Below are 62,025 nucleotides of genomic sequence, written 5' to 3'. Positions count from 1 at the left end.
CGTTTGTTTATTTGTATTTCTTATTTGACTTGTTTTATAGTTAATTTGGGTTAGTTTAGTTCAGATTGCCAAATGTTTTGTTTGAGGGGATGTTTTGTTTGGGCCAATATTGTTGGAGAGGCGTTGAGAGCCATGTGTTCTTTTGGTTTAGTTAATTTGGTAGTTAAATTTGGGTGCAATTCACTCTGGGTTTCTTCTGGGGTTGTTGTTCAAGTGGGGAGTCTCTTCCTGTTCAGGTTTACTGTGTCAGTACACAGGGAGGCTCGTGGGGTTTTTTTTACGTGGCAGTGTGAACATTAGTGAGCTTCCCTTTCCTTTTCCCTTACGTCGGCTCGGGAGCACCTCCCGTGGGTTATGGAGGGGCTCCAGTTTCTGATTGTCTTTTCCACTCCACTGGTTTTGTGTGCATAAAAACCCACTACATGTGACTGCCGCGTAAGACTAGGGCCAGTTAGTTAGTTAGTTTTTGGAGGATAGTGGGGTGTGGCTCTTGTCCTTGAACCCAGACTGACAGCTGGGTGAATTGTGTATTTGTTTTTGTTTTGGGAGCATTTGTAATGTAGGTTGTGGCTTGGTTGAGGCATGTCTTATATTCTGAGTGGTTTTGTTCAAGCTCCTTTAGCGGTAGCTTTAGAGTTGTGTACTAAGGAGCAGTTAATTGAAATTACTGAACATTATCGGAATTGAGATTGTTGATAAAAAAATTAAAGAGACTGTTAAGCCTAAATAAAGCAGGGTCTTATGGAAATGGGTGTTTTTTTTCTTTGTCACATCTGCTAGTAGTGAGGGTACACAAGTTTTCAGTCTAGTCCTTCGTTAACTTTTGAGCAGGCAGAGGAGCTGTGCAAATGCAGTTGGAGAAATGCTATAGACAGAGGGACTACACCACAGTTTGACGTTTCACCCGGAATCTTTGTTTGTTGCCTAAATTTGTCATAGTCAGATCCAGACACCTGCTTTATTTGAGCGTATATTGCGAAGCTGAGCTTGGTCAGATTTGGACATGACTAATGGTTGAATTGTTGACAGGAATGAGGCTTTTATGTAGCTTTGACCGAAATTGTTGATAAGTTAAATCAGCAGTTCTGAAGGTCTACGAGCTTGTGCCAGAGGCATTCGTCAACGTTTTGTTACAGGAAAGTTAGATTCACAAAACCTATTCTGAGTTTGTTTTGTGATTTGACTTCTGCATTTAATTGTTGGTGTACAGCTTCTGAAGTTAGACTTTTGAGGGTCTGTCTGATTTGATTGTGTTAGAACAGTTCAAAAAAATTCTGTTCTGACCAGGTTGCTATACGAATGAACGTAAAGTTAAGTCTCCAGGTGATGCAGTAGTCCTTGCAGATGGAGTACAGGCTAACACATAAGTTTGGCCTTTGAGTCAAACAGTGACATGTACCTTACAAAAATAACTTCCCGTTCTAGGAATATTAGGTCACCTTATTTGGAGCTTCTTTTCCAAAGGCCTCACAGAAGTTTGGGTCTGGAGGACTTTAAAGCGCACTGGTTAATGCTTATACCTGTCGCTACTGTTTAGTTGAAGGACATTGGAAGAAAGATTGTCCTCTCCTTAAATCAAAAAAGTCGGGTCAAGTTAGTCCTTCTGTAATGGCAGCTCCTGTTACAGCCTCTGACTACCGGTTTTTAAATCACCACTAGTTGAGTTTGATTCTCAGTCTTCCCACGGTGATTTTTCAGCCTTTATTTCAGATGGTGTAGTGTCCCTGGTAGACGGCAACACTAAAAATGTTTCAATCAAGATCTTAAGAGACACTGGAGCTTTTAGATTATTTTTTATTTTGGAATCTGTGTTGCCGTTCTCTAAGGAGTCTGATGCTGGCAGATGTTAATGGTACGTGGTGTGGGGTTTATATTCCACTCTCCTTTACACAGAAGTTACCCTAAAATGTGGTCTGGTAGAGGGTGATGTAGATGTTGGGGGTTAGCCCCAGTTGCCAGTAGAGGGAGTACACATGATTTTGGGGAATGACTTGGCGGGTAGTAAGATGTGGAGCAGATGGCAAATTTAAACATCTTTATGAAGCAACCTTCAGTGTCCCCAGCAAGGATATCTCCAGATCTCAACTGTGTCTCCTAAGGTATGTCCAGTTTGTGCTGTTACCGCGCTGCCTCCGCTAGATAATGTTGAGGAGTATAGCCGAATGTCTTGAGTTGCCAATCAAACTCCAGACAGAACGGTTGACTATTTCTAGAGGATTCATTGATAGCTGAGCAAAGGCCGACACTACCTTGGCCTGATCTGTTTGATAAAGTTGTTCCGTGATTCAGTGGTGAGGAATAGTGCTCAGTGTTATTTTCTTCTTGATGGGCTGTTGGTCAGGAAATGGGTTCCACACTATGATCAGGGTCTAGGAGAACCAGTCTTTCAAGAATAGTTGTGCCTACTACTTTGCGAAATAAAGTGTTGCAAACATCACACGATGATGTGGCAGGTCATATGGGTGTTCGTAGAACTTATAATGGTATACTCCAATTTTTTCTGGCCACGTTTAAAGCGGGATGTAGCTCAGTTTATTGAAACTTGTGATACGTGTCAAAGCGCCAAGCAAGCCAAACCAGGTTTAAAGCTTCAGCACCTTTGTATCCAATACCAGCCGTAGGTCAACCTTTTTGAGCATCTTATTATTGATTGTGTTGGGCCTTTACCATGGTCCAAGTCAGGTCATAGCGCTAGTTATTAACTTATGTGTCAAGCAACTAGATATCCGGCAGCTTTTTCCTTGCGTACCAGAAACTCAAAATCAGTAGTTAAAGCTGTTAACTCAATTTATTTCAATATTTGGGATTCCAAAAATCATCCAGTCAGATCAGGGTCTAACTTTACCTCCCATTGATTTGCTCAGGTTCTCAAACAGCTTAAAGTTAAACACAACAAGTCTACTGTGTTCCATGCCGAGAGCCAGGGGAGCTTTGGAACGTTTTCATCAAACTTTAAAATCCTGCTCGTGCATATTGTACAGAACTGTCTGCAGATTGGGAGGACGGCTTGCCTTGGCTTACTTGCTGCGCATGAAGTAGTGCAGGAAAGCACAGGGTTTAGCCCAAATGACTTAGTGTTTGGTCATAAGGTGCGTGGGCCTTTAGCAGTGCTGCAGGTTGGTTGTTTGCCTGAAGAACCAGCTCGGAACCTTATTGACTATGTAATTGGTTTTAGGCTGAAGTTGTATAGGGCTGGTGAACTGGCGAAATAAAAACTAATATGTTCTCAACAGAAACTGAAATATGACGGACAGGCTGAGTTTAGTCCCGGTGATCGTGTACTTGCTCTTTTGCCTCTTGTAAGTTCACCTTTTCAGGCAAAATACTTAACAATTAAAACACTCACCTAATCCAATTAATAATTAAACACAAGTTTTCCATTTGATGAAATTCTAATAAATGTACTCCCCCACACATTGTTTTTCAAAGTTGCCTCCACCATATCTATGCATTATCTCTATTTATCTCCAACATACTCTTAAAAAATACCTCCACACTCACACATTTCCCATACATCTACAAAAACCTCCGACCACACTTTCTCTCCGAAGCAGGCACTTTTATCATTTTTAAAATACATTTACTACAGACTGTTTTAACTTTCAAGCCTGACAAATCACGTTTCACTCCATTATTTTCATAAAATAAAACCGGTAAACCCCTGGCTCTCAACCTCCTCTGTATTTATTAAAACAACCCACTCCTCCGGAATGCACCCTAAAATGCTCTTATACATATTTTCTACTGTAGTTTTGCTTATTTCATCATCGACCTCAACAACATTGTCATAAATAGCTTGTACCGGTAGAAACCCCGCCTGACCTCATATATAATATCACCAATCTGTCTCAGTCCCAGCTCTCATAAAATATTTACAATACAACATTGTATGATCAAATTTGATCTTTGGATTAAAAAAAGATTGGCTAACTTAAAATATTTTACAAAATGTTACATTCATAAGAAATATGTGGTAAAACCTGCCCCCAAGCCTCGAAAACGTCCTTATAAAACAAAGGTATATTTCTTGTTTTACACACATTAATAAACCATTATCCCCTATCCTCCCAACCTCCTGCAAATACTCTGCAAAAAACTTTTCCACCCGTAATCCCTAATTCCCCATATAAATACTTCCGAACCATTTTCACTCTTATCTCTATTTTCCTCACCCTTAGATCCACTAACTTCAATCCCCCTCCTCATAACCCGCAATCAATGTTTTAAAAGCGATTTTCCCCCCTTCCCATCCCATAAAAAATTCAACTAAAATCTTATTCATTTCCAGTTAAAACCCATTCTGGCAAATCTAAGACATTCATGACGTGAATACAAATTGACATCAGTAAAGAATTTATAACAATAACCTTCCCCTTTTTTAATTTTAACAACCTCCCCTTCCACATATTTACAACCTTCCTGACATTATTTATCACCCCACTCCATGTCAAATCCCTAGCTTCTTTTTCTTTTACACCTTCAAATATTATTTGAACTCTTTAAAAGGAAAATTCCCCTCATTACCTTCCCAATATACATTACAACAGACTTTTCTATATTAACTTTAGCTCCTGATGCTCTTCCATATACTTTAAAACCTTCCTATTACCCTTTTTCCACTGTCCTCATCTCTAACTGTTATAGTTGTGTCATCTGCATATTGGTGAATCAAACTAAATCCCCCCTGTGGTGTCTGTACGCAATTAATAAATTTATCCTTCTTAAGAAAAGCCGCTAAAGGTTCAGCTGATAAAACATACAATAAAGCAAATAAAGGACATCCCTGTCTCACAGATCTCTCCAGAGTTAAATAATCAGTTAAAGCCCCATTGCTGCTTATCCTCCATTTCACATGTTATCAAAGATTTAAGTTGTTTACAATAATCCTCATCCCCCAAATAACTCGCATTCATACACCACACGTACCACCTCCTATTCTTTCCTTGTCTAAACCCACCGAGAAAATTAAACATGCATGATCACTGAACGTTGTAAAACATACTTAACATCTTTCATAAAATCCCTTAAACCTTTAACTAAAATCAAATATATTCTAGTTTGTTTTAATTCCCCTAAAACCACCTGCCTTCTAGAAAATTCTCGTTTATTGGGATTGTCATCTCTCCATATGTCAATAAGTTTTTTCTCAAACATCATTTTCTTTAAAACCCCTCTAGATGCATCAATTCTCCTAAAAGCAGCTCCCCTTGTCATATCTAATCTGTCCAATTTCACATTAAAATCCCCCACCACGATGCAATTTCCCACCTCCATCGTCCCACTTGTCACGATCGTCAGAATAGATGAGGACCAAGGCGCAGCGTTGCAGGCAAACATACTCTTTATTACGAGATACGATCAAAACAACAAACGATACGTGACAGTTCACGGTCTACCATAAACAGACTAGAAACAAAATCCCACAAACACCAATGAAAAACAGACTGTATAAATATGGCTCCCAATCAGAGACGACCAGCAACACCTGACACTCGTTGCCTCTGATTGGGAGCCACTCTGGCCAACATAGAAATAGCACCCATAGAAACAAAAACACATTATCTACACACCCTGGCTCAACATAACAGTGTCCCCAGAGCCAGGGCGTGACACCACTTCAACAAATAAAACCTTGCGCTCTATTTCGTTATTTGGCGCATACACATTTATAATTCTAAACTTCATATCCATATACTCAAAATCTAAAACTAAAACCCTCCCATTATTATCATCATGTACATCCACTTTGTCCACCACATCCTTTCTCACTAGAATAGCAACCCCACTAGAATTCCCTCTACCATTATTAACAAAGATAAAATCCCTCCATATTTGTTTTACTTTCAATACACAATCATTGTCCCAATGCGTCTCTTGTAGACATAGGATATCCACATACTTTTGTCCTGTTTCTTTCCTTCTTCCCCCTCGCTTTCCTCTTCCTGTATCTTTCCCTTAGAAAAACTATCTTTACCCCCTTCGTCCGTATCAGATATCTCCTCCAAGTCCATTTCCTCCAACCAACTCAAATTCTTTACTCCCACATCCGTTGTGCTCCCGTATCTCTCCGTCTCTGGTATTGTCATCAAAATCAAACTCCCCTCCATATCTTCACCCCGAGGTGCTCGCAAGGCCTGAGCTTTCCCAAAAATCTGTGCCTCCACCCAGCCCACTCCCCCCCTCCTCCTGGAAACTCCTTCTCATCTCTGAGTCCAAGCTGCTCCCTATTTCGTCTACCTTTTGCTCTATCTTCTCCCCTCTTTCTTTCTCCATCTCTCCACCTTCCTCCACGTCCTCTTTCCCATCCTCTTCTTCTCCTCTCGGTGATACATCAGCTTCCATGAAGAGGTCCTGGCTCTCCTCCTCATTTACAACCTCTCCACAGTTGCACTCATCGGTTCTCTTCCGACATCCTGCGAAACTGCCCTATCTCTCGCTCCAGCACATTCCCTCGCATAGTGTCCCTGGTTTCCGCACTTAAAACACCTAAAGTCAGGGCAGTCCTTGAAAATATGTCCAGGTTGATTACACAGGCGGCATACCTAACCTGCTTGTCATGAATCACCCTGAAATATTCACCACCCTCCATTGTCTCGAACTTAGTGGAATCTGGCAAGGACTGCACGGTGTCCGTGAACTTTACCTTACAGTATCTCGTCCCCATCCACGATTTCCGTCCCGGCGAGACTCTCCTTCTGATTTCCGAGATGGCAGCTACACCCCAGCTCTGCAGTTTTCCCAGTATAGCTCCGTCCTCGATATAAACTGGCAAATTCATAATCGAGACGATGAGTTCGCTTTGCCATCATGTCTCTCGCCATTATCTTCGTGTTCTTAATCATTGCCTTTGTCTTTATCCGTTCCATTATTCGTTGCCATGTTGTCTGTCATTAAGCAATCAGGAAAAAAGTCTAAAAAAACTCACCCCCAAGCAGCAGAACTGCAAGGGGGAAAACTCACTAACCTTAAACTTATTTGAATTCAAATCAAACAATTGTCCGTCAATAAACTAAGAAAATCAAGCAAATAGCTCTCGAGCAAACACTCACTTACAGCTTAATCACCTGCACCTGTCTTACTCTCCTCACCGGAAGCGCGTATTCAGGCTGGTATGGCCGTAAGCGAGGAACAATTCTTGGTACACTGCCTATACAAAGGCTGAATGTACTGCCTATATTTTGAGGGAAATGCACTGTCTATTATTTAATTTGATCAGGGCAGGGCAGCACATAAACTGCATTTAGTCCAATAAAAATACATAATATTATTAGGGTGATGAATAAAAGGCAGTTGCTTTATGACACAAGAGTACGCTCTAGTGGAACAAAAAGCATACAACACCTGGTATTCCCAGGCAGCCTCCCATCCAAGTACTAACCAGGACCGACCCTGCTTTGCTTCCGAGATCGGACGTATTTTTATTTTTTCTTTATTTATCAAAAACACTTAAATTAAAATATTTACAGTATTATATACAATGAACAATACACAATAAACAAATCTACCATAGGCAGGTGAACAATTCACCCCCTATCAAATCAAATAAATAAAAATACACAAAAACTAGTATAGATAAAAACAGACATGACTAAGACATAAATTGCCCCCAAAATAGGCAGATTAAAAGCAACCCCCTATCAAATAAAATAAAATATTGAAATATAGTGCTTTTAAAAAATTATAAGTAATTCCTCCATCCACCCTTGCAATCAACCCACTCCCCCTCAACAAAATGTTCATCAAAATCTTCCATTCCATAACTATAAAACATATAGATGTGCTTCTTAAACAACGCTACAAAAATACCCCACACCCTTACCCTCCTCCCTTCAAAATAAGCATAATTCCTCCCACAAAAAATAGCATACGTAACAAAGCTCAATACAACATTCAACAACCTCACATTAACCCCTTTACATTCTTCACGCACTCCAAATAAAACCAATTCCTCCCACGCATGCTTTTCCAACATACCACTCCCCCCAGTTTTTACATATCATTTCCTTTACTTTACAAAACAAATCTTTTAATTCCTCACATTCTACAAATAAGTGTAATACATTTTCCGGTACCTTACCACATATATCACATTCTCTTTTTATTTCTTTATTAATTTGATGCAGCACTACTTTTTGTGAATATCCGATTTATGTCTTATTTTAAAATCGTTGTTTTCACATTCTAATTTATTTCCATGTAAGTATACATTTTTCCATAATACTTTTACATCCAACTCGGAAACAGTTTTACCCACATCTTCTCAGCAGCAGGCCTGTCAGTAACCAGTCATCTTTTATAAAAACCATTTGTTCTGACACTAGACAATGTTTTCCATTTATCCCCATTCTCAATGTATAAATTCGGTAATACATATAAATCTTCCCTAATTTCATCTCCATTTATGACAGAAAACCATTCTGCTGGAATGCTACTTTTCACACGTTCAAATCCATTCAATGTAGTACCTTTCCATACTGTATCATTCACAGTGTCATAAATGGCCTGGTCTCTTAGAAACCCAGGAATAACTTCATATACAAAGTCTTTAATAAGTCTCAGACCAGCCCTCATAAAAAGGGGATTATACAAGACTTTATCATTGAACATAATTTTGGGATTTAAAAACACAGGTTGATTCAGTACTATATCCTTATGCTCACACACATACTGAACATGAGGAAGAAATTCTCCCAATGCACGTAACACTTCCTGATAAAACAGAGGAACTTGTTCATCCATAGGCTTTTTCCGTATCATTAATAGCCCACTCTCTTCACATCCACCATAATCATACAAATACTTCCTAAAGAACCTCTTCCACCCATATTCTTCCTCCCCATATAAATACTTCTGCATCATTTTAATTCTTAATGCTTTTCTTTTCACGTCTATGTCCACTAATTTTAGACCCCCCATCTTTATACCCTAGATATTCTAGCCCCTTTGCCATCCCACAAGAGTTAGAAACAACCAAATTAAGTTATTTTAAAACCCACTCAGGCATCTGAAGCACACCCATGACACATAAACATTTAGATATCAGTAAAGAATTTGTTACCACTACTTTTCCTTTCAATTTTAAATTCCTCCATCTCCAAAATGCCAAAGTTTGTTTGATTTTATTTAATGCACCTGTCCAAGTCCTATCACATGCCTCCTTTTCATCAATGCCCAAAATAACTCCCAGCGCTTTAATATAGCCATTAGCTCTTTTAAAATTATATCTACACTCATTATCATTCACTAGCCCCATATACAAGACCTCAGTCTTTTCTACATTTATCTTAGCACCTGATGCTTTCCCAAAGAGCTCAAAACACTCCATCACTCTATTTACACTTTCAACATCTCTAACAGTGATTGTAGTGTCATCTGCATATTGCTGCACAATGCTGACTCCACCACCTGGAATGGAAACGCCTCGGATCTGGACGTCTGCTTTAAGGAGAGCCACCAGAGGCTCAACCGACATACAATATACAGTGGGGGTAAAAAAAGTATTTAGTCAGCCACCAATTGTGCAAGGTTTCCCACTTAAAAAGATGAGAGGCCTGTAATTTTCATCATAGGTACACGTCAACTATGACAGACAAATTGAGAAGAAAAAAATCCCGAAAATCACATTGTAGGATTTTTATGAATTTATTGCAAATTATGGTGGAAAATAAGTATTTGGGTCAATAACAAAAAGTTTCTCAATACTTTTGTTACATACCGTTTGTTGGCAATGACACAGGTCAAATGTTTTCTGTAAGTCTTTACAAGGTTTTCACACACTGTTGCTGGTATTTTGGCCCATTCCTCCATGCAGATCTCCTCTAGAGCAGTGATGTTTTGGGGCTGTCGCTGGGCAACACGGACTTTCAACTCCCTCCAAAGATTTTCTATGGGGTTGAGATCTGGAGACTGGCTAGGCCACTCCAGAACCTTGAAATGCTTCTTACGAAGCCACTCCTTCGTTGCCCGGGCGGTGTGTTTGAGTTTGAGTTTGAGTTTATTTTTACAGGGACAGTGCACATTAATCAACGTTTCAGTAAAAGTGCCGGTTTTAGCCAGCCGGCTCATTTTCAACCGCAGTCCCTGGGCAGGTTATTAAAAACAATTACAATATAGACAATAACAAAATAGAACAAGACATAGCATACAGACATAGCAACATAGGACAAACAAGACGTAGCATACAGACCGAGCAACATAGAACAAAAAGCAGCAAGACAAAATTCATAAAAGCAACAAAGTGTTTCCACACCTCACAAGTTATAGACAACAGACATGGAAAGCGGCAACACACAGCTAGGGACCATGTTCACAAATCTGATTGACCTTTAGCCATGTCTTCAAGCATTTTGTGAAAGTGTGATATGTGGTGCAGTTATGTGTGTCTGATGGCAGTGTATTCCAGACATGGGAAGCTCTCACAGAAAAAGCGGATTTACTAAAGGTGCTTTTCCTTAGGGGAACTACACAGTCACCTCTCATGGCAGACCTTGTGGATCTGCTGCCATATGTTTGGGTTTTCTGTTTAACAAAAATACTGAGTGGAGGGGGGAGCCAAGCCATTTAGGATCTTGAATACAAGACATGCATCGGTGTATTGCACAAGATTTTCCCAACTCAGGAGCTCATGCTTTCTAAGGATGTGACAGTGATGATGGCTATTGGGCTTCCTATCAAGCACTTTGAGAGCCTGTTTGTAGACAGACTGAATAGGTCTTACTGTTGTACAGCAAGCTTGGGCCCAACTAGTCAAGCAGTATGTTAAGTGGGGGAGTATCATATATTTGAAGTACAGTTTTGCTACCTCTGTAGTCAAACAATTTCGTATAAATCGGAAATTAGCTAGGTTGAATTTGGTTATTTGAATTACCTTTTTTCACATGCTTTTTAAAAGAGAGGTTGGAATCAAGTATGATGCCAAGGTACTTAAAATCAGATACCCCCTGGAGCTTCTCCCCTGACACATAGACTTCTGGCTCAGCAGCATCTGTTGCCCCCTTTGTGAAGAACATGCAAACAGTTTTTTTCACATTGAGATGCAAACACGAGTCACTGAGCCACTTTGTAACCTGGACCATTACAGTAGTGAGTTCTTGTGCAGCTTGTTGTTTGCTCTTTGCATGCACATATATCACTGTATAATCTGCATACATTTGAACTTCAGACCCAGTACAGACAGAAGGCAGATCATTAATGTACAGGCTGAACAGGAGGGGCCCCAGTATTGACCCTTGGGGCACACCCACATCATAGCTAAGAGTGGGCGACAGCTCATTGCTCACTCTGACACACTGAGTTCTGCCTTCAAGGTATGCTTTCATCCATCTCAAGGCATCGGGGGAAAAGTTGAACTTGGACAATTTTGTGATGAGAATCTCATGGTTAACAGTATCAAAAGCCTTCCTTAGGTCCAGAAACACAGCCCCAACAACGCCCCCTTTGTCCATCTTGGACTTCACATTTTCCAGAAAAAAAGCAGTTGGCCATTTCTGTGGAGTGTTTCGCTCTGAAGCCAAACTGCATGAAATTTAATGTGAAGGGGCTGTTGTTGAGGTGGGCAATCAGTTGTTCTGCTACACACTTTTCAACAATCTTTGGCACCACAGGTAGTATACTAATGGGCCTGTAGTTACTCACATCAGCAGGGTCGCCTGATTTAAAGATGGCCGTTATTATGGCCGACTTCCATACCCTTGGAAACACCCCGAGACCAATAGATGTGTTGGTGACCTTAGTAATGGGGCCAATGAGTGACTCTTTGTAGTTTTTAAGAAAGGTAGAGTCCATCCCAAACACATCTTTGGCTTTAGAGTTCTTTAGTGAGCTAATCACCTTGTCTACCTTTGACTCAGAAACCTCCCTTATGATGAAGACAGGTTGAGCATCATTTACTAGCACTGAGCCCAAGAAACCAGTGGAGGGGTTCTGTGTCAGTACCCTGACAGAGTCAATAAAGTAGGAATTGAAGGCTATTGCTATTTCGACTGCATCCTGTGTTAGATTGTTATTCACCATGATTTCTAGTCTTTTTGCAGTGTTACTATGGTCTTTCCCTGTTAACTTTTTAGATTCTCCCAGATCAGTTTAGAATTTCCCCTTTGCTTCACCAATTATGTTAATAAAAAAGTTTGCCTTGGCCTGTCTGATTTCTTTCATCACCTTATTTCTCAACATGGTAAACCTACGTCTGTCATGCTCTAATTTGGATCTTAGGGCTATTTTTAGATAATAATCTCGTTCTTTCATCAATTTCCAGATTTCTCCATTTAGCCAAGGAAGAGTGCTCTTTTGGCCAGGTTTGGATTTGATTTTCTTTAGGAAACCATTTAATGTAGTCTGGATTGTGGATAGAAAAACTTGACTATCAGCTTCCACGTCTGCATAGGACAAGAGATCATTCCAGTTAATTCCCTTAATTGCATTTTCAAAATAGCTTAATTCACTCTTAGGTATTCTTAGTTGATCAGGCTTTCTAACAGTAGAAAGGTTAAACCTGCTCTTAGACAGCTTTCTGGCTATAAGTGTCAGATTATGATCAGATAGCCCAGTAACCATATTGAATGATTTAGTCACTCTGGTTTATTACTGAACACCAAATCAATCTGTGTTTTAGAGCAACAAGTCACCCTGGTTGGCCCTTTAACTAGCTGTGTAAGGTCAAAGGTATTAGTGATCCGTTTGAGGGTTTTCCCTACAACACTTGTCTTCATAATTAATGTTAAAATCTCCCATTAAGATGACCTCTTTCCCAAAATCACATTCCCTAAGCATGTTATTAAACTGATCAAAAACACACTTTTGGTGGAAGGTGGCCTATACATTCCAATGAGGGTAAAAGACATTTGGGGGAGACAGTGTAATGTTCAGGCCAATACATTCTAGTTCATTATCACATGACCACTCAATTTGTTTACATCGGATATGTTCTTTAATATAAATCATCACACCCCCTCCTCTTCCTTCAGTCCTGTCTCTCCTGAAAACATTGTAGCCAGGCACAATCAAAGCAGCAGATGGAGAGTTTCTATGGAGCCATGTCTCTGAGAGGCAGAGAAAGTCAAGGTTGGAGTCTGTGAGTAGATGTTGAATTTGATCACTTTTTGGAATGACACTACGAATGTTCAAGTGCCCCCCTAGTAGTCCCTTGGGCTTAGCTCGTGGGTCCCAGATGACTCGAGAGTGATTGACACATTGAAAAAAATTAAATTTTCTATGTTTTCTGACGGCTGGGTTTAGGCCGTTTTGTTTCGTTTTGATTAGGGGCAGTTCGGTAGCGCAATTAACAATCCCTCCCGCCTGCACTGGATGCGGGAAACTAATTAAAACAGCTTGCATACCAGAAGCAGAGTCAGGGATCGCATATAGCGACTTTGGTATGTTTGAAGAGTCAAAATCCATCCTGGAGCCGGGTGAGTCGAGAGAAACCACAGGACCATAGCACTCACCCACCTCCACAGCGGCGACGATCAGTGGACGAGGCCATCCACCACCCTCCACTCCGGTGCGTATCGCTGGCTCGGTGATGTTGGGCCCAGGATTGAGTTGCACATCCCCGGAGAGCAGGAGGGTAGTGAACAGGTAGTTTAACAGTTTCCGATAAATGTTGGACTTGTGTTTGTTGCGCCTAAAGCGGTTCAGTAGAATAAGGAGCGAGGTAGACTTGGCCATTATTCAGAACATTATGGTATGCTGTGTACTGTCCGCTCCCGTGGAACGGTGAACCAATGTGTTTGTGTTTGGTGTTAATATTCTCCGGTAGTAGACTGATTGTGTCATCCCAGCAAGGACACACTGAGATTATCAGTAGAGCAGCTACATAACTGACAATCATGGCAGAGTACTGGAGATAAAACACATAATTGCGCTTTAACTCTTTGCATGAGTTACTTAGCTGGGGTCGGGCGTACACCTGATGGTTTAGATAAAATTACAGCATTCGAATGAGAAGCGGCACCTGCCACACCACCCTGTCTTCCGTCCGCCATTGGTGAAGTGTTTGGGATCATTGTCATGCTGAAAGACCCAGCCACGTTTCATCTTCAATGCCCTTGCTGATGGAAGGAGGTCAGTGGTCTTGTATGTCTTCCATTTCCTAATAATTGCTCCCACAGTTGATTTCTTCAAACCAAGCTGCTTACCTATTGCAGATTCAGTCTTCCCAGCCTGGTGCAGGTCTACAATTTTGTTTCTGGTGTCCTTTGACAGCTCTTTGGTCTTGGCCATAGTGGAGTTTGGAGTGTGACTGTTTGAGGTTGTGGACAGGTGTCTTTTATACTGATAACAAGTTCAAACAGGTGTCATTAGTACAGGTAACGAGTGGAGGACAGAGGAGCCTCTTAAAGAAGAAGTTACAGGTCTGTGAGAGCCAGAAATCTTGCTTGTTTGTAGGTGACCAAATACTTATTTTCCACCATAATTTGCAAATAAATTCATTAAAAATCCGACAATGTGATTTTCTGGATTTTTTTTTCTTCTCAATTTGTCTGTCATAGTTGACGTGTACCTATGATGAAAATTACAGGCCTCATCTTTTTAAGTGGGAGAACTTGCACAATTGGTGGCTGACTAAATATTTTTCCCCCCACTGTATGTACCGCAGCCTGAGCTTCCATAAAACCTGAAATATCATAACCCTCCAACTTATCAACTTTTTCCAGCTCCATTTCAAGTATTTTATTCAAAGCTATCCTCTCCCTCTTTAATAGAAAATTCCTCCGTCTTGCATAGTTAATACTCAACCCTCTAATCTTCTCTTTTAGACCCTCCCACCACAATCCAGTATTAAGACGTTTAAAATCACTCAATATTTCTCTATTAATACAATCAGAAATCATATCTGTCACGATCGTCGAAGGATTACACGGAAAAAAAAAAAAAAACGATAACGTGAAGTCCTTGGTTAACAAACATAAACCAACACGGAACAAGATCCCACAATACACTGTGGGAAACAGGCTGACTAAGTATGGTTCCCAATCAAAGACCACAAGCAACAGCTGATTCACGTTGGCTCTGATTGAGAACCACACCGGCCAACATAGAAACACAACTGACTAGAATGAGAACATAGAACAAAAACACAGACTCTACACACCCTGGCTCAACATATTAGAGTCCCCAGAGCCAGGGTGTGACAGTACCCCCCCCCAAAGGCGCGGACTGCGACCGCGCCTAAACATAAACCGAACAGGGGAGGGCCGGGTGGGCATTCCTCCTCGGAGCGGTTCCGGCTCTGGGCTTGACCACCAGCCTCCAACAATCCCCCGTAGCGCCCCTGGTCCGGTCTGGCCCCGCTGGCTGGAGCTGGATTGGACATCGGTGGAGCGGATTGCTTAGGCTCCGATGTGGAGCAGCTGACCGGTACCTGACCAGGCACCGTGACCCAGGCACAGGCTGTGCCGGACTGACGACGCGCACCACAGGCTTGGTGCGGGAGCAGGAACAGGCCGGGCCGGCTGGCGACGCGCACCATTGGCTTGGTGCGGGAGCAGGAACAGGCCGGGCCGGGCTGGCGACGCGCACCATTGGCTTGGTGCGGGGAGCAGGAACAGGCCGGGCCGGGCTGGCGACGCGCACCCTTGGCTTGGTGCGGGGAGCAGGAACAGGCCGGGCTGGCGATGCGCACCGTAGGGTTGGTGCGGGGAGCAGGAACAGGCCGGGCCGGGCTGGCGACGCGCACCCGTAGGCTTGGTGCGCAGGGGCAGGAACAGGCCTGGCCGGGCTGGGAACACGCACTACTAACTTAGTGCGGGGAACGGGTCGGGCCGGACTGGGAACACGCACTACTAACTTAGTGCGGGGAGCAGGAACGGGTCGGGCCGGACTGGGAACACACACCACTTGCTTGGTGTGAGGAGCGGGAATGGGTTTCTTCATAACCCTCCGCTCCCTCAGCTGCCTACTCAGTTCCTCTCGCCTTGCCTCTACTCTCTCCTTCTCCCTTCTAGCATCCAGTAGCTCCTCCCTCTGACCCACTAACTCCTGCTCTCCTTACCAATAGCCCCCTTAACCTGGTGGCCTCCTCTCCTAACCTCCCAATACGCCCTGTGGCTGCCTCCTGCTGCCCCGTCGCCCATGCGGTGTGCCCCCCCCAAAATATTTTTTGGGGTTGCCTCTCGTCCATCCGACGACGACACTGTTGACGACGTTGCTCCTCTCTCCGGCGCGCCTCCACCGTCTCCTCCCACGGTTGGCGATCCATCCCGGCCTGGATTTCCTCCCAGGTCCAGGACCCCTGCCCTTCCAATATCTGCTCCCACGTCCAGGCTGTCTGCTCCTGGGCACGCTGCTTGGTCCTATATTGGTGGGATCTTCTGTCACGATCATCGAAGAAGGAGGACCAACGCGCAGCGTTATTTGCAAACATACTTATTTATTAACTGATTACACGAACAAAACAACAAACGATAACGTGAAGTCCTTGGTTAACAAACATAAACCAACACGGAACAAGATCCCACAATACACTGTGGGAAACAGGCTGACTAAGTATTGTTCCCAATCAGAGACAACAAGCAACAGTTGATTCACGTTGCCTCTGATTGAGAACCACACCGGCCAACATAGAAACACAACTGACTAGAATGAGAACATAGAACAAAAACACAGACTCTACACACCCTGGCTCAACATATTAGAGTCCTCAGAGCCAGGGTGTGACAATATCAATATATTTTCCTTTTAATAGCTCAGCATTCAAACACCATACTCCACCCCTCTAGAAGGCACACTAGGACCCAGCATGAACCCAAGAGAGGCATGATCACTTCATACAAAATCATACCTAATCTTGTGTGTACATATTGCACAACATTTTCAACCACTAAACAATAATCTATGCGGCTTTGCCTGAGACCCTTTAAAACTACCTGCCTCCTTGAAAAAAACTCTCTGACCTGGATGCATTCCCCTCCAAACATCACTCACAATGATCCTAAATTATCCCCAACAATACTCGCCTTGACATGTCAGAGCGCAACAAAGTACTCCTTGACGTGTCCAGTTTAGTCAATGTAACGTTAAAATCCCCAACCAATATACATTTACCCACACAATGTTTCTCAAGTGCCTTAAAAAAATACAGCTCGGTCAGTATCATCTATTAGGTGCATAAACATTCAATAAAGTGTATTGCACATTTTAGAAATTCAAATGTAACACTCAAAAGTCTACCCTCTTCATCCGCATACACTTGCCTAATATTCTGCACACTTTCCCTCTTAATTAATATAGCAACCCCACACTTCCTCTCCCCACCATTATTATAATAAATCAAATCCATCCATCTCATTCTTACTCCATCCATCATACTATCAGTCCAGTGTGTCTCTTGGAGGCATGACATATCAGCCTGTAGCAGACTCACTGTCTGTTCCAACTTTTCCATATTTCTTAATCCATCAATATTAGCAGATATAACACTCACCATAATTTAAAAGTATTATGTTGATTGTTTCCATCATCAAGACCCAGTCTTAATTTTTTTCTTCTTCTTGATCTTGCCCTGCCTCCTTTCCTTTGCTTCTTTCCTCACCCTTTGGACTTCACCCGAGGACACTTCACCCTCAGAGTCCTTCCTCTTCGCGGATTCACCCTTCACATCCATACTTTCAGGAGTAGTGTCAGGTATAACCCCTTCCGTGATCCTCATCTCCCTCACCTTCAGATGTTTCCGTGTTCTGCTCCCCTCCTCCTCCACCCTCAGGCTCCTTTCCATCTGTGAAGTATCCATTTTAAGAATTCTACGTCCATGCTCGCCCCTATTCCATCCCCATCCGCCCCAGTAGATTCACCATCTCCTCCTCCTTCACCATCCTTGCCTCCTTTTTCCCTGTCCTCCATCGCGTTCCCCCTCCTCCACACTCTCTTCTTCCATCTCCTCCTCCTGTTGTTCCATGTCTTCACCATCTGTTGGCCCATTACACGTACAGCGCATTCCTCTCTCCCCACATCCATTACATGGTCTCTCCTCTCTCTCGACGCGCTCTCTCTCGACGCGCTCTCTCTCGACGCTCTCTCTCAACGCTCTCTCTCGCATAGTGCCCTCGTACTCCACATCGCCGACATAGAAAATCAGGACAGTCCCGTGCCACGTGTCCAGACTGAATACAAATTCGACACACTTTAACTTGTCTGTCGTGTATCCCCCGAAAGTACTCAGTCCCCTCCAACGTCTCGAACTTGGTAGAATATGGTAGTGAGCGCACCACGCCTGTAAACCGGACTTTACAGAATCTTGTACCATCAGCGATCTCTGTTCCTGGCCATAACCTCCTCTTAATCACCGAAACCGCCGTCACACCGCATCCTTCCAATTTTGCCACGACAGCATCGTCACTAATATACACTGGTAAATTCATGAAGGACACCACCAGCTCATCCGCTGAAATGTCCCTCGCCATTACCGTGCACGATTTGATCTTCAGACCATCCATTAACCTCTCCTTCCCATGGACATGCGACATCGTTATCTCGTACTTCTGATCACCTTTAAATCTGCACCCTGTCACCGTTCCAAAGGCCTCCTTTATCCCTCTCAGCAATTCCATCATCGTTAGTTTTTTTCCCCCAGTGATTTCCACCGCCACCATACAAGACTTGTCATAGGACTTTTCCCTCGATGATGCACCAGGAACATTTTCTCCATGTCCAGTACTCTTTGTCTGTTCCCTCGCGTTGGTCATTGTAGCCATTGTAATCCGTCCAATTAACTAAATATATCGTTCTTTCTTTCTTTTTCCTTTCTGTCTTTCCCCCAACAGCAAAAGCTGCTAGGGGAGAAACAACTCTACTAATAAATCAAAGAGACACATTTGATTCCAAATAATTCACCAAACAAAAGATTGATTTCAAAACACAGCAAACAATTCCCTCTCCTCCTCCTCCAATACCAACGTGCCTGTAACCATTTCCTCAATTACCGAAAGGGGCGTATTCAGGCTGGTATGGCCGTAAGCAAGGGAACAACTCTTGGTACACTATATAAAGTAAATGTGTCACGTACTCTAAGAAGGGTCGGGCCTGGTTAGTACGTGGATGGGAGACCGTCTGGGAATACCAGGTGCTGTAAGCTTTTTGTTCCACTACAGCGTACTCTTGTGTCATGGAGCAACTGCCTTTTATTTATCACCCTAATAATATCATGTATTTTTATTGGACTAAATGCAGTTTGTATGTGCTGCCCTGCCCTGTCCTGATCAAATGAAATAATAGTGTTTCCCTCAAAATATAGGCAGTACATTCAGCCTTTGTTTTTAGTCGGTTCATTAAGTTGCATGGAAATACGAGTCACTGATACATTTTGTTCATGTCTTATGATTCACTTAGGCAAATGAATGCGTTTTCTAACAAGTTGAATAGATTTAGTTGATTTCCTACTAAGTTCAATACATTTTGGAATATTGTTGAATTTCGGTTTAATGTCTGGATTCCGTGATTCAGTCCGCAACGCCTATTTTATAAGGCCCTAGTCCATGAACTTGTCATAAGTCAACATAGGATATGGCCTCTAGGAGCAGTCTAGGAGACTGTCAATAACTGTAGTAGTGGTCCTCTGTAGCTCAGCTGTTAGAGCATGGCGCTTGTAACGCCAGGGTAGTGGGTTCGATCCCCGGGACCACCCATAAGTAAAAATTAATGCACACATAACTGTAAGTCGCTTTGGATAAAAGCGTCTGCTAAATGGCATATTATTATTATAGTACATTAGGGCACTAAAAAATCCCTTCGATGGTTTGCCTGATTCCGTTTTTTCCCCCAAGTTCCCTTTTCTCCTTTTTAGATTTTACCGTTTGTCCCTGTTTTTGCAGGTTTTCGCTCTCAAAAGTACACCTTTTTAATAGAACATCCAATTGTGTGTCATGAGCCCTCTCACTCCACCGGGTTACCACCTTAATGTGTTTCCACTATCTTCCACCCTGCTCATCTCTCTCTCTCTACTCAGCCTAACGAGCTCCACCTGTCCCTGCTCTGCTCGGCTCTAATTACTCTGCCAGCTGCGCTGCATTACCCACTAACCTCTCCCAGTATTTGAAGTCCCGTCTTTCAGCTCTCCTTTGTCAGATCGTCTGCAAAGCTCACACCCGGAACCTGTGTGCTCGCGCTTCTGGCTCACCCTTGTTTTGTGACCCCGGACCTGCCTGATTCTTGGATACTCTTCTGCCCCAGGAAAACCAGACCTGCTTTCTGCCATTACGACTCCTGACTACTCTTCGACCCCGGTAACTCTGACCAGCCTTCTGCCTTGCTACAACGTATTTGGATTTCCCTTGAACTGTACTTCTGCCTGTTTTCATCCGCCCCGTTGTGTCTGTGTTTCCTCCCCCCCCCAGGACTTCTGGACCACCAACCACCGGCGTCATCGGACGCATCGCTGCCACTGGGGGGAGGCACAGACCCAGCACATCGGACGGGATAACCCCTGGAGCCTTCACTCACTCCCGACTTCCCTTTTCCCTTAAGTTTAAATAAACTTTCTGGTGTGACGCAATTGTGGTCCTCTTGTCGTCTGTCTGAACCGTGACATTGTGCTGTTTTGCTATGTCCACAACAATGTTTAAACCCTATCAGGAGAGCATTTTTGAGGTCTGGGAAAAATGGAAGACATTTAGATTTTGGGGTGTAGTTACCTTTTAAATGCAAGCGTGCACCAGGAAGAGAACTTTAATATGCGGAGGCAGTGAAGAAAAGTAGAGGAAGAGGAGTCAAGGGAGGAGGGGAGTGGTGAGAGTAGGAGATATGTACCAGTACAGAGGGATAGGCAAGAAAGTGATATATGTTTCAGTAAGATTGGATTTTTAGCATTCATAGCAATGGTTATTCATTGTACTGCAGGGATGGAACGCAGGTTGTGGTGGCAGCTGCAGAGACTTGGGTGTGCCAGACTTGACAGCAGAATAGTTACAGGGAGTGTTAAGTGGTGATGTCCCATCATTTCAGGTTGAGGGCATGAGGTAGGAGTGAATATATTAAAATAGTGGAGAAGGGTGGGGTTAATTATTAGTAATTATTTTGACTTTTATTTTTCAAGAAAAAGATTAGGGAGCTATACTCCAATCTAGTAGGTGGCAGTGATGCAACAAATTGGATGCCAACCGCAGTTAACCTGTCACGGTTTCGGCCGAGGCTGCTCCTCCTCCTTGTTCGGGCAGGCTTCGGCGGTCGTCGTCTCCGGAGTACTAGCTGCCACCGTTCTATGTTTCGATGTTTGTTTGGTATGGTCTGTTTTGTACACCTGTTCATTGTTAGTGTTAATTATGTGTCCTATAAGTTCTCTTGGGTTTGGTCATGTGTTGTGTGTAATTGTTTTTTGTCAGCTTGGGATGCTAGCTCATTTATCTCTCGTATTTTGTTTTAGAGAGAGTGTCCGCACCGTGTGCGCATTTTGCTTTGCCTAGTACCCGGTGTGCGTAAAGTTCGCTTGCCTGCCGGTTTGTGTTTAGCCGTGTGGCTTGTTTTTTCGTGTCTGAACTAAAGACGGTTGAAATAAGTATCTGTTTGTCCTGCGCTTGATTCCACACCACATCCACGCTCATCGTGACATAACCCTCATAGAAGAAGAAGAAGAAGAAGAGACCTTTGTCTGTAATGGATATCAAGTTTTGGTACATTCAACAGATAATTGACATGAATGTCCATGGCTTTAGTGTCCACTGGGTAGTTTGTGGCGGCAGAGCTGCAGGCTCCACCTTTCCATCACTCTGATTGTTGATCCATGTCCCAGATGAACTTCAGAGTCACGTCCTTCATCCGCTCCTCATAGACCTGGTCAAACCTCTCACTCTGGGCCACTGTAAACATGTTCTTCCACTCCCCGATTTTACCTGTCACAGCACAACCAACACGTCATTATTCAGAGTAAGAATATTTATAAACATTTTTTTTTTCTCCCAATCTCAGGCCCATATTCACGAAGCATCTCAGAGCAGGAGTACTGATCTAGGATCAGGTCCCCCATGTCCATGTGATCTCATTTATTATGATCTAAAAGGCACAACTGATCCTAGATCAACACTGGTATAGAGACGCTGTGTGAATACAGGCTCTGACCTTTGCGTAGGAACTGCCCCTTTTTGAGAATGTCCTCTGGTATGAACTCGTAGTTGGCCTTGCGGTCGTGTTTCATGTTTTTGAACGTGGCTTTTTCCACTATCTTGTTGATGTCTGCTTCAGTCAGGTCCCGCTCAAGGAAGCGGCAGATCTTCAGCACGGCTGTCTTCAGATCCTGAGAAAGGAGGAACATGTCCATTAAAGATGGAACCCCTGTGCCTGAGGTTGGTCAAGTGGTGAAGTCCACTGCCCTCTGTGCACATGCAATCCCCTGCCTGTGTGGGATCACACGCCGGCCCCACAGCACTTCTACACACTATGTCCTCTGTCTGTCTCCCTCTTCATTTCATGTCCATCCTTGTTAATAAAATTGGAAAATTTAGACCAAAAGATTGGGGATAGGCAAGCCAGGCTGGTTGGTTGTCTCTAGCTAGCTACCCAGCAGAGCAGAGATCAGAGGTCATAGGTGTAAGATGAGTCTGTAATATCTTACCATGATCATGTCCTCATAGGTCAGAAACAGGATGTTGTACTGGTCTCTCTTACTGTGCCACTCTCTGATGTGGTCAAACCAGGACGAAGCGCCAACTGTAGGGCCATAACATGGTCATAACAGGCTGCGTCACCAAGGTCATTACAGTATTCATGGGTTGGTCAAAAGTAGTGCACTATACTATATAGTGAATAGGGTGACGTTTAGGACGTAGCCTGTCAGGGTTATAACAGGCTGTTTGCGTCCCAAATGGCACCCTATTCCCTATATAGGTCACTACTTTTGACCAGAGCCCTATCGGCCCTGGGGAAAATTAGTGCACTATGTAGAGAAGGAATATGGTGCCATTTGGGACCCAACCATGGTGTTATATGAATGATGTCTTTACTCTACCATTCCCTGCTAACCACTGGTCCAGAAAGTCCTCGAAGCTCTTTGGGGTCTCAAACATGGCCCAGTTAATACACCAGTGATAGTAGGAAATCACGTTGTCCTTTGGGTTCCGCATCACATAGATCATCTGAGAACAAGAGAGACATTTACAGCCCTGTGGGCTCTGGTCAAAAGTAGTGCACTGTATAGAGAAAAGGGTGACATTTGGGATGCAAACCATACAGTAGGGCCTCCATCTTCCCCTCCTCTGCCTACCTTTGCCTTCTTGTTCCTCAGGCCTGGGGGCATGAGTACGGGGGTGAGGTGGGAGGCGAATAGCCGCAGGTTGGGGCGTAAGGAATAGTCAGGGCGTTTTTCCATATACTCCAGCCATGGCATCATCTCCAAGTTGTTGGGATAGACATCACCCATCTCTGACTCACAGATAGAGGTGATGATCTGCTGTGCCCAGATCGTTCCTACAGGTCAGCATCATGAAAGGTGTCAGTCATAGAGCTCTTGGGAGCGACATGGTTAAAGGGGATTCGAAAAAAACAACGAAGCAGTCCCCCTGCCAGAGCTGAAGGGGCTGGAGTAAAACAAGCATTAAGACAGTTGAACTATGTCATGTCTCATGAGAAATGTATAAGTTATATTCCCCAATTGGTAGTTACAGTCTTGTCCCATCGCTGCAACTCCCGTACGGACTCGGGAGAGGCGAAGGTCGAGAGCCATGCGTCCTCCGAAACATGACCCGCCAAACCGCACTTCTTAACACCCACTTGCTAGAGCGCGATGGGACAAGGACTTCCCGGCCGGCCAAACCCTCCCTTAACCCGGACGACGCTGGGCCAATTGTGCGTCGCCTCATGGGTCTCCCGGTTGCGGCCGGCTGCGACACAGCCCGGGATCGAGCCCTGTAGTGACGCCTCAAGCGCTGCAGTGCCTTAGACCGCTGCGCCACTCGGGAGGATTGAAGTTATATTTTTCAAGAATCAATGGATATCACTCATTTCAAATTCCAAAGATGGATGTTCCAATCCCGGATTGTGCCTTTAACTTTCTAAAAGGCAGTTTTTATACTCTCTAGCTGTGACAGGTTTCTCTCCTCACTGATGACCTAAACAGAGCAGGTTTCTCTCCTCACTGATGACCTAAACAGAGCAGGGATCTCAACCTTTTTCATGTCAAGTACCCCCAAGTATGATAAGTGTCTGGACCATCTCAAACGCTGTTTATCCATCCAGTAGATTTGTCACTCACCTGACTTAGGGTAAGTGACCAGAAAGATGTCACTGTCCCGGATCTCAAAGGTCTGCAGGGAGTCAATGTACTCAGCGGTTACCAAATCCTTCGCAAAAACATAGTCCTTGTACTTGACCAGGTCATCGGTGAGCTTCTCCATAATAATGATAGTTTTGTATATATATTAGTATCTACAGTGGATATGAATAGCTATGCTGCAAAGAACCAAATGAAGTTGGAATACAGCACGTTTAGACTTTGGAACCTGTGGTAAGGTTCACAGAGTTATTAGGAGGAGGGTTCACTGACGTTGCAATAAAGTACACTCCTGAGTCATCATTCTAACGCTACGACATGTTACTGAAGTTTAAACACAGTAACTAACTCCACTCGGTGCAGTCAGTCAACTACTCCTCTTCTTCGTGCATGTAAAAAGACAGACTGAACCCACATACAGTGCAGTCGGAAAGTATTCAGACCCCTTGACTTTTTCCACATTTTGTTACGTTACAGCCTTATTCTACAATTGATTAAATTGTTCCCCACCCCCCACCCACATCAATCTACACACAATACCCCATAATGACAAAGCAAAAACAGGTTTTTAGACATTTTTGCAAATGTATTATAAATAAAAAAACTGAAATATCACATTTACATACAGTGAGGGAAAAAAAGTATTTGATCCCCTGCTGATTTTGTACGTTTGCCCACTGACAAAGAAATGATCCCTCTATAATTTTAATGGTAGGTTTATTTTAACAGTGAGAGACAGAATAACAACAACAAAATCAAGAAAAACGCATGTCAAAAATGTTAAATTGATTTGCATTTTAATGAGGGAAATAAGTATTTGACCTCCTCTCAACCAGAAAGATTTCTGGCTCCCAGGTGTATTTTATACAGGTAACGAGCTGAGATTAGGAGCACACTACGCCGTGAAGGACTGAAATCCTGCAGCGACCGCAAGGTCCCCCTGCTCAAGAAAGCACATATACATGCCCGTCTGAAGTTTGCCAATGAACATCTGAATGATTCAGAGGTGAACTGGGTGAAAGTGCTCTTTGGCATCAACTCAACTCGCCGTGTTTGGAGGAGAAGGAATGCTGCCTATGACCCCAAGAACACCATCCCCACTGTCAAAACATGGAGGTGGAAACATTATGCTTTGGGGTGTTTTCTGCTAAGGGGACAGGACAACTTCACCGCATCAAAGGGACGATGGACGGGGCCATGTACCGTCAAATCTTGGGTGAGAACCTCCTTCCCTCAGCCAGGGCATTGAAAATGGGTCGTGGATGGGTATTCCAGCATGACAGTGACCCAAAACACATGGCCAAGGCAACAAAGGAGTGGCTCAAGAAGAAGCACATTAAGGTCCTGGAGTGGCCTAGCCAGTCTCCAGACCTTAATCCCATAGAAAATCTGTGGAGGGAGCTGAAGGTTCGAGTTGCCAAACGTCAGCCTCGAAACCTTAATGACTTGGAGAAGATCTGCAAAGAGGAGTGGGACAAAATCCCTCCTGAGATGTGTGCAAATCTGGTGGCCAACTACAAGAAACGTCTGACCTCTGTGATTGCCAACAAGGGTTTTGCCACCAAGTACTAAGTCATGTTTTGCAGAGGGGTCAAATACTTATTTCCCTCATTAAAATGCAAATCAATTTTTAACATGCGTTTTCCTGGATTTTGTTGTTGTTATTCTGTCTCTCACTGTTCAAATAAACCTACCATTAAATGTATAGACTGATCATCGGCTTAGCACCTAAAACCCTCACATTACAGTCATTTAGCAGACGCTCTTAGTGAGTGCATACATAATTTTTGTATTTTTCATACTGGCCCCGTGGGAATCAAACCCACAACCCTGGCGTTGCAAACACCATGCTCTACCAACTGAGCTACATCCCTGCCGGCCATTCCCTCCCCTACCCTGGACGACGCTAGGCCAATTGTGCGCCTCCCCATGGGTCTCCCGGTCGTGGCCGCTACGACAGAGCCTGGATTCGAACCAGGATCTCTAGTGTCACAGCTAGCACTGCGATGCAGTGCCTTAGACCATTTTGTCTTATTTTGTCTTTTTACATTTCATGTCTTATGATTCACTTAGGTAAAATGAATTCGTTTTCTAACAAGTTGAATAGATTTAGTTGATTTCCTACTAAGTTCAATACATTTTTGTAATTAATGTCTGGATTCCGTGATTCAGTCCGCAACACCTATTTTATAGGGCCCTAGTCCATGAACTTGTCCTAAGTCAACATAGGATATACCAGTCTGAATACGCCTGATCTTGTCTGAGCTCGGAAGCTAAGCAGGGTCAGGGCTGGTTAGTACTTGGATGGGAGACCGTCTCTGAATACCAGGTGCTGTAAGCTTTTTGCTCCACTAGAGTGTACTCTTGTGTCATGGAGCAACTGCCTTTTATTTATCACCCTAATAATATCATGTATTTTTATTGGACTAAATACAGTTTCTATGTGCTGCCCTGCCCTGCCCTGATCAAATGAAATAATATACAGTGCGTTTCCCTCAAAATATAGGCAGTACATTCAGCCTTTGTTTTTAGTCGGTTCATTAAGTTGCATGGAAATACGAATCACTGATACATTTTGTTAATGTCTTATGATTCACTTAGGCAAATGAATGCGTTTTCTAACAAGTTGAATAGATTTAGTTGATTTCCTACTAAGTTCAATACATTTTTGAATATTGTTAAATTTCGGTTTAATGTCTGGATTCCGTGATTCAGTCCGCAACGCCTATTTTATAGGGCCCTAGTCCATGATCTTGTCATAAGTCAACATAGGATATGCCCTCTTTTTCCCCCCACAAGACTCAAATATGTTGGCTGGAAATGTAAGCAAGGTTTGAGCTTCTTCAGTCTGTGTCACAAAGTGGATACTTGTTTGTCTCCCTTTCAGAGTACGTGACACATTTACTTTATATAGTGTACCAAGAGCTGTTCCCTCGCTTATGTCCATACCAGCCTGAATACGCCTGATCTCTTCTGATCTTGGAAGCTAAGCAGGGTCGGGCCAGGTTAGTACTTGGATGGGAGACTGCCTGGGAATACCAGGTGCTTTACGATTTTTGTTCCACTAGAGCGTTGTCACGGCCCCTCTGCAGTGCAGGGGCGGTTCCTCCTGCAGGCAGAGGAGGGTCGTTAGTGATTGGAGTTGGTGTGATTGGAGCCACCTGGGCTCAGGGTATTTAAAACTGCTTCACTAACCCCCCTCTCTCCCTGCTCCTCCAGGTATGATCCTGTTTGTTTGTTTGTTCCTTTGTAGGTTTACTTAGTTTCCACTCAGTCATGTTCACACACACACATATTCATGCATCTTACCTACACCATGACATTTCCACACCTCATGCCTTTTTATTTGTTTAAAGTTAACTGTTTTTGGTTTACAATAAAGAACCTTTTGATTGGCCTATACCTGTTGTTCACGTCCCCTCATTTTTGCCACAGGCTATGAGCCGGCCTGTGGCAAGTGGGGGCTTGTCTGTAAGTTAAAGTTAATTATACTGTAGTCTTACTTTAGTGTTTTAGTTTACTTTAACATTTTGTCATAGTTGGTTTAGTTTTGTCTAGATTGCCTTTGCTTTATTATTGATACGTTTGTTTATTTGTAATTTGGCTTATTTGACTTGTTTTATAGTTAATTTGGGTTAGTTTAGTTCAGATTGCCAAATGTTTTGTTTGAGGGGATGTTTTGGTTGGGCCAATATTGTTGGAGAGAGCGTTGAGAGCCATGTGTTCTTTTGGTTTAGTTAATTTGGTAGTTAAATTTGGGTAGCAATTCACTCTGGGTTTTTCTGGGTTGTTGTTCAAGTGGGAGTCCTCTCCTGTTCAGGTTTATCAGCGAGTGTCAGTAGGAGGCTCGTGGGGTTTTTGTTTTAGGTGGCAGTGAACGTGGGTAGAGCTTCCCTTTCCCTTTTCCCTTACGTCGGCTCGGGAGCACCTCCGTGGTTATGGAGGGGGCTGCCAGTTTCTGGTTGTCTTTTCCACTCCACTGGTTTTGTGTGCATAAAACCCCACCACATGTGACTGCACGAAGACTAGGGCCAGTTAGTTAGTTGTTTTTGGAGGATAGTGGGGTGTGGCTCTTGTCCTTGAACCCAGACTGACAGCTGGTGAATTGTGTATTTGTTTTTGTTTTGGAGCATTTGTAATGGTTGTATTGGTTGAGTAAAATGTCTTATATTCTGAGTGGTTTTGTTCAAGCTCCTTCAGCGGTAGCCTTAGAGTTGTGTACTAAGGAGCAGTTAATTGAAATTGCTGAACATTATCAGATTGAGATTGTTGATAAAAAAAATTAAAGAGACTGTTAAAGCTAAATTAAAGCAGGGTCTTATGGAAATGGGTGTTTTTTCTTTGTCAATCTGCTAGTAGTGAGGGTACAAGTTTTCAGTCTAGTCCTTCGTTAACTTTTGAGCAGCAGAGGGAGCTGTTGCAAATGCAGTTGGAGAAATGCTAATAGACCAGAGGGACTACCACAGTTTGACGTTTCACGGAATCTTTGTTTGTTGCCTAAATTTGACGAGTCAGATCCAGACACATACTTTGCTTTATTTGAGCGTATTGCGGAAGCTGGAGCTTGGTCAGATTTGGACATGACTATGTTGTTGCAATGTGTACTTACAGGTAAAGCGCGTGAGGCTTTTGTAGCACTGAGTGTAGCTGACAGTAAAGTGTATGATAAAGTTAAATCAGCAGTTCTGAAGGTCTACGAGCTTGTGCCAGAGGCATATCGTCAACGTTTTCGTTACAGGAAAAGTTAGATTCACAAACCTATTCTGAGTTTGTTTGTGATTTGACTTCTGCATTTAATTGTTGGTGTACAGCTTCTGAAGTTAGTACTTTTGAGGGTCTGTCTAATTTGATTGTGTTAGAACAGTTCAAAAATTCTGTCTGACCAGGTTGCTACATACACGAATGAACGTAAAGTTAAGTCTCCAGGTGATGCAGTAGTCCTTGCAGATGAGTACAGGCTAACACATAAAAGCCATTTGAGTCAAACAGTGACATGTACCATAAAAATAACTTCCCTTCTAGGAATAGTAGGTCACCTTATTTTGGAGCTTCTTTTTCAAAGGCCTCAGCAGAAGTTTGGGTCTGGAGGACTTAAAGCACTGGTTAATGCTAATACCTGTCGCTACTGTTTAATTGAAGGACATTGGAAAAAGATTGTCCTCTCCTTAAATCAAAAAAAGTCGGGTCAAGTTAGACCTGCTGTAATGGCAGCTCCTGTTACAGCCTCTGACTACCAGTTTTTTCAGCCACTAGTTGAGTTTGATTCTCAGTCTTCCCACGGTGATTTTTCAGCCTTTATTTCAGATGGTGTAGTGTCCCTGGTAGACGGCAACCAAAATGTTTCAATCAAGATCTTAAGAGACACTGGAGCTTTTAGATTATTTTTATTTTGGAATCTGTGTTGCCGTTCTCTAAGGAGTCTGATGCTGGCAGATGTGTAATGGTACGTGGTGTGGGTTTAATTCCACTCTCCTTTACATGAAGTTACCCTAAAATGTGGTCTGGTAGAGGGTGATGTAGATGTTGGGGTTAGACCCCAGTTGCCAGTAGAGGGAGTACACATGATTTTGGGGAATGACTTGGCGGGTAGTAAGATGTGGGCAGATGGCAAATTTAAACATCTTTATGAAGCAACCTTCAGTGTCCCCAGCAAGGATATCTCCAGATCTCAACTGTGTGTCTCCTAAGGTATGTCCAGTTTGTGCTGTTACCCGCGCTGCCTCTCATAATAATGTTGAGAGTAAGCCAGAATGTCTTGAGTTGCCAGTCAAACTCCAGACAGAACAGTTGACTAGTTCTAGAGATTCATTGATAGCTGAGCAAAAGGCCGACACTACCTTGGCTGATCTGTTTGATAAAGTTGTTCCTGATTCAGTGGTGAGGAATAGTGCTCAGTGTTATTTTCTTCTTGATGGGCTGTTGGTCAGGAAATGGGTTCCACACTATGATCAGGGTCTAGGAGAACCAGTCTTTCAAATAGTTGTGCCTACTACTTTGCGAAATAAAGTGTTGCAAACATCACACGATGATGTGGCAGGTCATATGGGTGTTCGTAAAACTTATAATGGTATACTCCGTAATTTTTTCTGGCCACGTTTAAAGCGGGATGTAGCTCAGTTTATTGAAACTTGTGATACGTGTCAGCGCACAAGCAAGCCAAACCAGGTTTTAAAGCCAGCACCTTTGTATCCAATACCAGCCGTAGGTCAACCTTTTGAGCATCTTATTATTGATTGTGTTGGGCCTTTACCACGGTCCAAGTCAGGTCATAGCTAGTTATTAACTTATGTGTCAAGCAACTAGATATCCGGCAGCTTTTTCCTTGCGTACCGTAACTTCAAAATCAGTAGTTAAAGCGTTAACTCAATTTATTTCAATATTTGGGATTCCAAAAATCATCCAGTCAGATCAGGGGTCTAACTTTACCTCCCATTGATTTGCTCAGGTTCTCAAACAGCTTAAAGTTAAACACAACAAGTCTACTGTGTTCCATGCCGAGAGCCAGGGAGCTTTGGAACGTTTTCATCAAACTTTAAAATCCTTGCTTCGTGCATATTGTACAGAACTGTCTGCAGATTGGGAGGACGGCTTACCTTGGCTTACTTGCTGCGCATGAAGTAGTGCAGGAAAGCACAGGGTTTAGCCCAAATGACTTAGTGTTTGGTCATAAGGTGCGTGGGCCTTTAGCAGTGCTGCAGGTTGGTTGTTTGCCTGAAGAACCAGCTCGGAACCTTATTGACTATGTAATTGGTTTTAGGCTGAAGTTGTATAGGGCTGGTGAACTGGCGAAATAAAAACTAATATGTTCTCAACAGAAACTGAAATATGACGGACAGGCTGAGTTTAGTCCCGGTGATCGTGTACTTGCTCTTTTGCCTCTTGTAAGTTCACCTTTTCAGGCAAAATACTTAACAATTAAAACACTCACCTAATCCAATTAATAATTAAACACAAGTTTTCCATTTGATGAAATTCTAATAAATGTACTCCCCCACACATTGTTTTTCAAAGTTGCCTCCACCATATCTATGCATTATCTCTATATTTATCTCCAACATACTCTTAAAAAATACCTCCACACTCACACATTTCCCATACATCTACAAAAACCTCCGACCACACTTTCTCCGAAGCAGGCACTTTTATCATTTTTAAAATACATTTACTACAGACTGTTTTAACTTTCAAGCCTGACAAATCACGTTTCACTCCATTATTTTCATAAAATAAAACCGGTAAACCCCTGGCTCTCAACCTCCTCTGTATTTATTAAAACAACCCACTCCTCCGGAATGCACCCTAAAATGCTCTTATACATATTTTCTACTGTAGTTTTGCTTATTTCATCATCGACCTCAACAACATTGTCATAAATAGCTTGTACCGGTAGAAACCCCGGCCTGACCTCATATATAATATCACCAATCTGTCTCATCCCAGCTCTCATAAAATATTTACAATACAACATTGTATGATCAAATTTGATCTTTGGATTAAAAAAGATTGGCTAACTTAAAATATTTTACAAAATGTTACATTCATAAGAAATTTGTGGTAAAACCTGCCCCCAAGCCTCGAAAACGTCCTTATAAAACAAAGGTATATTTCTTGTTTTACACACATTAATAAACCATTATCCCCTATCCTCCCAACCTCCTGCAAATACTCTGCAAAAAACTTTTTCCACCCGTAATCTAATTCCCCATATAAATACTTCCGAACCATTTTCACTCTTATCTCTATTTTCCTCACCCTTAGATCCACTAACTTCAATCCCCCTCCTCATAACCCGCAATCAATGTTTTAAAAGCGATTTTCGCCCCCTTCCCATCCCATAAAAATTCAACTAAAATCTTATTCATTTCAGTTAAAACCCATTCTGGCAAATCTAAGACATTCATGACGTGAATACAAATTGACATCAGTAAAGAATTTATAACAATAACCTTCCCCTTTTTTTAATTTTAACAACCTCCCCTTCCACATATTTACAACCTTCCTGACATTATTTATCACCCCCACTCCATGTCAAATCCCTAGCTTCTTTTTCTTTTACACCTTCAAATATTATTTGAACTCTTTAAAAGGAAAATTCCCCTCATTACCTTCCCAATATACATTACAACAGACTTTTCTATATTAACTTTAGCTCCTGATGCTCTTCCATATACTTTAAAACCTTCTATTACCCTTTTTTCCACTGTCCTCATCTCTAACTGTTATAGTTGTGTCATCTGCATATTGGTGAATCAAACTAAATCCCCCTGTGGTGTCTGTACGCAATTAATAAATTTATCCTTCTTAAGAAAAGCCGCTAAAGGTTCAGCTGATAAAACATACAATAAAGCAAATAAAGGACATCCCTGTCTCACAGATCTCTCCAGAGTTAAATAATCAGTTAAAGCCCCATTGCTGCTTATCCTCCATTTCACATGTTATCAAAGATTTAAGTTGTTTACAATAATCCTCATCCCCCAAATAACTCGCATTCATACACCACGTACCACCTCCTATTCTTTCCTTGTCTAAACCCACCGAGAAAATTAAACATGCATGATCACTGAACGTTGTAAAAACATACTTAACATCTTTCATAAAATCCCTTAAACCTTTAACTAAAATCAAATATATTCTAGTTTGTTTTAATTCCCCTAAAACCACCTGCCTTCTAGAAAATTCTCGTTTATTGGGATTGTCATCTCTCCATATGTCAATAAGTTTTTTCTCAAACATCATTTTCTTTAAAACCCCTCTAGATGCATCAATTCTCCTAAAAGCAGCTCCCCTTGTCATATCTAATCTGTCCAATTTCACATTAAAATCCCCCACCACGATGCAATTTCCCACACTCCATCGTCCCACTTGTCACGATCGTCAGGAATAGATGAGGACCAAGGCGCAGCGTTGCAGGCAAACATACTCTTTATTACGAGATACGATCAAAACAACAAACGATACGTGACAGTTCACGGTCTACCATAAACAGACTAGAAACAAAATCCCACAAACACCAATGAAAAACAGACTGTATAAATATGGCTCCCAATCAGAGACGACCAGCAACACCTGACACTCGTTGCCTCTGATTGGGAGCCACTCTGGCCAACATAGAAATAGCACCCATAGAAACAAAAACACATTATCTACACACCCTGGCTCAACATAACAGTGTCCCCAGAGCCAGGGCGTGACACCACTTCAACAAATAAAACCTTGCGCTCTATTTCGTTATTTGGCGCATACACATTTATAATTCTAAACTTCATATCCATATACTCAAAATCTAAAACTAAAACCCTCCCATTATTATCATCATGTACATCCACTTTGTCCACCACATCCTTTCTCACTAGAATAGCAACCCCACTAGAATTCCCTCTACCATTATTAACAAAGATAAAATCCCTCCATATTTGTTTTACTTTCAATACACAATCATTGTCCCAATGCGTCTCTTGTAGACATAGGATATCCACATACTTTTTGTCCTGTTTCTTTCCTTCTTCCCCCCCTCGCTTTCCTCTTCCTGTATCTTTCCCTTAGAAAAACTATCTTTACCCCTTCGTCCGTATCAGATATCTCCTCCAAGTCCATTTCGTCCAACCAACTCAAATTCTTTACTCCCACATCCGTTGTGCTCCCCGTATCTCTCCGTCTCTGGTATTGTCGTCAAAATCAAACTCCCCTCCATATCTTCACCCCCCGAGGTGCTCGCAAGGCCTGAGCTTTCCCAAAAAATCTGTGCCTCCACCCAGCCCACTCCCCCCCTCCTCCTGGAAACTCCTTCTCATCTCTGAGTCCAAGCTGCTCCCTATTTCGTCTACCTTTTGCTCTATCTTCTCCCCTCTTTCTTTCTCCATCTCTCCACCTTCCTCCACGTCCTCTTTCCCATCCTCTTCTTCTCCTCTCGGTGATACATCAGCTTCCATGAAGAGGTCCTGGCTCTCCTCCTCATTTACAACCTCTCCACAGTTGCACTCATCGGTTCTCTTCCGACATCCTGCGCAAACTGCCCTATCTCTCGCTCCAGCACATTCCCTCGCATAGTGTCCCTGGTTTCCGCACTTAAAACACCTAAAGTCAGGGCAGTCCTTGAAAATATGTCCAGGTTGAATACACAGGCGGCATACCCTAACCTGCTTGTCATGAATCACCCTGAAATATTCACCACCCTCCATTGTCTCGAACTTAGTGGAATACGGCAAGGACTGCACGGTGTCCGTGAACTTTACCTTACAGTATCTCGTCCCATCCACGATTTCCGTCCCCGGCGAGACTCTCCTTCTGATTTCCGAGATGGCAGCTACACCCCAGCTCTGCAGTTTTCCCAGTATAGCTCCGTCCTCGATATAAACTGGCAAATTCATAATCGAGACGATGAGTTCGTTTGCCATCATGTCTCTCGCCATTATCTTCGTGTTCTTAATCATTGCCTTTGTCTTTATCCGTTCCATTATTCGTTGCCATGTTGTCTGTCATTAAGCAATCAGGAAAAAAAGTCTAAAAAAAACTCACCCCCAAGCAGCAGAACTGCAAGGGGGGGAAAAACTCACTAACCTTAAACTTATTTGAATTCAAAATCAAACAATTGTCCGTCAATAAACTAAGAAAATCAAGCAAATAGCTCTCGAGCAAACACTCACTTACAGCTTAATCACCTGCACCTGTCTTACTCTCCTCACCGGAAGCGCGTATTCAGGCTGGTATGGCCGTAAGCGAGGGAACAATTCTTGGTACACTGCCTATACAAAGGCTGAATGTACTGCCTATATTTTGAGGGAAATGCACTGTCTATTATTTAATTTGATCAGGGCAGGGCAGCACATAAACTGCATTTAGTCCAATAAAAATACATAATATTATTAGGGTGATGAATAAAAGGCAGTTGCTTTATGACACAAGAGTACGCTCTAGTGGAACAAAAAGCATACAACACCTGGTATTCCCAGGCAGCCTCCCCATCCAAGTACTAACCAGGACCGACCCTGCTTTGCTTCCGAGATCGGACGTATTTTTATTTTTTTCTTTATTTATCAAAAACACTTAAATTAAAATATTTACAGTATTATATACAATGAACAATACACAATAAACAAATCTACCATAGGCAGGTGAACAATTCACCCCCTATCAAATCAAATAAATAAAAATACACAAAAACTAGTATAGATAAAAACAGACATGACTAAGACATAAATTGCCCCCAAAATAGGCAGATTAAAAGCAACCCCCTATCAAATAAAAATAAAATATTGAAATATAGTGCTTTCAAAAATTATAAGTAATTCCTCCATCCACCCTTGCAATCAACCCACTCCCCTCAACAAAATGTTCATCAAAATCTTCCATTCCATAACTATAAAACATATAGATGTGCTTCTTAAACAACGCTACAAAAATACCCCACACCCTTACCCTCCTCCCTTCAAAATAAGCATAATTCCTCCCACAAAAAATAGCATACGTAACAAAGCTCAATACAACATTCAACAACCTCACATTAACCCCTTTACATTCTTCACGCACTCCAAATAAAACCAATTCCTCCCACGCATGCTTTTCCAACATACCACTCCCCCAGTTTTTACATATCATTTCCTTTACTTTACAAAACAAATCTTTTAATTCCTCACATTCTACAAATAAGTGTAATACATTTTCCGGTACCTTACCACATATATCACATTCTCTTTTTATTTCTTTATTAATTTGATGCAGCACTACTTTTGTGAATATCCGATTTATGTCTTATTTTAAAATCGTTGTTTTCACATTCTAATTTATTTCCATGTAAGTATACATTTTTCCATAATACTTTTACATCCAACTTCGGAAACAGTTTTACCCACATCTTCTCAGCAGCAGGCCTGTCAGTAACCAGTCATCTTTTATAAAAACCATTTGTTCTGACACTAGACAATGTTTTCCATTTATCCCCATTCTCAATGTATAAATTCGGTAATACATATAAATCTTCCCTAATTTCATCTCCATTTATGACAGAAAACCATTCTGCTGGAATGCTACTTTTCACACGTTCAAATCCATTCAATGTAGTACCTTTCCATACTGTATCATTCACAGTGTCATAAATGGCCTGGTCTCTTAGAAACCCAGGAATAACTTCATATATCAAAGTCTTTAATAAGTCTCAGACCAGCCCTCATAAAAAGGGGGATTATACAAGACTTTATCATTGAACTATAATTTTGGGATTTAAAAACACAGGTTGATTCAGTACTATATCCTTATGCTCACACACATACTGAACACGGGAAGAAATTCTCCCCAATGCACATAACACTTCCTGATAAAACAGAGGAACTTGTTCATCCATAGGCTTTTTCCGTATCGTTAATAGCCCACTCTCTTCACATCCACCATAATCATACAAATACTTCCTAAAAACCTCTTCCACCCATATCCTTCCTCCCCATATAAATACTTCTGCATAATTTTAATTCTTAATGCTTTTCTTTTCACGTCTATGTCCACTAATTTTAGACCCCCCATCTTTATACCCTAGATATTCTAGCCCCTTTGCCATCCCACAAGAAGTTAGAAACAACCAAATTAAGTTATTTTTAAAACCCACTCAGGCATCTGAAGCACACCCATGACACACAAACATTTAGATATCAGTAAAGAATTTGTTACCACTACTTTTCCTTTCAATTTTAAATTCCTCCATCTCCAAAATGCCAAAGTTTGTTTTGATTTTATTTAATCCACCTGTCCAAGTCCTATCACATGCCTCCTTTTCATCAATGCCCAAAATAACTCCCAGCGCTTTAATATAGCCATTAGCTCTTTTAAAATTATATCTACACTCATTATCATTCACTAGCCCCATATACAAGACCTCAGTCTTTTCTACATTTATCTTAGCACCCGATGCTTTCCCAAAGAGCTCAAAACACTCCATCACTCTATTTACACTTTCAACATCTCTAACAGTGATTGTAGTGTCATCTGCATATTGCTGCACAATGCTGACTCCACCACCTGGAATAAACGCCTCGGATCTGGACGTCTGCTTTATTAGGAGAGCCACCAGAGCTCAACCGACATACAATATACAGTGGGGGAAAAAAGTATTTAGTCAGCCACCAATTGTGCAAGTTTCCCACTTAAAAAAGATGAGAGGCCTGTAATTTTCATCATAGGTACACGTCAACTATGACAGACAAAATGAGAAGAAAAAAATCCAGAAAATCACATTGTAGGATTTTTTATGAATTTATTGCAAATTATGGTGGAAAATAAGTATTTGGTCAATAACAAAGTTTCTCAATACTTTTGTTATATACCGTTTGTTGGCAATGACACAGGTCAAATGTTTTCTGTAAGTCTTTACAAGGTTTTCACACACTGTTGCTGGTATTTTGGCCCATTCCTCCATGCAGATCTCCTCTAGAGCAGTGATGTTTTGGGGCTGTCGCTGGGCAACACGGACTTTCAACTCCCTCCAAAGATTTTCTATGGGGTTGAGATCTGGAGACTGGCTAGGCCACTCCATAAACTTGAAATGCTTCTTACGTGCCCTCCTTCGTTGCCGGCGGTGTGTTTGGGATCATTGTCATGCTGAAAGACCCAGCCACGTTTCATCTTCAATGCCCTTGCTGATGGAAGGAGGTCAGTGGTCTTGCATGTCTTCCTAATAATTGCTCCCACAGTTGATTTCTTCAAACCAAGCTGCTTACCTTTGCAGATTCAGTCTTCCCAGCCTGGTGCAGGTCTACAATTTTGTTTCTGGTGTCCTTTGACAGCTCTTTGGTCTTGGCCATAGTGGAGTTTGGAGTGTGACTGTTTGAGGTTGTGGACAGGTGTCTCTTTTATACTGATAACAAGTTCAAACAGGTGCCATTAGTACAGGTAACGAGTGGAGGACAGAGGAGCCTCTTAAAGAAGAAGTTACAGGTCTGTGAGAGCCAGAAATCTTGCTTGTTTGTAGGTGACCAAATACTTATTTTCCACCATAATTTGCAAATAAATTCATAAAAAATCCTACAATGTGATTTTCTGGATTTTTTTTCTTCTCAATTTGTCTGTCATAGTTGACAAGTACCTATGATGAAAATTACAGGCCTCTCATCTATTTAAGTGGGAGAACTTGCACAATTGGTGGCTGACTAAATACTTTTTCCCCCCACTGTATGTACGCAGCCTGAGCTTCCATAAAACCCTGCAATATCATAACCCTCCACCTATCAACTTTTTCCAGCTCCATTTCAAGTATTTTATTCAAAGCTATCCTCTCCTCTTTAATGAAAATTCCTCCGTCTTGCACAGTTAATACTCAACCCTCTAATCTTCTCTTTTAGACCCTCCCACCACAATGCAGTATTAAGACGTTTAAAATCACTCAATATTTCTCTATTAATACAATCAGAAATCATATCTGTCACGATCGTCGAAGGAGGAGAACCAACGCGCAGCGTTATTTGCAAACATACTTATTTATTAACTGATTACACGAACAAAACAACAAACGATAACGTGAAGTCCTTGGTTAACAAACATAAACCAACACGGAACAAGATCCTACAATACACTGTGGGAAACAGGCTGACTAAGTCTGGTTCCCAATCAGAGACAACAAGCTACAGCTGATTCACGTTGCCTCTGATTGAGAACCACACCAGCCAACATAGAAACACAACTGACTAGAATGAGAACATAGACCAAAAACACATAGACTCTACACACCCTGGCTCAACATATTAGAGTCCCCAGAGCCAGGGTGTGACAATATCAATATATTTTCCTTTTTAATAGCTCAGCATTCAAACACCATACTCCACCCCCTCTAGAAGGCACACTAGGACCCAGCATGAACCCAAGAGAGGCACTGAGTCACTTCATACAAAATCATACCTAATCTTGTGTGTACATATTGCACAACATTTTTCAACCACTAAACAATAATCTATGCGGCTTTGCCTGAGACCCTTTAAAACTACCTGCCTCCTTGAAAAAAAAACTCTCTGACCTGGATGCATTCCCCTCCAAACATCACTCACACAATGATCCTAAATTATCCCCAACAATACTCGCCTTGACATGTCAGAGCGCAACAAAGTACTCCTTGACATGTCCAGTTTAGTCAATTTAACGTTAAAATCCCCAACCAATATACATTTACCCACACATGTTTCTCAAGTGCCTTAAAAAAATACAGCTCGGTCAGTATCATCTATTAGGTGCATAAACATTCAATAAAGTGTATTGCACATTTTAGAAATTCAAATGTAACACTCAAAAGTCTACCCTCTTCATCCGATACACTTGCCTAATATTCTGCACACTTTCCCTCTTAATTAATATAGCAACCCCACACTTCCTCTCCCCCACCATTATTATAATAAATCAAATCCATCCATCTCATTCTTACTCCATCCATCATACTATCAGTCCAGTGTGTCTCTTGGAGGCATGACATATCAGCCTGTAGCAGACTCACTGTCTGTTCCACTTTTCCATATTTCTTAATCCATCAATATTAGCAGATATAACACTCATCATAATTTAAAGTATTATGTTGATTGTTTCCATCATCAAGACCCAGTCTTTATTTTTTTTCTTCTTCTTGATCTTGCCCTGCCTCCTTTCCTTTGCTTCTTTCCTCACCCTTTGGACTTCACCCGAGGACACTTCACCCTCAGTCCTTCCTCTTCACATCCATACTTTCAGGAGTAGTGTCAGGTATAACCCCTTCCATGAGCCTCTTCTCCCTCACCTTCAGATGTTTCCGTGTTCTGCTCCCCCTCCTCCTCCACCCTCAGGCTCCTTTCCATCTGTGAAGTATCCATTTTAAGAATTCTACGTCCATGCTCGCCCTCTATTCCATCCCCATCCGCCCCAGTAGATTCACCATCTCCTCCTCCTTCACCATCCTTGCCTCCTTTTCCCTGTCCTCCATCGCGTTCCCCCCTCCTCCACACTCTCTTCTTCCATCTCCTCCTCCTGTTGTTCCATGTCTTCACCATCTGTTGGCCCATTACACGTACAGCGCATTCCTCTCTCCCCACATCCATTACATGGTCTCTCCTCTCTCTCTCGACGCGCTCTCTCTCGACGCTCTCTCTCGCGCTTCTCTCTCTCGCATAGTGCCCTCGTACTCCACATCGCGACATAGAAAATCAGGACAGTCCCGTACTACGTGTCCAGACTGAATACAAATTCGACACACTTTAACTTGTCTGTCGTGTATCCCCCGAAAGTACTCAGTCCCCTCCAAGTCTCGAACTTGGTAGAATATGGTAGTGAGCGCACCACGTCTGTAAACCGGACTTTGCAGAATCTTGTACCATCAGCGATCTCTGTTCCTGGCCATAACCTCCTCTTAATCACAGAAACCGCCGTCACACCGCATCCTTCCAAGTTTGCCAGCGACAGCATCGTCACTAATATACACTGGTAAATTCATGAAGAGACACCACCAGCTCATCCGCTGAAATGTCCCTCGCCATTACCGTACACGATTTGATCTTCAGACCATCCATTAATCTCTCCTTCCCATGGACATTCACATCGTTATCCGTACTTCTGATCACCTTTCAATCTGCACCCTGTCACCGTTCCAAAGGCCTCCTTTATCCCTCTCAGCAATTCCATCATCGTTAGTTTTTTTCCCCCAGTGATTTCCACCGCCACCGTACAAGACTTGTCATAGGACTCTTCCCTCGATGATGCACCAGGAACATTTTCTCCATGTCCAGTACTCTTTGTCTGTTCCCTCGCGTTGGTCATTGTAGCCATTGTAATCCGTCCAATTAACTAAATATATCGTTCTTTCTTTTTCCTTTCTGTCTTTCCCCCAACAGCAAAAGCTGCTAGGGGAGAAACAACTCTGCTAATAAATCAAAGAGACAAATTTGATTCCAAATAATTCACCAAACAAAAGATTGATTTCAAAACGCAGCAAACAATTCCCTCTCCTCCTCCTCCAATACCAACGTGAATGTAACCATTTCCTCAATTACCGAAGGGGCGTATTCAGGCTGGTATGGCCGTAAGCAAGGGAACAACTCTTGGTACACTATATAAAGTAAAGGTGTCGCGTACTCTAAGAAGGGTCGGGCCTGGTTAGTACGTGGATGGGAGACCGTCTGGGAATACCAGGTGCTGTAAGCTTTTGTTGCACTAGAGCGTACTCTTGTGTCATGGAGCAACTGCCTTTTATTTATCACCTAATAATATCATGTATTTTTATTGGACTAAATGCAGTTTGTATGTGCTGCCCTGCCCTGTCCTGATCAAATTAAATAATAGTGTTTCCCTCAAAATATAGGCAGTACATTCAGCCTTTGTTTTTAGTCGGTTCATTAAGTTGCATGGAAATACGAATCACTGATAGATTTTGTTCATGTCTTATGATTCACTTAGGCAAATGAATGCGTTTTCTAACAAGTTGAATAGATTTAGTTGATTTCCTACTAAGTTCAATACATTTTTGGAATATTGTTGAATTTCGGTTTAATGTCTGGATTCCAGTGATTCAGTCCATAACGCCTATTTTATAAGGCCCTAGTCCATGAACTTGTCATAAGTCAACATAGGATATGACCTCTAGGAGCAGTCTAGGAGACTGTCAATGTCTGTAGTAGTGGTCCTCTGTAGCTCAATTGGTAGAGCATGGCGCTTGTAACGCCAGGGTAGTGGGTTCGATCCCCGGGACCACCCATAAGTAAAAATTTATGCACACATAACTGTAAGTCGCTTTGGATAAAAGCGTCTGCTAAATGGCATATTATTATTATTAGTACATTAGGGCACTAAAAAAATCCCTTCGATGGTTTGCCTGATTCCGTTTTTTCCCCAAGTTCCCTTTTTCTCCTTTTTAGATTTCCCCCGTTGACCGTTTGTCCCCTGTTTTTGCAGGTTTTAGCTCTCAAAAGTACACATTTTTAATAGCAAAACAGCACAATTGGATGTTCCTATGTCCACAACAATGTTTAAACCCTATCAGGAGAGCATTTTTGAGGTCTGGGAAAAATGGAAGACATTTAGATTGTGGGGTGTAGTTACCTTTTAAATGCAAGCGTGCACCAGGAAGAGACTTTAATATGCGGAGGCAGTGAAGAAAAGTAGAGGAAGAGGGGGTCAAGGGAGGAGGGGAGTGGTGAGAGTAGGAGATATGTACCAGTACAGAGGGATAGGCAAGAAAGTGATATATGTTTCCAGTAAGATTGGATTTTTAGCATTCATAGCAATGGTTATTCATTGTACTGCAGGGATGGAACGTGAGTTGTGGTGGCAGCTGCAGAGACTTGGGTGTGCCAGACTTGACAGCAGAAGAGTTACAGGGAGTGTTAAGTGGTGATGTCCCATCATTTCAGGTTGAGGGCCATGAGGTAGGAGTGAATATATTAAAATAGTGGAGAAGGGTGGGGTTAATTATTAGTAATTATTTTGAATTTTATTTTCAAGAAAACGATTAGGCTATACTCCATCTGTAGGTGGCGTATGCAACAAATTGGATGCCAACCGCAGTTAACCCTCATCGAAGAAGAAGAGACCTTTGTCTGTAATGGATATCAAGTTTTGGTACATTCAACAGATAATTGACATGAATGTTCATGGCTTAGTGTCCACTGGGTAGTTTGTGGCGGCAGAGCTGCAGGCTCCACCTTTCCATCACTCTGATTGTTGATCCATGTCCCAGATGAACTTCAGAGTCACGTCCTTCATCCGCTCCTCATAGACCTGGTCAAACCTCTACTCTGGGCCACCGTGAACATGTTCTTCCACTCCCCGATTTTACCTGTCACAGCACAACCAACACGTCATTATTCAGAGTAAGAGCATTATAAATGGTTTATATGCAGTTTATTTACAAACAGTTTTTTTTTCCCCAATCTCAGGCCCATATTCACGAAGCATCTCAGAGCAGGAGTACTGATCTGAGGATCAGGTCCCCCATGTCCATGTGATCTCATTTATTATGATCTAAAAAGGCACAACTGATCCTAGATCAACACTGGTATAGAGACGCTCCTGTAATACAGGCTCTGACCTTTGCGTAGGAACTGCCCCCTTTTTGAGAATGTCCTCTGGTATGAACTCGTAGTTGGCCTTGCTGTCCGTGTTTCATGTTTTTGAACGTGGCTTTTTCCACTATCTTGTTGATGTCTGCTTCAGTCAGGTCCCGCTCAAGGAAGCGGCAGATCTTCAGCACGGCTGTCTTCAGATCCTGAGAAAGGGAGGAACATGTCCATTAAAGATGGAAACCCCTGTGCCTGAGGTTGGTCAAGTGGTGAAGTCCAACTGCCCTCGGCACATATGCAATCCCCCTGCCTGTGTGGGATCACACGCCGCCCCACAGCACTTCTACACACTATGTCCTCTGTCTGTCTCCCTCTTCATTTCATGTCCATCCTTGTTAATAAAATTGGAAAATTTAGACCAAAAGATTGGGGATAGGCAAGCCAGGCTGGTTGGTTGTCTCTAGCTAGCTACCCAGTAGAGCAGAGGTCAGAGGTCATAGGTGTAAGATGAGTCTGTAATATCTTACCATGATCATGTCCTCATAGGTCAGGAAACAGGATGTTGTACTGGTCTCTCTTACTGTGCCACTCTCTGATGTGGTCAAACCAGGACGAAGCGCCAACTGTAGAGCCATAACATGGTCATAACAGGCTGCGTCACCAAGGTCATTACAGTATTCATGGGTTGGTCAAAAGTAGTGCACTATACTATATAGTGAATAGGGTGACGTTTAGGACGTAGCCTGTCAGGGTTATAACAGGCTGTTTGCGTCCCCAAATGGCACCCTATTCTATATAGGTCACTACTTTTGACCAGAGCCCTATCGGCCCCTAGGAAAATTAGTGCACTATGTAGAGAAGGAATATGGTGCCATTTGGGACCCTAACCATGGTGTTATATGAATGATGTCTTTACTCTACCATTCCCTGCTAACCACTGGTCCAGAAAGTCCTCGAAGCTCTTTGGGGTCTCAAACATGGCCCAGTTAATACACCAGTGATAGTAGGAAATCACGTTGTCCTTTGGGTTCCAGCATCACATAGATCATCTGAGAACAAGAGAGACATTTACAGCCCTGTGGGCTCTGGTCAAAAGTAGTGCACTGTATAGAGAAAAGGGTGACATTTGGGATGCAAACCATACAGTAGGGCCTCCATCTTCCCCCTCCTCTGCCTACCTTTGCCCCCTTCTTGTTCCTCAGGCCTGGGGCATGAGTACGGGGTGAGGTGGGGAGCGAATAGCCGCAGGTTGGGGCTAAGGAATAGTCAGGCGTTTTTTCCATATACTCCAGCCATGGCATCATCTCCAAGTTGTTGGGATAGACATCACCCATCTCTGACTCACAGATAGAGTGATGATCTGCTGTGCCCAGATCGTTCCTACAGGTCAGCATCATGAAAGGTGTCAGGGTCATAGAGCTCTTGGGAGCGACATGGTTAAAGGGATTCGAAAAAAACAACGAAGCAGTCCCCCTGCCAGAGCTGAAGGGGCTGGAGTAAAACAAGCATTAAGACAGTTGAACTTGTCATGTCTCATGAGAAATGTATAAGTTATATTCCCCAATTGGTAGTTACAGTCTTGTCCCATCGCTGCAACTCCCGTACTGGACTGGGAGAGGCGAAGGTCGAGAGCCATGCGTCCTCCGAAACACGACCCTGCCAACCCCGCACTGCTTCTTGACACACTGCTTAACCCGGAAGCCAGCGCACCAGTGTGTCCGAAGAACACACCGTACAACCTGCATGCGCCCGGCCCGCACAGACGCGAGCGCGATGGGACAGGGACATCCCGGCCGGCCAAACCCTCCCTCATCCCGGACGACGCTGGGCCAATTGTGCGTTCGCCTCATGGGTCTCCCGGTTACGGCGGCTGCGACAAGCCGGGATCGAGCCCTGTAGTGACGCCTCAAGCACTGCAGTGCCTTAGACCGCTGCGCCACTCGGGAGGATTGAAGTTATATTTTTCAAGAATCAATAGATATCACTCATTTAAAATTCCAAAGATGGATGTTCCAATCCCGGATTGTGCCTTTAACTTTCTAAAAGGCTGTTTTTATTCTCTCTAGCTGTGACAGGTTTCTCTCCTCATTGATGACCTAAACAGAGCAGGGATCTCAACCTTTTTCATGTCAAGTACCCCCAAGTATGATAAGTGTGTACCATCTCAAACGCTGTTTATCAATCCAGTAGATTTGTCACTCACCTGACTTAGGGTAAGTGACCAGAAAGATGTCACTGTCCCGGATCTCAAAGGTCTGCAGGGAGTCAATGTACTCAGCGGTTACCAAATCCTTCGCAAAAACATAGTCCTTGTATTTGACCAGGTCATCGGTGAGCTTCTCCATAATAATGATAGTTTTGTATATATATATTAGTATCTACAGTGGATATGAATAGCTATGCTGCAAAGAACCAAATGAAGTTGGAATACAGCACGTTTAGACTTTGGAACCTGTGGTAAGGTTCACAGAGTTATTAGGAGTAGGGTTCACTGACGTTGCAATAAAGCACACTCCTGAATCATCATTCTAACGCTACGACATGTTACTGAAGTTTAAACACAGTAACTAACTCCACTCGGTGCAGTCCGTCAACTACTCCTCTTCTTCGTGCATGTAAAAAGTGCAGTCGGAAAGTATTCAGACCCCTTTACTTTTACCACATTTTGTTACGTTTTGTTAATGACAAAGCAAAAACAGGTTTTTAGACATTTTTGCAAATGTATTACAAATAAAAAAACAGATATTACATTTACATAAGTATTCAGACCTTATACTCAGTACTTTCTTGAAGCACCTTTGGTAGAGATTACAGCCTTGAGTATTCTTGAGTATGACGCTACAAGCTTGGCACACCTGTATTTGGGGGAGTTTCTCCCATTCTTCTCTGCAGATCCTGATTGGTGGAGTGCAGCAAAGACCCTTATGTTAAACACCCTTATGTTATACTAGTGGATACACCCTTATATTATACTAGTGGATACACCCTTATGTTATACTAGTGGATACACCCTTATGTTATCCTAGTGGATACACCCTTATGTTATACTAGTGGATACACCCTTATGTTATACTAGTGGATACCCATATGTTATACTAGTGGATACACCATTATGTTATACTAGTGGATACACCCCTGATGTTGATACTAGTGGATACATCTATGTTATACTAGTGGATACCCCTTATGTTATACTAGTGGATACACCATTATGTTATACTAGTGGATACACCCTTATGTTATACTAGTGGATACACCATTATGTTATACTAGTGGATACACCATTGTTATAATAATAATAATAATAATACGCCATTTAGCAGACGCTTTTATCCAAAGCGACTTAGTCATGTGTGCGTACATTTTTACATATGGGTGGTCCCGGGGATCGAACCCACTACCCTGGCGTTACAAGCGCCATGCTCTACCAATTGAGCTACAGAGGACCACACTAGTGGATACACACTTATGTTATACTAGTGGATACACCCTTATGTTATCCTAGTGGATACACCCTTATGTTATACTAGTGGATACACCCTTATGTTATCCTAGTGGATACACCCTTATGTTATACTAGGGACATGGTGTTTCCATATCTAGGGCTGACATTGAGGACTTGTGAAGAGCAGAATCAACAACTCTGCATCATCAAAACAGTTCCTTTGGGAGAAGGTGTTAAAGTTCACAGTTAGTCATTGTTATGTAAATGCCAGCTGAAAAGTACCAGTGGCCTGGCTTTGGCCCCAAGTGAGAGCAGGGGACAGACAGGGAGATGAGGAGACAGACTTCCAGTGTGTGAAGATAGTCCTGAGGTGAGGGGAACACTTCTCCTCCTCTCGTCTCTCTACCTCCCCCTGTTCCTCTAGTCAGGTGTTAGAGCGGGACTGGGTCTGGAGAGATGAGTCTCTCCCTCTGCCTATGGACCCTGGTTGAAAGTAGTGCACTATATAGGGAATAGGATGCTATTTGGGATGCACACAGACATTGGCCAGGTCTATCACCATCTTATCCTTCCTCTTGGCCAGAGCAGACAGGCCTTTAGTGAAGTGAAGACTTCTCTGGCTCTGTCTGCTCCCTGGGACACCATGGCTGACAGGAAACTCAGGCACTGATGGACAAACCTGGCCCAGAGGAGACATTAACATTTTAGTCATTTAGCAGACGCTCTTATCCAGAGCTACTTACAGTTAGTGAGTGCATACATTTTATTTTTAATTTTTCATACTGGCCCCCCGTGGGAATCAAACCCACAACCCTGACGTTGCAACGCCATGCTCTCACCAACTGAGCTACATCCCTGCGCCATTCCCTCCCCTACCTGGACGACGCTAGGCCAATTGTGCGCCGCCCCATGGGTCTCCCGTCAGCCGCCGACTACGACAGAGCCTGGATTCGAACCAGGATCTCTAGTGGCACAGCTAGCACTGCGATGCAGTGCCTTAGACCATTTTTTGTCTTATTTTGTCTTTTTACATTTAATGTCTTATGATTCACTTAGGTAAAATGAATTCGTTTTCTAACAAGTTGAATAGATTTAGTTGATTTCCTACTAAGTTCAATACATTTTTGTAATTAATGTCTGGATTCCGTGATTCAGTCCGCAACACCTATTTTATAGGGCCCTAGTCCATGAACTTGTCGTAAGTCAACATAGGATATACCAGTCTAAATACGCCTGAGCTTGTCTGAGCTCGGAAGCTAAGCAGGGTCAGGGCTGGTTAGTACTTGGATGGGAGACCGTCTGGGAATACCAGGTGCTGTAAGCTTTTTGTTCCACTAGAGCGTACTCTTGTGTCATGGAGCAACTGTCTTTTATTTATCACCCTAATAATATCATGTATTTTTATTGGACTAAATGCAGTTTGTATGTGCTGCCCTGCCCTGATCAATTTAAATAATAGACAGTGCGTTTCCCTCAAAATATGTGTCATGGAGCAACTGCCTTTTATTTATCACCATAATAATATCATGTAGTTTATTGGACTAAATGCAGTTTGTATGTGCTGCCCTGCCCTGCCCTGATCAAATGAAATAGACAGTGCGTTTCCCTCAAAATATAGGCAGTACATTCAGCCTTTGTTTTTAGTCGGTTCATTAAGTTGCATGGAAATACGAATCACTGATACATTTTGTTCATGTCTTATGATTCACTTGGGCAAATGAATGCGATTTCTAAAGAGTTGAATTGATTTAGTTGATTTCCTACTAAGTTCAATACATTTTTGAATATTGTTGAATTTCGGTTGAATGTCTGGATTCCGTGATTCAGTCCGCAACGCCTATTTTATAGGGCCCTACTCCATGAACTTGTCATAAGTCAACATAGGATATGCCCTCTTTTTCCACCCACAAGACTCAAATATGTTGGCTGGAAATGTAAGCAAGGTTTGAGCTTCTTCAGTCTGTCACAAAGTGGATACTTGTTTGTCTCCCTTTCAGAGTACGTGACACATTTACTTTATGTAGTGTACCAAGAGTTGTTCCCTCGCTTACGGCCATACCAGCCTGAATACGCGCTTCCGGTGAGTTGAGTGAGACAGGTGCAGGTGATTAAGCTGTAAGTGAGTGTTTGCTCGAGAGCTATTTGCTTGATTTTCTTAGTTTATTGACGGACAATTGTTTGATTTTGAATTCAAATAAGTTTAAGGTTAGTTAGTTTTTTCCCCCCCTTGCAGTTCTGCTGCTTGGGGGTGAGTTTTTTGAGACTTTTTTTTCTTTCTGATTGTTTAATGACGGACAACATGGCAACGAATAATGGAACGGATAAAGACAAAGGCAATGCACAACGGACAAAACATGGACCTGAAAGTGGCTCAAAATACGGCAAGGAACGAACAGTGGCAGTGGAATTGATGGGAGAAGACAAGATAACGACGATGGAATAACTAAGATCAATTAAAGACGTGTGCGGAAAGGTGGTGGGGTGCAGAATAAAAGGAGAAAGGAAATATGAAGTCACGATGGGGGATGAAAATTGAAAAGGGTGATTAATGGATTTGTTCATGATTAAGAACACGAAGGTAATGGCGAGAGACATGATGGCAAACGAACTCATAGTCTCGTTTATGAATTTGCCAGTTTATATCGAGGACGGAGCTATACTGGAAAAACTGCGGAGCTGGGGTGTAGCTGCCGTCTCGGAAATCAGAAGGAGAGTCTGGCCGGGGACGGAAATCGTGGATGGGACGAGATACTGTAAGGTAAAGTTCACGGACACCGTGCAGTCCTTGCCGTATTCCACTAAGTTCGAGACAATGGAGGGTGGTGAATATTTCAGGGTGATTCATGACAAGCAGGTTAGGGTATGCCGCCTGTGTATTCAACCTGGACATATTTTAAAGGACTGCCCTGACTTTAGGTGTTTTAAGTGCGGAAACCAGGGACACTATGCGTGCAACTGTGGAGAGGTCGTAAATGAGGAGGAGAGCCAGGACCTCTTCATGGAAGCTGATGTATCACTGCGAGGAGAAGAAGAGGATGGGAAAGAGGACGTGGAGAGAGGGAGAAAGAAAGAGGGGAGAAGATAGCGCAAAAGGCAGACGAAATAGGGAGCAGCTTGGACTCAGAGATGAGAAGAAGGAGTTTCCAGGAGGAGGGGGGGAGCGGGCTGGGTGGAGGCACTGGGGAGGCACAGATTTTTTGGGAAAGCTCAGGCCTTGCGAGTACCTCGGGGGGTGAAGATATGGAGGGGAGTTTGATTTTGACGCCAATACCAGAGACGGAGAGAGATACGGGGAGCACAACAGATGTGGGAGTAAAGAATTAGAGTTGGTTGGACGAAATGGACTTGGAGGAGATATCTGATACGGACGAAGGGGTAAAGATAGTTTTTCTAAGGGAAAGATACAGGAAGAGGAAAGCAAGGGGGGGGGGAGAAGAAGGAAAGAAACAGGACAAAAAGTAGGGGACAATGAAGGTATATTATTTCATTTTATTATTTTTTGAAATGGTTACTTTTGTGTCCCTAAATGTAAAATGGTTTAAGGACAATGGATACATTTCAAAATATAGTTCAAATGAAGGATGTGGATATCCTATGTCTACAAGAGACGCATTGGGACAATGATTGTGTATTGAAAGTAAAACAAATATGGAGGGATTTTATCTTTGTTAATAATGGTAGAGGGAATTCTAGTGGGGTTGCTATTCTAGTGAGAAAGGATGTGGTGGATAAAGTGGTACATGTACATGATGATAATAATGGGAGGATTTTAGTTTTAGATTTTGAGTATATGGATATGAAGTATAGAATTATAAATGTTTATGCGCCAAATAATGAAATAGAGCGCAAGGTTTTATTTATTGAAGTGGGACGATGGAGTGTGGGAAATTGCATCGTGGTGGGGGATTTTAATGTGAAATTGGACAGATTAGAAATGACAAGGGGAGCTGCTTTTAGAAATGATGCATCTAGAGGGGTTTTAAAGAAAATGATGTTTGAGAAAAAACGTATTTAAAACGCTTTTAAAACATTGATTGCGGGTTATGAGGAGGGGGATTGAAGTTAGTGGATCTAAGGGTGAGGAAAATAGAGATAAGAGTGAAAATGGTTCGGAAGTATTTATATGGGGAATTAGATTACGGGTGGAAAAGGTTTTTTGCAGAGTATTTGCAGGAGGTTGGGAGGATAGGGGATAATTGTTTATTAATGTGTGTAAAACAAGAAATGTTGGGAAATATACCTTTGTTTTATAAGGACGTTTTCGAGGCTTGGGGGCAGGTTTTACCACATATTTCTTATGAATGTAACATTTTGTAAAATATTTTAAATTAGCCAATCTTTTTGAATCCAAAGATCAAATATAATCATACAATGTTGTATTGTAAATATTTTATGAGAGCTGGGATGAGACAGATTGGTGATATTCTATATGAGGTCAGGCCGGGGTTTCTACCGGTACAAGCTATTTATGACAATGTTGTTGAGGTCGATGATGAAATAAGCAAAACTCCAGTAGAAAATATGTATAAGAGCATTTTAGGGTGCATTCGGGAGGAGTGGGTTGTTTTAATAAATACAGGGGCGGTTAAGAGAGCCAGGGGTTTACCGGTTTTATTTTATGAAAATAATGGAGTGAAACGTGATTTGTCAGGCTTGAAAGTTAAAACAGCCTATAGTAAATGTATTTTAAAAGAGATAAGAGTGCCTGCTTCGGAGAAAGTGTGGTCGGAGGTTTTTGTAGATGTATGGGAAATGTGTGAGTGTGGAGGTATTTTTTAAGAGTATGTTGGAGATAAATATAGAGATAATGCATAGATATGGTGGAGGCAACTTTGAAAAACAATGTGTGTGGGGGAGTACATTTATTAGAATTTCATCAAATGGAAAACTTGTGTTTAATTATTAATTGGATTAGGTGAGTGTTTTAATTGTTAAGTATTTTGCCTGAAAAGGTGAACTTACAAGAGGCAAAAGAGCAAGTACACGATCACCGGGTCTAAACTCACGGAGCTCAGCCTGTCCGTCATATTTCAGTTTCTGTTGAGAACATATTAGTTTTTCTTTCGCCAGTTCACCAGCCCTATACAACTTCAGCCTAAAACCATTTACATAGTCAATAAGGTTCCGAGCTGGTTCTTCAGGCAAACAACCATCCTGCAGCACTGCTAAAGGCCCACGCACCTTATGACCAAACACTAAGTCATTTGGGCTTCAAACCCTGTGCTTTCCTGCACTACTTCACGAGCAGCTAGTAACAGCCAAGGTAACCCCCTCCTCCCAATCTGCAGACAGTTCTGTACAATATGCACGGACAAGTGATTTTAAAGTTTGATGAAAACGTTCCAAAGCTCCCTGGCTCTGGGCATGGAACGCAGTAGACTTGTTGTGTTTAACTTGAAGCTGTTTGAGAACCTGAGCAAATAAATGGGAGGTAAAGTTAGACCCCTGATCTGACTGGATGATTTTTGGAATCCCAAATGTAGAAATAAATTGAGTTAACGCTTTAACTACTGATTTTGAAGTTATGGTACGAAAGGAAAAAGCTGCCGGATATCTAGTTGCTTGACACATAAGTTAATAAGTAGCTATTACCTGACTTGGACCGTGGTAAAGGCCCAACACAATCGATAATAAGATGCTCAAAAGGTTGACCTACGGCTGGTATTGGATACAAAGGTGCTGGCTTTAAAACCTGGTTTGGCTTGCTTGTGCGCTGACACGTATCCCAAGTTTCAATAAACTGAGCAACATCCCGCTTTAAACATGGCCAGAAAAAATAACGGAGTATACCATTATAAGTTTTACGAACACCCATATGACCTGCCACATCATCATGTGAAGTTTGCAACACTTTATTTCGCAAAGTAGTTGGTACAACTATTTGAAAGACTGGTTCTCCTAGACCCTGATCATAGTGTGGAACCCATTTCCTGACCAACAGCCCATCAAGAAGAAAATAACACTGAGCACTGTTCCTCACCACTGAATCAGGAACAACTTTATCAAACAGATCAGCCAAGGTAGTGTCGGCCTTTTGCTCAGCTATCAATGAATCTCTAGAACTAGTCAACTGTTCTGTCTGGAGTTTGACTGGCAACTCAAGACATTCTGGCTTACTCTCAACATTATTATGAGAGGCAGCGCGCGGTAACAGCACAAACTGGACATACCTTAGGAGACACACAGTTGAGATCTGGAGATATCCTTGCTGGGGACACTGAAGGTTGCTTCATAAAGATGTTTAAATTTGCCATCTGCCCACACCTTACTACCACACCAAGTCATTCCCCAAAATCATGTACTCCCTCTACTGGCAACTGGGGGTCTAACCCCAACATCTACATCACCCTCTACCAGACCACATTTTAGGGTAACTTCATGTAAAGGAGAGTGGAATTAAACCCACACCACGTACCATTACACATCTGCCAGCATCAGACTCCTTACAGAACGGCAACACAGATTCCAAAATAAAAAGAATCTAAAAGCTCCAGTGTCTCTTAAGATCTTGATTGAAACATTTTGGTTGCCGTCTACCAGGGACACTACACCATCTGAAATAAAGGCTGAAAAATCACCGTGGGAAGACTGAGAATCAAACTCAACTAGTGGCTGAAAAAACTGGTAGTCAGAGGCTGTAACAGGAGCTGCCATTACAGCAGGTCTAACTTGACCTGACTTTATTTTGATTTAAGGAGAGGACAATCTTTCTTCCAATGTCCTTCAACTAAACATCTGTCATATCTCCCACATTTTTCGGGAGAGGTCGTGTTTTTCTCTAGCTGGAGGTAAGCAGGAGGTAAGCTTCTCATATGGTGTTGAGTAAAGCTTAACCATGTATTAGATCGTAGGTAGGTAGTTAGCTGTAGTTAGGTATTGTATTTATTATAGGTTAGTATTGTTGTTATTGTAGGTTTCCGTGGGTAATTGTGAGGTTAGTATCGAGCCACGAGGCTAGCTAGCTAGCGGGTAGCTACTGGTAACGATTAGCAACGCTAAGAGAGCTGGTTCCAATGTTAATGTAGTGCTAGCCAACGTTTAATTTTTTTGCTTAACCATGTATTAGATCGTAGGTAGGTAGTTAGCCGTAGTTAGGTATTGTATTTATTATAGGTTAGTATTGTTGTTATTGTAGGTTTCCGTAGGTAATTGTAGGTTAGTATCGAAGCACGAGGCTAGCTAGCTAGCGGGTAGCTACTGGTAACGATTAGCAACGCTAGAGAGCTGGTTCCAATGTTAATGTAGTGCTAGCCAACGTTTAATTTTTTGCTTAACCATGTATTAGATCGTAGGTAGGTAGTTAGCCGTAGTTAGGTATTGTATTTATTATAGGTTAGTATTGTTGTTATTGTAGGTTTCCGTGAGGTAATTGTAGGTTAGTATCGAAGCACGAGGCTAGCTAGCTAGCGGGTAGCTACTGGTAACGATTAGCAACGCTGGAGAGCTGGTTCCAATGTTAATGTAGTGCTAGCAACGTTTAATTTTTTTGCTGCGTTATGCGTTATGAAAGGAACTAGACACGGACTTGAATTATCTGTTTAGTGTGCTAACACACTCTTGGCAGTTTGTTTGTAACCAAGTATTGATGCTAAATTGTGTGTTAATGGATGCTAGCTTTGCAAGTTAGCTACGAGCGTCATAGCTAGGCATCGTGGGTTGTTGTGTGTAGTTACTGTGTCTTGGCAGTGCCGGCTGTAGCACGGCGAGCTACCTAGCCGTTTTCGAACAGAGTCAGAGTCAACACAATAGCCATTGTGTGCCGGGTGTAGACGAAGCTAGCTAGCTAGCCGTTCTTCAAACAAAGTCAACACAGTGGCCATTGCTAGCTACCCAACACGACCAGCTAACTGTACGCGTAGTAGCTAAATACAATATACTTGTCCTAGCTAGTCAACGTCTAATCATTGCTGCGTCATGAAAGGAACTTGACACAGACACGAATGATCTGTTTAGTGTGTTATCACACTATTGGTGGTTTGTTGTGACCAAGTGTTGGTGCTAAACGGTGTGTTATTGTTATTGGATGCTAGCTTGCTAGTTAGCTATGGTGTCATAGTTGGCTAGCTGAATAAAGTGGGTTGAGTCTATTCCTTTAAACATTGAACCACTGTGGTTCACAACAATTCTGATTTCTAAAGGCGGAAGTTGGGAGATTTTTGTTCGGGTGGTTCAGTGAGACAATTTTAGTTTCTGAGGTAGACGTTTTTGGTGAGGGAGGCCCTGCTCTCTCCGCTCCCAGATGCTTAGCTCATTTCATTCCGATCTCCTCTGCATTTTTGTAGCCATTTGCTACAGCCTGTCAACTATGCCTCTGCCTATCCCTGTTCTCTCCTCTCTGCACAGGCTACACAAACGCACCACACCGCGTGGCTGCTGCCTCTCTAACCTGGTGGTCCCTGCACGCACCACCCACGTGGAGTTCCAGGTCGCAGGCAGCCTCTGGAACTGCCCGTTCTGCTGCCAACAAAGCTGACTTCATCCCAGCCTATGCCAACCTCCAGTCCCTCGACTTCCTGGCGCTGACGGAACATGGATCACCACTGAAAACACTGCTACTCCTACTGCTCTCTCCTCGTCTGACCATGTGTTCTCGCATACCCGAGAGCATCTGGTCAGAGGGGGTGGTGTACAGGAATCCTCATCTCTCCCAAGTGGACATTCTCAATTTTCCCCTAACCCATCTGTCTATCTCCTCATTTGAATTCCATGCTGTCACAGTCACTAGCCCATTTAAGCTAAATATCCTTGTCATCTATCGCCCTCCAGGTTCCCTTGAGAGTTCATCAATGAGCTTGACGCCTTGATAAGTTCCTTCCCTGAGGATGGCTCACCCCTCACAGTTTTGGGGGATTTCAACCTCCCTATGTCCACATTTGACTCATTTCTCTCTGCCTCCTTCTTTCCACTCCTCTCCTCTTTTGACCTCACCCCTCTCACCGTCCCCCCTACTCACAAGGCAGGCAATATGCTTGACCTCATCTTCACTAGATGCTGCTCCTCTACTAATCTCACTGCAACTCCCCTCCATGTCTCCGACCACTACTTTGTTTCCTTTTCTCTCTCGCTCTCCTCCCACTACTCACTCTGCCCCTACACAGATGGTAATGCGCCGCCCCGCAACCTTCGCTCTCTCTCTCCCACTACTCTCTCCTCTTCCATCCTATCATCTCTTCCCTCTGCTCAATCCTTCTCCCTCCAATCTCCTGATTCTGCCTCCTCAACCCTCCTCTCCCCCCTTTCTGCATCCTTTGACTCTCTGTGTCCCCCTATCCTCCCGGCCGGCTCGGTCCTCCCCCCCAGCTCCGTGGCTTGATGACTCATTGCGAGCTCACAGAACAGAGCTCCGGGCAGCGGAGCGGAAATGGAAGAAAACTAAACTCCCTGCCGACCTGGCATCTTTCCTCCCTCCTCTCTACATTTTCTTCATCTGTTTCTGCTCTAAGGCCACCTTCTACCACTCTAAATTCCAAGCATCTGCCTCTAACCCTAGGAAGCTCTTTGCCACATTTTCCTCCCTCCTGAATCCCCCTCTCTGTGGATGACTTCGTCAACCACTTTGAAAAGAAGGTTGTCGACATCCGATCCTCGTTTGTTAAGTCTAATGACACTGCTGGTCCTGCTCACACTGCCCTACCCTATGCTTTGACTTCTTTCTCCCCTCTCTCTCCAGATAAAATCCTCGACTTGTGACTGCAGGCCGCCCAACAACCTGCCCGCTTGACCCCATCCCCTCCCTCCCTTCTCCAGACCATCTCCGGTGACCTTCTCCCCTACCTCACCTCGCTGATCAACTCATCCTTGACCGCTGGCCATGTCCCTTCCGTCTTCAAGAGAGCGAGAGTTGCTCCCCTTCTCAAAAAAACCAACACTCCGACCCCCACTGATGTCAACAACTACAGACCAGTATCCCTTCTTTCTTTTCTTTTTCCAAAACTATTGAGCGTGCCGTCTTTAGCCAACTCTCTTGCTATCTCTCTCAGAATGACCTTCTTGATCCAAACCAATCAGGTTTCAGGACTGGTCATTCAACTGAGACTGCTCTTCTCTGGCTGTCACGGAGACTCTCCGCACTGCTAAAGCTAACTCTCTCTCCTCTGCTCTTGTCCTTCTAGACCTGTCTGCTGCCTTTGATACTGTGAACCATCAGATCCTCCCTCTCCACCCTCTCCGAGCCAGGCATCTCCGGCGCGGCTCACTCCTGGATTCGTCCTACCTGACCGGTCGCTCCTACCAAGTGGCGTGGCGAGAAGCTGTCTCCGCACCACGTGCTCTCACCACTGGTGTCCCCCAGGGCTCAGTTCTAGGCCCTCTCCTTTTCTCCCTATACACCAAGTCACTTGGCTCTGTCATATCTTCACATGGCCTTTCCTATCATTGCTACGCTGACGATACACAACTAATCTTCTCCTTTCCCCCTTCTGATAACCAGGTGGCGAATCGCATCTCTGCATGTCTGGCAGACATATCAGTATGGATGACGGATCACCACCTCAAGCTGAACCCTGGCAAGACGGAGCTGCTCTTCCTCCCGGGGGAAGGACTGCCCGTTCCATGATCTCGCCATCACGGTTGACAACTCCGCTGTGTCCTCCTCCCAGAGTGCGAAGAGCCTAGGCGTGACCCTGGACAACACCCTGTCGTTCTCCCGCCAACATCAAGGCGGTGACCCGCTCCTGCAGGTTCATGCTCTACAACATTCGGAGAGTACGACCTGCCTTACACAGGAAGCGGCACAGGTCCTAATCCAGGCACTTGTCATCTCCCCGTCTGGACTACTGCAACTCGCTGTTGGCTGGCCTCCCTGCCTGTGCCATTAAACCCCCTACAACTCATCCAGAATGCCGCAGCCCGTCTGGTGTTCAACCTTCCCAAGTTCTCTCCACGTCACCCCCCTCCTCCGCACACTCCACTGGCTTCCAGTTGAAGCTCGCATCCGCTACAAGACCATGGTGCTTGCCTAGGAGCAGTGAGGGGAACGGCACCTCTGTACCTTCCGGGCTCTGATCAGTCCCTACACCCAAACGAGGGCATTGCGTTCATCCACCTCTGGCCTGCTGGCTCCCTTCCTCTGCGGAAGCATAGCTCCCGCTCAGCCCAGTCAAAACTGTTCGCTGCTCTGGCACCCCAATGGTGGAACAAGCTCCCTCACGACGCCAGGACAGCGGAGTCACTCACCACCTTCCGGAGACATTTGAAACCCCACCTCTTTAAGGAATACCTGGGATAGGATAAAGTGTTCCTTCTAACCCCCCAAATTGTAAAGTGGTTATCCCACTGGCTATGGGGTGAACGCACCAATTTGTGAGTCGCTCTGGCTAAGAGCGTCTGCTAAATGACGTTAATGTGCCCTTGAGCAAGGCACTTAACCCTAATTGCTCCTGTAAGTCGCTCTGGATAAGAGCGTCTGCTAAATGACTAAAATGTAAATGTAATGTAAAATGTAAACAGTAGCGACAGGTATTAGCATTAACCGGTGCTTTAAGTCCTCCAGACCCAAACTTCTGCTGAGGCCTTTGAAAAGAAGCTCCAAAATAAGGTGACCTACTATTCCTAGAAGGGAAGTTATTTTTATGGTACATGGCACTGTTTGACTCAAATGGCTTTTATGTGTTAGCCTGTACTCATCTGCAAGGACTGCTGCATCACCTGGAGACTTAACTTTACGTTCATTCATGTATGTAGCAACCTGGTCAGACACAGAATTTTTGAACTGTTCTAACACAATCAAATTAGACAGACCCTCAAAAGTACTAACTTCAGAAGCTGTACACCAACAATTAAATGCAGAAGTCAAATCACAAACAAACTCAGAATAGGTTTGTGAATCTAACTTTTTCCTGTAACGAAACGTTGGACGATATGCCTCTGGCACAAGCTCGTAGACCTTCAGAACTGCTGATTTAACTTTATCATACACTTTACTGTCAGCTACACTCAGTGCTACAAAAGCCTCACGCGCTTTACCTGTAAGTACACATTGCAACAACATAGTCATGTCCAAATCTGACCAAGCTCCAGCTTCCGCAATACGCTCAAATAAAGCAAAGTATGTGTCTGGATCTGACTCCGTCAAATTTAGGCAACAAACAAAGATTCCGTGAAACATCAAACTGTGGTAGTCCCTCTGGTCTATTAGCATTTCTCCAACTGCATTTGCAACAGCTCCCTCTGCTGGTCAAAAGTTAACGAAGGACTAGACTGAACTTGTACCCTCACTACTAGCAGATTGACAAAGAAAAAAACATCAATTTCCATAAGACCCTGATTTAATTTAGCTTTAACAGTCTCTAATAATTTTTTTATCAACAATCTCAATCTGATAATGTTCAGCAATTTCAATTAACTGCTCCTTAGTACACAACTCTAAGGCTACCGCTGAAGGAGCTTGAACAAAACCACTCAGAATATAAGACATTTTACTCAACCAATACAACCAATACAAATGCTCCAAAACAAAAACAAATACACAATTAACCTGCTGTAAGTCTGGGTTCAAGGACAAGATGTGACACTCTGGCTCCATGGACTTTGATATTTGAGCCAGGGTTGTTCACTTTCATTTGTTTGGGTGTATTTCATTTGGTGGTGTTGGGGATGGGTGAGTTTCATTTTGTTTGTGTCTATGGTGATTGGTCTATGACTCCCAATCGGAGGTAACGAGTGTCAGCTGTCGGCTCGTTATCTCTGATTGGGAGCCATATATATTCTGTGTGTTTTCTCCTTTGTTTTGTGGGTTATTGTTTCCGTGTTCCTGTTTAGTCTATGTACTGTTGGACTTCACGTTTCGTCATTTTGTTTTGTAGTTACGTGCTTTGATTATTAAAGTCATCATGTTCACTCGCAACGCTGCGCATTGGTCTCCTCCTTCAGACGATCGTGACAGAATAACCCACCTAAAGAGGACCAAGCAGCGTGTCAAGCGGCAACAGGATCCACCTACACAGGATTTATATCCACCCATAAAGGATTCATGGACATGGGAGGAGATACTGGATGGTAAGGGTCCTTGGGCACAACCGGGAGAATATCGCCTCCCTCGTGAAGAGCTGGAGGCAGCTAAAGCCGAGAGGAGGCGATATGAGGGAGGCAGCACGGAGGCAAGGCTGGAAGCCCGGGAGTACTACCCAAAAAATTTTTGGGGGGCACATGGCTTGGGCGCCTGGGCAGCAGGAGGCTGCCACAGGGAGATGTGGAGAGAAGGCTATCGGATTACGGGAGCCATTGGCGAGTAGAGGAGGGAAGTTGTTGTCGCACGGCATGAGAGACTGAAGTGTGTTACCAGTCCGGTCCGGCCCGTTCCTGATCCCCAGTTAAGGCCAGTGGTGTGTGTTCCCGGTACGGACCGCCTGTTCCTGCTCCAAGCACGTATCCCTACGGGGTGCGTCACCAGCCCAGCCCGGCCTGTTCCTTCAGAGCCGTCCGCCAGACCGGAGCCGCTAGAGCCTTCCGCCAGACAGAATCATACACCTGCTATGGAATCAGCAGGAGCCGACGCAGCCTATGCTGGACTGGAGGCTCGGGTTCGTGACGGGCAGGAGCGGCTCATGCGGATGGGAGCCGCCCTGCTGGAGGTGATGACTGCAATCCGAGGCTGGGGTCCGCCTCCACCGCTAGCCGCCCAGCCAGCACCATCAGCCAGCCACGAGCAGCCAGACCCGTCAGCCAGCCACGAGCAGCCAGATCCGTCAGCCAGCCATGAGCAGCCAGATCCGTCAGCCAGCCGCGAGCAGCCAGATCCGTCAGCCAGCCATGAGCAGCCAGACCCGTCAGCCAGCCACGAGCAGCCAGACCCGTCAGCCAGCCACGAGCAGCCAGATCCGTCAGCCAGCCATGAGCAGCCAGATCCGTCAGCCAGCCATGAGCAGCCAGATCCGTCAGCCAGCCATGAGCAGCCAGATTCGTCAGCCAGCCATGAGCAGCCAGATCCGTCAGCCAGCCACGAGCAGCCAGATCCGTCAGCCAGCCACGAGCAGCCAGATCCGTCAGCCAGCCATGAGCAGCCAGATCCGCCAGAGCCGTCCCAGCGGGATCCGCCAGAGCCGTCCAGCCGGGATCCGCCAGAGCCGTCCAGCCGGGGATCCGCCAGAGCCGTCCAGCCGGGATCCGCCAGAGCCGTCCAGCCGGGATCCGCCAGAGCCGTCCAGCCGGGATCCGCCAGAGCCGTCCCAGCCGGGATCCGCCAGAGCCGTCCAGCCGGGATCGCCAGAGCCGTCCCAGCCGGGATCCGCCAGAGCCGCCAGCCGGGATCCGCCAGAGCCGTCCAGCCGGGATCCGCCAGAGCCGTCCAGCCGGGATCCGCCAGAGCCGTCCAGCCGGGATCCGCCAGAGCCGTCCAGCCGGGATCCGCCAGAGCCGTCCAGCCGGGATCCGCCAGAGCCGTCCAGCCGGGATCCGCCAGAGCCGTCCAGCCGGGATCCGCCAGAGCCGTCCCAGCCGGGATCCGCCAGAGCCGTCCAGCCGGGACCCGCCAGAGCCGTCCAGCGGGACCCGCCAGTGCCGTCCAGCCGGGACCCGCCAGAGCCGCCCAGCCGGGACCCGCCAGAGCCGTCCAGCCGGGACCCGCCAGAGCCGTCCAGCCGGGGATCCGCCAGAGCCGTCCCAGCCGGGATCCGCCAGAGCCGTCCAGCCGGGATCCGCCAGAGCCGTCCCAGCGGGATCCGCCAGAGTCGTCCAGCCTGGTACTGCCCCTTAGTCCGGTACTGCCCCTTAGTCCGGTACTGCCCCTTAGTCCGGTACTGCCCCTTAGCCCGGTGCTGCTCCTTAGCCCGGTGCTGCCCCTTAGCCCGGTGCTGCCCCTTAGTCCGGTGCTGCCCCTGAGGCCGGTGCTGCCCCTTAGTCCGGTGCTGCCCCTTAGCCCGGTGCTGCCCCTTAGCCCGGTGCTGTCCCTTAGCCCGGTGCTGCCCCTTATCCCGGTGCTGCCCCGGGATAAGGGGACTTTGATATTTGAGCCAGGGTTGTTCACTTTCATTTGTTTGGGTGTATTTCATTTGGTGGTGTTGGGGATGGGTGAGTTTCATTTTGTTTGTGTCTATGGTGATTGGTCTATGACTCCCAATCGGAGGTAACGAGTGTCAGCTGTCGGCTCGTTATCTCTGATTGGGAGCCATATATATTCTGTGTGTTTTCTCCTTTGTTTTGTGGGTTATTGTTTCCGTGTTCCTGTTTAGTCTATGTACTGTTGGACTTCACGTTTCGTCATTTTGTTTTGTAGTTACGTGCTTTGATTATTAAAGTCATCATGTTCACTCGCAACGCTGCGCATTGGTCTCCTCCTTCAGACGATCGTGACACAAGAGCCACACCCCACTATCCTCCAAAAACAACTAACTAACTGGCCCTAGTCTTCGTGCAGTCACATGTGGTGGGGTTTTATGCACACAAAACCAGTGGAGTGGAAAAGA

General features: G+C 43.8%; 1 protein-coding gene and 2 pseudogenes across 2 annotated transcripts; 1 reads left to right on the top strand and 2 right to left on the bottom strand.

Moving 5' to 3' along the window:
* Window positions 1-21,561: 21,561 nt before the first annotated feature.
* On the bottom strand, window positions 21,562-24,425 carry LOC121555689 (amine sulfotransferase-like). 2 transcript variants are annotated; one of them, XM_045213925.1, is made up of 6 exons: window positions 24,173-24,425; window positions 23,186-23,388; window positions 22,931-23,084; window positions 22,538-22,632; window positions 22,045-22,219; window positions 21,562-21,818 (listed from the first exon to the last, which is right to left on the bottom strand). In XM_045213925.1, the coding sequence occupies exons 1-6, from the start codon at window positions 24,312-24,314 to the stop codon at window positions 21,691-21,693; spliced, it is 897 nt and encodes a 298-aa protein (XP_045069860.1). In that variant the 5' UTR covers window positions 24,315-24,425; the 3' UTR covers window positions 21,562-21,690. The 2 variants fall into 2 exon arrangements, with proteins under 2 accessions (XP_045069860.1, XP_041725452.2); XM_041869518.2 differs by having other exon boundaries at window positions 22,931-23,057; window positions 24,173-24,424.
* A 2,700-nt stretch (window positions 24,426-27,125) lies between these two features.
* On the top strand, window positions 27,126-27,244 carry LOC123483962 (annotated as a pseudogene).
* A 15,635-nt stretch (window positions 27,245-42,879) lies between these two features.
* LOC121555685 lies at window positions 42,880-44,205 on the bottom strand (annotated as a pseudogene).
* Between the last annotated feature and the right edge of the window lie 17,820 nt (window positions 44,206-62,025).

This window comes from Coregonus clupeaformis, unplaced genomic scaffold (genome assembly GCF_020615455.1).
Source record: "Coregonus clupeaformis isolate EN_2021a unplaced genomic scaffold, ASM2061545v1 scaf0172, whole genome shotgun sequence".
In the NCBI taxonomy this organism is placed as follows: Eukaryota; Metazoa; Chordata; class Actinopteri; order Salmoniformes; family Salmonidae; genus Coregonus; species Coregonus clupeaformis.
This window is presented reverse-complemented; position numbering and strand designations above follow the sequence as displayed.

Bases quoted from the DNA above. Each gene is read 5' to 3' on its own strand.
- LOC121555689 (XM_045213925.1), bottom strand. From the start codon at position 24,314: ATGGAGAAGCTCACCGATGACCTGGTCAAGTACAAGGACTATGTTTTT. The intron at 23,085-23,185 runs GTAGGCAGAGGA...CAGAGCCCACAG, and splicing joins TGAGGAACAAGAAGGCAAAG to GGCTGTAAATGTCTCTCTTG. The intron at 22,220-22,537 runs GTAAGATATTAC...CTCCTTTCTCAG, and splicing joins CCTATGAGGACATGATCATG to GATCTGAAGACAGCCGTGCT.